Source organism: Nannospalax galili, unplaced genomic scaffold (assembly GCF_000622305.1).
Source record: "Nannospalax galili isolate Female #2095 unplaced genomic scaffold, S.galili_v1.0 scaffold27, whole genome shotgun sequence".
NCBI classification, from domain to species: Eukaryota; Metazoa; Chordata; class Mammalia; order Rodentia; family Spalacidae; genus Nannospalax; species Nannospalax galili.
Window position 1 is genome coordinate 1,096,794 of NW_008357993.1, and position 69,571 is coordinate 1,166,364.

Sequence of the window (69,571 nt, forward strand, 5' to 3'; positions counted from 1 at the left end):
CCCTCGGGCCTCAGGTGTGTTGTTCTTTTGATGTCCTGGGCAATGAATGACTGTCACCATTTTTGGCATCCATATGACTCTTAATAAATCAATGATCTCTTGTCTGTTTTTAATAGTTTTTCCTTCTGATGTCAGGAGGCCTCTTTCGCAATAGATGGCTCCATGTACATGAACAGTGGCAAAAGCATATCTACTGTCAGTGTAAATGTTGACAATCTTACCCTCTCCCAGTCTTAGGGCCTGAATCAAGGCTATTCATTCAGCCTTTTGAGTAGAGGTTCCTTTGGGTGGTGATTCTGCCCATAAAACATTCTCCTGGGTGACTACTGCTGCCCCTGCATACCTGACTCCATCTCTGATGTAACTGCTCCTGTCTGTGTACATCACCAAGTCAGGGTTCTTCCATGGTATGTCAGTGAGATCAGGTTGGCTTCCCTGGACATGCTGCAGCAATTCAGAACAATCGTGGTGCACAGTCATCTCAGACTCAGTCTCATGGAGCAGGAATTCAGGGTTTAAGGCACTGGTCATTGCATATGTCAGGGGGGACACGTCTAGTAGGAGAGACTGGTAATGAATTAGTCTTGCATTTGTGAGCCAGCGATCAGGCGGAGCCTTCAATACTCCTTCAATAGAGTCACAATCAGTTGTTGCCCCAAGGTGCTTATCAGCATCTTTAACCAGGACTGTGGTGGGCACTATAATCTCCAGACAGGCTGGCCATCTGGCCACCATTGAGTCTAATTTCTTTGAGAAGTAGGCCACCGGTCTCTTCCAGGGGCCAAAAGTCTGAGCAAGTACTCCCTTGCTACACCTAGCCATTCATCTACATAAAGGTAGAAGGGCCTTGAGAGGTCTGGCAGGGCTAGGGATGGTGCAGAAGTGAGGGCCAGTTTTGGGTTATCAAAAGCCTCCTGTTGTTCTTCTCCCCAGGAAAATGCTGAGGGACCCCCCTGTTGGTACTTCGTATAGAGGCCTGGCCAGTTCTGAAAAACCAGGTATCCATAGGCAACAATATCCAGCTGACCCCAGGAATTATCTGACTTGCCTCTGACTTCGGGAAATGGGGATGTCCAGGATGGCCTTTTTCCTTGCAGAGGAGAGCCTGTGCATACCTTCTTCCAATTGTTCTCAGGTGGAGTGGACCAGCAGCAGTGACAAACCCACAGGCGGCCTCCTTCTTGCTGCAGTGGGTGGGTGGGAGATGCTGTTGGAGTAAGGGCAGTGGTAGCAACTAATACCCTAGGCATTGAAGTTCATTTTAACAAGTCTTTTGTCCTGAAAAACCTGGCTGACTTTTGACAAATTTGTAGGCCTTTTTTGTAGTTGCCTGGGGACCCCCGATAAGAATCTGGTGATAGAGTCTGAGTGACTCCCTACCTGCAGGGGTGTTGGGATCCCAATCTGGGTGGCGGTGAGGGAAAATTCCTCGATCACCTCAGGATCCTCAGTAAATGGGCCACTTTTGGCTGGTACCCATTTCTGGGCCTCAGAGAGGATCCGGGTGCATTCCTCAGTGGTGAAGAGGGTGATAAAGAGTTGTTGGACATCATCCCATATGGGTTGATGGGTAAGGAAAATCATCTCCAACAATCCAATCAAGGCTTGTGTTTTTCAGAGAAGGGTTTTTTTTTTTTTTTTTTTTTTTTTTTGCAATTTCCAATTAAGGAGTGCTTTAGTTGAGAAGGGAGTATAATAAGGAGGAGGACCCAAGAGAGGGTCTTCAGTTGAAGGGGGGAGGACAGGAGGTGGGTGAGACCAGGAGGAAGTCCGTCAAGGGCCCAGAGAGAAGAGGGAGGGTTTTGAGGTAGATAAAGATAAATAGGGTCTCAACCATTTGAGACCATTTTTATCCAAAAGGTAAAAGTAAGCCATAACATAAGGGAACTGATCAGGATGTCCTGGGCTTCCAAAAATCACGGCCTGAAGAGAAGAAAACTTGTTAATCTCAAAGGAACAGTAGAGGGCCATCCTACATCAAAGGACAGCCATTCAAGAGAACAGAGGGTCTGGAATTTCCCCAAATAAACAGTGTCTCCAGAGATTGCAGCTGCTTTTTGAAAAATCTTTAAAATGAGAAAGAATTAGTCAAGTGGAGTATCTTCAGATGAAGGAGTCTGACCCATAATGGAAAAGAGGAGGATTAATCCAAAACAAAGGCCAATGAGAACAAACAGGAAACAAAGACTTGACATCAGGATGACACAGATCAAAACTGCTGTGCGTTGGGGAATCGCTGCATGTTCGATGGTCGGTGCGGGAGTGACTAGGGTCGATGCCAAGTGCCCGGAGGGCACAGACAGTCAACCAACCAGATGGAGGGTTGGGGTGTCCCCTGTCCTTCAGCTTGGAGAGCAATACTGTGTCCAGTTTCTCTCCTTTGAGCCCCCAGAAGCCCGGACACTCAGAACAGAAACCAAAACAGACTCACTGTGGGAGGAATCAGAACTGAAGTTTCCAGGTGCCAGATGGAGGTCAGAAAAAGACAGGAAAACAGACAGAGGGGTTTCAGGGAATCCCGGACGAGCCCCCCAAAATGTTCCATGTCTGTAAAATTCCCTAAATTGACCACTCGGACACTGAGTCTCAGTAAAAAGGAGTGCTTTATTGGAGCCAACCGGTTGGGGACACAGACAGTGTCAGGAGCTGTACTGCGACCCTGAACAGTGAAAACTCAGGGCTTTTAAGAAGAAAAAACACAAAAAACACAGAGTAGGGGATGTCCATAGAAACTATACACAGAATAACCAAGAAAGGATTGGAACAATCTAGGGCTGATTTCCAGAGACTTTACCTATACAGCCATTGGCTGCCTTACCTGGAGCAGAACGTTCTTTTTCTTCTGCCCCAGATTATTCCCATAGAAACCATACACAGATATAGCAGGTATACTGCCATTGGCTAGCTTACCTGGGGCAGAAGGTTCTCTCTCTTCTGCCCAGACCATTTCCATAGAAATCATAAACAGATACCAGGAAAGGGTTTGAACAATGGAGGGGATTTCCAGAGTCAGGTGGAGGGCAGCTTTTTCTCAGAGGATGGGGGGGGGGGTCTGAGGGGCACTCTCCTTCACTAACCTCCATATTCAGACCTTTAGGATAGGGCTTTAGGAAATAGATAGGTTTAAATTAAGTCATGGGTGGGACCCAAGATCTGATAGGCTCTTGTAAGAGGAGATCTCAGAAACCAAATTTTCTAACACCTGTGTTCTCAGGCTTCTCAGTCTCTGGAGCTGTAAGAAATTTTGTTTTTGAAGTCACACAACATATAGCAGTTAGTTGTAGCAGCCTAGGCAGAGCAACTTAACCCCTATGTGGGTAGACCAGTAGAATAGGCTCATTGAGCCATAATGCATACACTAGAAACAGAATGTCTGACATAGTCACAAAGTGAATTCACTAACTATGAGTTTGTAGAGAAGGGTGATGAGCTGGATAGGTTTAGTTGTCAACTTGACACACCTGAGTACAGAGGAACCTCATTTGGTGAATTGCCTCCATTGAACTGGCCTGCGGTCATGTCTGGGGGGCATCTTCTTGATTATTGAGTCATGTGGGAGGGCCCAGCCCACTATGGATGGTGCCACCCCTAGGCAGGAAGACCTATGTTATATAAGAAAGCAGGTAGAGCAAGGGCAAAGGGAGCAAGCCGGTAAGCAACATTCCTCCATGGCCTGTGCTGCATCTCCTGCCTTCAGGTTCCTTGCATACATGCAAGCAAATCCCTCAAACACATAAAATAAAAATAAAAAAAAATGTTTGTTTGAATGTGTGTATTCCTTGTTGTGGAGTTTTGCAGCCATCCTTGAGAGAGATGAGCTCATACTCAAGGTGGTTGTTCTGACACCTAAGGAATCAGGTCTCCACCTGTGGCCAGCAATCTAAGTTTTCTGACATACTTCTAGCTCTGAAGAGAAAGCCTGCTCTCCAAGCCCAAACTGAAGTCTTTTAAACCAGAGCTGAAGCAACCACCTCCACAGAGGCTGGTGTCAGGCTACCAGCCCTGTTTTCAGGCTCTCTGCTAATCAAAGGAACCAGGGGAGAACGGTACTCTTCTTTCAAGTTCACGATTTCATACTGCTGTGACAACTGAGCTAAAAGGTAGGAGGATGCATGGGAAATGAGTGTATTATTCTCACAAATACCATTTTGCTAGACTTCTCCCATTAAATCATTTTAATTTTATTATTTTTAATTTATTTTTACTTTTTTATGTGTATGAGTGTTTTGTCTGCATGTATGTAAGTGAAGAATGTATGTGCAATGCCTGTGTAGGCTAAAAGAAAGCTGGAATTATGAAGGCTTGCTAGCCACCATGTGGGTGCAGGGAACTGAACCCAGGTCCTCTGGAAGAGCATCCAGTGCTCTTAACTGCCTAGCCATCTGTCCAGCCCTGCCCCCATTAAAACATTTTTAAGTATTAAAAAACACATGTAGCAGGAACAAAATCAACAGCAAATCAGAAGGATGGGAAATGAGAGGAAAAGGGTGAGGAAGAGAAGCAAGAGGTGGAAGAGGAAGAGGGACTGAAGAAGGAAACAAATAGAACAGAGAAGGAAAAATGAAAGGAGAGAGGTGGAAAGGATGGTGTGAAAGGGGATAAAACACAATGGTAAGCAATGGAGAACCTTGCAGGTCCAAACCTATGAAGGGAAGAGTAACATCATCAATAGATGATTCACTGTAAGAATTAAGCAACTAGATTTAAAAAGAAAGATTGATGGAGGGATGAGGAAACCACCAAGGGATTCCAAAGATAAAACTAATTGCCTGAGCTATCTGATTACAGTTCCAAACACTTGGTATATGCGTTCTTTGGTGTCTGGTTTTACATAGGAAATACCCTGATGTGTAGTCACTTACAAATGCACTGTTAGGTATGCTATTTCAGGGGCAAACCCCTTGGCTACAGTACAACTCTGTAATTAGACTGAATCAAGTGCTCCTTTTAATCTGGTAGCAAATGAGTGTGATCAGAATGGGTGTCAGAATGCGCATCTGATTAAAGACCTCAAAAATAATGAATATCTTCAACTAAATAATAAATATTTAGTATCTATTTGGTCCTTTGAGCACTTTCCGTGTTCACATACACATACACACACACACACACACACACACACACACACACACATTTTTTTTGGTCTTTCTGAGACAGGGTCTCCCTGTAGCCCCAGCTGTCCTAGAACTCACTATGTAGACCAGGCTGGCCTTGAACTCACAGAGATCTGCCTGCCTCTGCCTCCCAAGTGCTGGGACTACAGGCGTGCACCACCATGCCTGGCTGTATATTCTATATTTTATCTGGCATGTCTTAAGAGTTTCAAACTGTTATGATTTCAATATTTGTCTTTTCTTAAACTAATGTAAAAAATTGTCATTGCAGTGGTATTAAGAGGTGCGATTTTACTGTGGCTGGTTGGTTTTTTTTTGGGGGGGGGTTGCTATATAGCCCTAATATCCTGGATTGAGCTACAGGCTACCTTGGAATTTGCAGTGATCTTCCTGTCTGCCTCCTGAATGCTAGGATTACAGGGATGAATTACCATGCCTTGCTCATGAGAGGGATCTTTCAAGGGTAATTGGGCCATGAAGGTGCTGCATTCAGAAAGGTTAATGCCATTATCACAAGACCTGGTGGTGTGATTTGTGAAAGGATGAGTCTGGTCTTCTCTCCCTCTTGCTCCTTCTTTGCCCTCCAACCATGGAGTGATACAGCAAGAAGGCCAAGGTCCTCAGATGCCAGCCACTTGGACTACCCAGCCTCCAGACTATGAGCCACTGTCTTCTTACTGTAAATCATTCCTTCTGTGGTCTTCTGTTAGACCTGCACAATGTACTAAGTTCTGCTTCACAGAGATGAATGTTCCCATTCATAGGTTTTGATTTTTGTCTTCTGTCATCACTCACTTTAACAATGTTCATTTTTAAACAATGCTATATTTTTCTACAAAAGGAGAAAATGTTAAGCTTGGAATTTAACCTAATATATCTCACTAAAATGAGTATATAAAGCAATTTAAACAAAAACCTGTTGCAGAGGGTATATATTGGAGTTGCTGCTATCTATAGTTTAACTGGGCTTCTCAGGCATGTTTTATGCAATAATTCTCTTATTTTCAAAAGGGCAATACTGAATTTTTTTTAAATTTCTTTTTATGTGTATGAGTTTTTGCCTATATATATGTATAAATGTAACAGTGTGTGCAGTGCCCACGGAGGCCAGAAGAGGATGTTGGATCCCCTGGAAATGGAGTTACATAAAGATGGTTGTTAGCCACCATGAGTGCTGGGAACTAAACCTGGGTCCTCCGTAAGAGCAATCGGTGTTATCTACTGAGCCAACTCTCCTGCTCCTGAGTTTCTTTTTATATTTCCTTACGAATCTATACAATTTCATGTTCAATTGGCTATAATCTAACATTTTGGCTAAGTATTCTGTGAAATAGATAATATTATGTTAAAGGTATGAGTTCAAGAAGCATCAGGATTCATATGAGAAATGACACCAGAGGTGGACTGCTACACACACACTCTATGAACGAGGTAATAAATATATCATTAAATAGGTCAGTTAACTTATCTAAGGACAAATTTTACAACTTACACATTCAAAAGCAATCAATATCAGATGTGGCTGAGTATGGACGAGTTTTAAGAATGTAGTTTGTGTCCAGTTACATTACTTTCAGTTGCTCATATTCTAGATCATGGTTTTTTTGCTTCATTTTTTTTTTTAATGGAATACTGCTATCATTTAGAACATCGGTATTCTAATAAAGAGCATCACTGGAACACATCATTAGTGAGTTCAATGTGCCTTTCACAGACCTCTATCATATGTTTAAGTGAAGAGTTAAGTTTTCAACTTTTGAAACCTTCATTTTCCTATCTTGGCTCAAATTAAAAGTAGACAAAACTTGGAGATGATACACAGGAAAACTTATGCATAGTACACAGAAACAGAAGTGAAGCCAAGTGGTTTCTCTGATATCTCCTGAAACACTTGCTAACCTAGCTTCTGGCATAATTAGACAGCTTTGCCTGGCTGCTGTTACCCCTCCATGGCCATGCCCCCTTTCGCTGTGGCAGCTGTAGACAATGTTCTCTAGAGCATCCTGGGATAGGCAGGCCCCAAAGGAGGAGTTAGAACCCACTGAACTGACCCTTCACAAGTCTTTCTCCCAATGAGATCTGATCATCCTACCCCCATGTGAGACAGAATGAACCTTCAGTCTGTAGAAAGCACAAAGGTTTTTTGCCATAATAAATCTTACCATATCCACCTGTATACTGAGCATCTTAAGTGTACACCAAGTGATAACACAAGATCCTTTCATATGGAGGCCTATAAGCGATCTCCATATACTTACACGCTTTCCAAAAGAAGCATAGGACAAGTTTTCAGCCTGTTAGAAATTGAGGTTCTTCCTATCAGACTATGGTCAGACTGCACAGCATGTCTTCGCCATGACAGAGAACGATATGGCTTCTTGGGAAAAAAAAAAAAAAAAGGCTACCCACTCTTTAACCAATGAAAATGAATATCAGAAAGTCTTTCAATAAAGAAAACACTGCACATTCCTCAGAAGAGAACCCTACACCCTTCATACCTTATTGAGAATCTTAGAAAATTAATTTGAAATTTTTTCCCCTCCAATACAGACTCAATCTTGTTTTTCTTCAGAAAAACTTCACTATTTAGACATGAAGTCTACTCCAGTTATATAATCTGAATCTTTTAAAAAGGCAATTTAAATCTTAACTAGAAGCAGTCAACATAGCTATTATCTGTAAGAATATGTAAATATATAAATTGCCATAAATTTATACAAAGGCTTATAACAATAAAAGAAAAAAATAATGCCCAGGACAAATATGGATGAGTATAAAAATATTATGAAAAGCTTTGAACAAACAAAACTACACACAAACTATGCGTTATCTGATTCTATGTATATGGTCAACACTGATCTAGGGCAGCAACAGTTTCTACAGTGAGTGGAGGGGAGCAGACCTGAAGGGGGTGAGGGATGTCTGTGGTCAAATGAGTGCTTTGATACTTTTCTGAATGTTTACAGTTGCCAACATTTGTTAGCCTGAACACTTCATAGCTGTGTGGGGAAATAAGCAAATTAAGCCCAAACAAGAAAACTTGGAAAAGTAAATATAGAGTTGTTGCAGTTAGTATCCACAGTCTTGCCAGTACATTCCTTAGGATGAGGATCCTGAATCTTGGCTTTTCTCCCATCAGAAATAGTGAGGTCTACCAGAAGATGGGTGAGTCAGGAGTCAGTTGCCAAAAAATTCCATACTCTCAAACATACTTTGCAGTGGTGGGTGGTGAAGGGGAAGGAAGCCAGCAGTAGATGAATTCTGCTCTCCATTAGCAAGGTTGCTTTCTTCATGAAGTTCCTAAATAAACAGGGCTAGAGGGCAATTAGATAGGAACTTTTCACAGCCAAACCCTTGCAGGCACCAGATCAGAGAAAGGGTTCTCCAGTGGATCAGCATATTCATAGGTCATCTTGTTTATCCACACAAGCACAGCGCTTCCCCCAGGGTAGAGAACAGGCGCTTGCTGTGCTAATTAATCCCATCCAGGACACCTCACTATTCACTGGCTGTTCATAGAATCTCCCTTTTATATTAACAGTACTGCACTGGTGTTGGAAACAAAGGCATATAATTTCTAACTACAGCATGAACTTCCTTAAACCACGTCAAATCATTTCCTCCTAGGAAGCAATGGGAGCGTTATATGAGATTTATGTAGTTGCCAGGTGAGGTCAGTAGATATAAATCTTGAAGTGACCATCTTCCACCACTTCCTCTTGGAGGGCTACATACTCATTCTGTATGTAGAAGGACAACTTTAGTTTTCTTTTGAGGACAGTACATTCGAACCTTGGTTGAGTCTTCAGGAAGTCATCTACCATTCTATTAGGCTACTCATTTCCATGGTATCATAATTATTAAAATGTCAAAATCTTTGTGTGTGGAATATGAAAGATTTCCAGTAAGGGGAAAATAAAATCTTTGGTGCAAGTAGAGAAAATGCAATTTGGAGTTGCGAACACCTGTTTGGATATCTCAAAGCATTTTCAGCTGACATACGCTGCACTTCACACTTGCTCTCTCTCTCTCTCTCTCTCTCTCTCTAAATTATTAAAATGTCAAAATCTTTGTGTGTGGAATATGAAAGATTTCCAGTAAGGGGAAAATAAAATCTTTGGTGCAAGTAGAGAAAATGCAATTTGGAGTTGCGAACACCTGTTTGGATATCTCAAAGCATTTTCAGCTGACATACGCTGCACTTCACACTTGCTCTCTCTCTCTCTCTCTCTCTCTCTCTCATATATTCTGTGCCACAAAAAGGAAACAAGTTGACTTTACTGACTTTTCCAGTTATAACCAGGCCTACTGTTTCTAAGTGTCCTAAGACTCTTTACATTGTGATATACCATATTTTCATTACCATTTACCTTAAAATATTTCATCTTCTACATTGTGTCTGCTGTTTAGCCCATCCAATGAATTCTTTTTTAAGTTTTTTTGAGATAGGGGCTCATTTATCCAGGCTGGCCTCAAACTCTCTGTATAGCTGAGGATGGCATTGACCTCCCAGTCATCTCTCCTCTGCGTCCTGAGAGCTAGGTGACAGATGTGTACTACCATACCAGTGTAGGGGATCCAACCCAGGGCTAGGCAAGCACTCTACCGAGGCCCCTGCCCCTACCTCAACAATGAATTCATGGCCTACGGCTTTTGTTGTTTTTTCAGTTCTAAAGTATCTTTTTGGTCAATTTCCAGGATGTCAGCTTTTCTGTAAATATTTTCCACCTTCTCATCCAGTTAGATCACACATCGTTCAGCAGATTCTAGCCAGCTTTGGGCAGTCTCCAGTTTTAGATATCTTTGGGGCTAGATCAGAGCTTTGTGCAGTTCAGCTCCTTCCTTCTGGCAAGACCTGGGATCTCCACACAGCAGCTCCTGCTCAGTTTTGGCAACTGTGCCACTTGCTCAGTGCACATCTCCGGAGGGAGACTTGCATGCACAGAGAATGAACTTGACATTGAAATTCCTCCATAGTCCAATTGATCTTGCCAGCCCACAGACAGTAATTGAAAACTACTGATTTCATCTTACCCAAGATAAATCTCTGCCTGAATCAAATCCAGTCTTCGCTGGCCTACACCTTACTAGGCAGCCACCATAGAGAAGGTGATGACTGCGGATCTTCATTCACCTAGGAGGCATGGGTCTTCCATGAGAATACAGTTCCTTTGCATTTCTATCTACCAACATCACATTTGATGTTTAAAAAATATGTATGTTATTGCATCATTCTTTTCAAGTTCTAGTTATTTACAATAAAACGTTAGTGTTCTTGTTATACCTTTTGTAGTCTAAATTTTTTGTTTGTTTGGTTTTCAAGACAAGGTCTCCAGGTAACCCCAGCTGGTCTGGAACTTGCTATGGAGAACAGTTTGGCCCCGATCTCAGAGATCTGCCTATCTCTGCCTCCCAAGTACTGAGATTAAAGGCTTGCACCACCATGCCTGGTTCTTTCTTTCTTTTTTTAATGTGCATGAGTGTTCTGCCTGCATATATTTAAGTCCACCCATGTTGTGTGCAATACCCATGGAGGTCAGAAGAGGATGTCAGATCCCCTGTAACTGGAGTTACAGACTGTTCTTAGCTGCCAAGTGGGTGCTGGGAATATAACCTGGGTCCTCTGCAAGAGCAGCCAGTGGTCTTAACGGCTGAGCCATCTCTCTAGTCCCTGTAGTCTAATGTTTAAATATACTTTGTTTCTAAGTTTCTTGGCTTGGGTTGTCACCAGTCCTGACCCCTATGATGTCCCTTCAATCTCAGTTGCCTGTTCCCCCTCATTCTGCTTTCTACTAATATCTTTCAGATTTTATAGTCATTGGACTCCTCAAAATGATCAAAAGATAACACGCTTTTGCTCAATGCTTGTTTCTCCTTAATCTAAGGATAAAGATCAAAGTCTTTAACAAGTGATCTTGCAGTGATAATGACATCAGATTTATACATTCTGGCAGAGGAAATTGACTACATGGGAGGTTTATGTATTTAAGGGCAAGAGAATATTTAGGAAATCTCAAGAAGTTTGAATTGTGCTGTAAACTTAAAGCTGTTCTAAAAAAGTTTATGTGTGCACACACACACCTCTCCCTGTTCCCTCTCTCCCTCTTCCCACCCCATGTGTCTGCACGTGTGGTATGTGTGTATGTACTTTATATCCATATGTTCTGCATCCATGGACTCAACTATCGTGGAAAAATATTTGAGAAAAGTTGTGCACTAGGGATTGGGGATGTACCAGTTGGTAGTGCCTGCATAGCATGCACAAGACCTTGGGCCTGATCTACAGAACTGCATAAACAGGTGGTGCCAGAGGATCAGAAGCTCAAAGTGATCTTTGACTATATAGCAAGTTTGAGACCAACATGGTCTACTTGAAACCCTGTTCATTTATTGTGCCTGTAATGAATATGTATGTTCAGAATCTTTCTTGGCATTATTCCCTGAACAAAACAATACAGTATGACAACTATTTACACTGTATTTGCATTGTATTAGTTATTGTCAGTCACCAGAAGTGTGAAATCCCAGAGTAGATGGAATGGGTCACAAGAAAGTGCCCAATGATAAAGGTTTTTAAAGAGGCAGTTTAGGGGTTACACTATTGAGGAAGAGAGAGGAGGAAAAGATATATTTCAAGTTGCTGTAATAAGTTTAATGAGAAACACATGGAACACTCTACAGTCTATTAATCTACACTTTTTCCAGAAATCATTCTCTCTCTCTCTGTCTCTGTCTCTCTCCCTCCCTCCCTCCCTCTCTCTCCAATTTTATTAAGAAAAGAAATCCTCAGGGCAGGCAAGCTGGTAATCTTACAGCTGGCAGCTGCCTTGAGGAGGTGAATGGTAGCAAGCAAGCAAGCCATGAGCCATGCAGGTTTAGAGCCTGCATGGAGGTCAGACACATGGCTGACTGGCAGCCACATGGCTAGGAGAAGGAAGCTTTAGAGAAAAAGTGAAGAATACAAGATATTAGGGGTAGCCCAAAGCCTTAAAGAAAGCATGTTTAGTAAGAAAGGCATGAAGAAGAAAAAGGGAAATTACACTTCCCTGAACGTGATGCTTTTTTTTTTCTTCCCCTTTAAAATGTCATGATTTTTTTTTTTTGCTTCTTAATAGAAAGCAACATTTATCAATGTTTTTACTTTAGAAGTAAGGCCCCTGGGGGTAGAGAGATGACTCACAGGTTAAGAGCACTGGCTACTCTACTCTTCCAGAGGACCCAGGTTTGTTTCCCAGAACCCACATGGTGGCTAACAACCATCTTGACTCCAGCTCCAGGGAGTTAAGTTAATCTGACTCCTCCTTCTGGCTTCTGTGGGCATTACATGCACAAGTGCACTTACATACATACATGCAGCTAAAACACTCATACACATAAAATAAAAATAAGTGTTCTTTTAATTAAAATCTCTCAATGTAGCATATTTTAATGAAGGTAATATTGGGGTACTGGGGTGACCAGTACTGAAAAAAATTTTCTAAAACTTTTCCAAACATCTTCCTAATGTTGAGTTATTTAACATATTTAGATGTGTAAAAGAAAATGATGGAACAGCTCTGATCAACATTATACAGTTGAAACCTATTTTCATCTTTAATCTCTACAGCTGTTGTCACTGCCAGATGAGGGGGTGGTAAGACACTCTCCAGCACATTCCCCAGACATCCCGGTTTGAATGAGGGAGGGATCCACAGAGGGCATTCTGACTCCTCACAGCCCCACAGCAGGAACACAGGTCAGCATCTCGCTGCTCTTTTCCTTCCTTTAATTACTATTTCAGTACTTGTTCTGCTCAACCAGTAGAGGCTGGGGCCTGGGGCAGTGAGGGGTTTGGAGTGACATCAGATGAGAACAGGGACACCACTTGCTGTCAGCCCTTAAGCAGGAAGAAGCCTGGAATTTGGCAGCTGTTTAAAAGCATTTTTATACAGAGCAAGGTGAGTTCAGGCCTTGTCACAAACATTGTCTTCTAGATCCTGCCACATTCTTGACAACTCTAGAAGTACTATTCTACCACTCAGCTACTCAGGGTGCACTAGGTCAGTAAATCAGCAAAGGTTGGACTATTTCTTCATCTTTTCATGCCATAATAGCCACACAATTTCATTTCCTATTAAAATGGTTTATCATTGATAACATATACAAGAAATTTCATTAGGTTACATCAGAATTTATCCATAACTTACATTTAAAAACCTGTAGAGGTATTTTTGAGCCAAAGGCAGTGACCACTGCCAGTCAACAGCAAGATTTGCAATTCCTTTCTTTGAATCCTGATCCCCTGTGGTCAGACTGTCTGGACTCCCCTTGGGTTTCTGGCTTGGGAAGCCTTGGCCCTTTTATGAGGTCTGAGGAATGGAGTTGTGGCAGCCATCTTGAGACCATAAAATGTCTAACACGAGTGACAAAAGGCCTGTCAACACCGTGTCATTGGTAGAATGGCTGATACCTGATCCAGTGGTGAAAAACTGGCTACCCCATACTTCTTGATGTTTAAATAAGGTCCTACTTGTACTGAGTCTTGGAACATACTCCTTTATTTGCATTAAGGGTAGGATTTTACTACTGTTGCTGCTGAAACAATATTTCTGTAAGAAATAAGTTGGGAACTGGGCCCTAAGCAGAGAGCTGCTCTGCTTTCAACAGCAGTCAGACACCTTGCGAATACCTTTTCTGTGCTTCTGGAGTTTGCACTGAACCCTGAAATTCAGTCTCTCAGCCTTAGACACAGGCATAGGCCCCGCCCTACTCCAGCTGGGTGCACCAACCGCACAATACAATTTATGAATGCTGGGAAACAGGTATGCTGTAGATTCCCAGGGAGGGTGGTGGCCAGCATTCAGAGGCATCAGGGACGAGGTCCCAGCACTCAGGCCAGTATCAGTCAAGGTAGAGTACCTTGGGATGATCTGAACACTGTTCCCAGCCACATAGGGTAAAAGATTTTCACAGACACCTAATTTCTTTAGTAAATCTTATGCTGAAAATGGCTGACACTGAGCTTGACTTCCCAAACTGACATATTTCACTGCATTAACAATTTAAACATTATTGATGAACCTTGGGTATGCAGTGCAGGCCACCTCCTAACACCTGGCCAAGGCTCTTTAATCAGTCATAAGGAGTAGTGAGCCCCAACATTTTTATTTTTATTTTTTGGTCTTGGGACTCTCACCATCTTGAAAATTGAGGATCCTACCAAGCTTTGGTTTAGTCTATTAATCTGTTGGTATTTGCTGTACTTTAAATACAAAGTAAAAGTAAAAAGAATAAGGTAATTAGTGATTTTGAAAACAGTTTTTCATAACATTTTGCTGACCATCTGAAAGGGTTTCAGAAAGCCCTAGGGAACACGGGGTTGTTCTTTGAAAAGCACTAAATTGGATTTGTTAAATACTTGTTGTACATAAAACACTGAAATGAATTCTATAGAAAAATTGGAAATTAACCTAAGGCAGAACCAGAAGCAAAGGCTGAACAGTGAGAATGGGATTACTATGTGGACACAAGAGGACACATGGCAGGTGGACACAAGATGATATCACCAACTAGGTTAGGACACACTGAGATACAGGGAAATGAGGGAGGACATGCCTCTGGGCTGAGAAACTTTGCCACATAGCATACTATAATAAAAAATGTCTTTTTCTGGGAGATCTCAGGCAGGTGCACTGCTCAGGTGAGGCTCCTCTGCCAAGAGCTGCGCTTCCCAGCACTTCCTGGGGGACTGCCTGGTTCACAGATCACCTTCTGACTCATGGAAGGCCATATTCTGTGCCTCTTCCCACGTACATGGCAACCAGCACAGGGAATGGACAGGGCTTGGAGACCTAGAGACCACCCACTGCTCTCAAAAAGCCAGTGCCAGGGGCTCACATCCAAATGAGTGTAGTCAGGTAAAGAAGGAGTTTGGAGTTTTGGGGAAGCTCCAGTGACTCAGGCAGCAAACATAGCTGCTGCTTCTAGGAATTTTCTTCTGCTTAGGAAATGAAATCTGGACAGCCACCCAGGATCTACCTATGTAACAGGATGGCTGGTGAACAGTATTATATAATACATACATATTTTACAAAACATATATTAAAAATTCTATTTGAAAAACTAAAAAGATTACTAATAGCTGTACATAGGAAAACTAGAATCAACAGTTCATATTGTATCCGATTTTTGTTTCAATTTAAAATAAAATAAAATACTGCAGATAAAGTTCAAGTCTGCTTTGTACCGTTGAGGACAACTCACCTCTACAAACCCTGGAGGCGACACTGAGCTTGCACTGTTCTCCGTCTTCTCACCACCCCATCCTTGCCACTCTCCGCTCAGGACCCAGGGCGTCTACATAGCACAACCTTCCCTGGCCCCATGGAGATGGATACCTGCGGCCTCTCCTACTCAGCTCATCCACTGGAAATGGGGGAATCAAAATCTTGTCTCTTATGCCTCCACAAACCTGAACATGCACATATGCATACACACACACAAACACAAAACGAAGCAGATGAAAATTAAATGTTGAACCTGTCTAGAGACATTTAATAGATTCAAGTAGAATTAAAGTTAGGGTGATTGGAATAAGAGATTCAGTATGGGCAATGAAAAAAAAAAAAACCCTACAGAATTTTTCATATAATTAAACTTCATAATCTGGTAAACCTAAATATCAATGGATTTTTGAGGGAACAGCAAAATCACCCATCAAAGCTATCTGTCTCTTTCACATTAATATAGGCTTAGCTAGTGATTTTATGTTCAAATTCCCTTCTGTGGCTACATCTTTCCTCACACTTTATGTGTGTGTGTCTTTCTTTATGTGTGTGTATAGGGAAAGCGTTGATACCAGATCCCTCTCATCCATCCCTCCTACAGCCAAGCCCACTGGCCCACTTAACCTGGGTGCCCTGATTGCCTGTTTGGGGCTAGGATGGTGCCATCACACCTGCTCGTTGGGGGGGGGGGCACTGCTCACTCCATCATATGGCTCTACAGCAGGCCTGTTGGCAGTTCTCTTCCTATCTTTCAGGAAGCAAATGGAAATTTCCAGAGCCCTTCCAGTGTCTCCATCATGGGGAAACTATATGTGAGCAGCCACAGGCCTCTCTGCCTAAACATGTTGCTGTGTAATTATTTTTTAAGTGTGAATGTCTTTTGTTAGAGTACAAGCCCCCTGAGTCTCCTCCATCGAGGTAGGACCAAGCTCTACAACCCTAGGTTCCAATGTACAAGGGGATTTCTCTGAAGCTTCTTTCACCCCACTTATTTATAGGAAACCCAGGGGGTACAAGTCTTATTTCTAGCCTTTTTCCTTGCTTTCCCTCCTTTGGCTCTCTTCCCAGGACAGGAGGCATTATAGAACTTTATGCCTTATAGCCTTTTTCTTTCTTTTCTATTTCCCCTCAACGTTCACATTGGCCAGGCCCCATTCCTCAGGGCGTTTTCCATAGGTCTGTGGTTGGGTTCAAGAGTGCATTTTTAAAATTATTTTTATGTGTATGTGTATTGCCTGCATGTATGTGAGTGCACCTGTGTCCTGCAATGCCACGGAGGTCAGTGGAGGGCTTCAGATTCCCCTGGAACTGGAGTTAACGACGGTTTGTAGACACCATGTGGGTGCTGGGAATTGAACCCAGGTCCTCTGCAAGAGCAGTCAGTGCTCTTAACCGCTGAGCCATCTCTCCAGCCCAAGAGTGCATTTTTTTTTTGGTCTTTTTGAGACATGGTCTCCCTGTAGCCCCAGCTGGCCTAGAACTATGTAGACCAGGCTGGTCTTGAACTCTAGAGATCCACCACGCCTGGCCAAGAGTGCATTTTTAACAAGCTCCCAGATGATGCTGATGCTGACTGGAGGACTGCACTTTGAAAACCAGTGACCTTCTCTATGATCATCACACTTTAGCATAACTAGAATGAGATTCAGTATAGGCATGGCATTCTTAAGCGTCATAGCCCCCATTGGATTTCTAGGGAAAAGCACATGCATTAAGCTTCATAAGTTAGACTCAATAAGGGCTCTGGCTTATGTGGTTGTTATTTTTTTTGAAGCAAATAACTGTGACTTTGGACTTTCAGGATCTCAAATCATTAACAGTAGAAAACGAGATAGTCCACAAAGGAAAACAAAAAACCTTATAGGAAAGAAAAATACCTTATAAACTGAGGCACTTGCTTCTCTTTTCCTCTCCAGTCTCTTCTCAGGCTGCTTGTGGCAATTGGACACTAGCATGTTTTGAAAGGTAAGGTAAAATAACACAAAGCTAATGCTCAGACATTCAAAAATAGGATTCTTTGTGAAGTGATAGCTTTCTGTTTAGAGAAGGGGAGTGAAGGAGACGGGGGTGGGGTGTGGGATTTCCCTTACTCTGAGCTACACGGGGAGTGAGATCACTGTCCTGGGAGGGAGGCTGGTTTCCAGCCTCTATAGACAGTAGAAAGAGGCTGCACATCTGCACATTGGTGGGGTAACTGCCTTGAAATGACAGGAATGAAATAATATGCAAAGAAAAGGGTTGGGGACATAGTGCAGTGGCAAACAGTTTGCCAAGCATGACCCAACCCTTGAGATAAGGGTACCCTTAGATCTCTAAATAAATCATCCTTCCTACTTAAACAACAAAGTTTTCTGTAACCTGTGACCGACAGCCTTAAATAATATGAGATAAAAATAATTTAAAGGACTGGAGAGATGGCTCAGTGGCTTTGACAATTTGCTATGTAAGCATGAGGCCCTGAGTTCAGATTCCAGCATTCACATAAAAAGCCAGGTGTGGTGGCACGTATGCCTGAAACCCTAGTGCTGTAGGGTATGGAGAAGAGTATCGTATGGCTTGCAGGCTGCCAGGTTCTTGAGACACTGGCCCAAGATTAAGATGGGTCACCCAACACCCAATGTCCTCCGCTGGCCTTGGCAAGCATGCACAGGCTCTGGCACCCCCTGCCACACACACACACTTAACAGTCACCACAGGAAGTCACATTATTAAAATCTTGTCTCAATGCCTGGGCTTTCCCTGTAGAATTGCAATGCTAATTTAGCTCCTTAATAACAAAAAAGTATGTATTTCAGCACTGTACATCTTTTCCTACCTGCAATGCTTTTATTTAAAAAGCACATACTTAAAATAATCTTCAATTGCATGAATTTTTAAAAAGGCACTTCCTCAGATCCTTTTATAAAATCAGTTCTCCAGGAAGAAATACGCTTTTAGGCATATGATTTTATTTATTCTTGTCTATCTTTCCCTTCCTTCTAATCGTGAAGTACATTTACTTGGGTAGCTACACTCATATCTTAATTCACAACGTATTGTAAGGTCTCCAATCCCTTTGTGTAGTTTACTGCATGCCCCAGGCCTACCTAATCAAAGCTGAATTCCTCTGGCCACAGCGGTTAGTTCAAAGGTTAAGTAGATTCACTGAGCTTATATTTTAGGTCTTATTTTCTAACTAGTATAAGAATAATATGCAAATGCAGAACTGTTGGCACTGTATTGCTTAAAGTTTTGGATCATTACTATATTCTCAGTAGCGAGAGATTCTGGCACATAGTCAATTCTGTAGCCTCAGTTGGCCTAGAACTTGCTATTGTAGTCCAGGCTGGCCTCAGATTCAGAGATCAGCCTGCCTCTGCCTCTGCCACCGCCTCCTAAATGCTGGGATTAAAGGCGTGTCATACTTGGCTGAATAAGTATCTTTGATCAGTGCACGAGAGTCTTGACTGAGCAGTCTTACGAGCACCAGGGAAGATGGAAAAGCTGACTGACCACTGTTATGGTTCAGATCCACAGCAGCCCCTCCCCCTTACCAACAGGGCCTCACCTGGTTCTACAAGCCTCTGAGATAAGCCCCCTGGTCTTTAAAGTCAAAAGCAGACTTTTCTCCACAGTTTGGTCAGCACAGCAGGCTTTCCCTTTGATCTCAAAAGGGGGCAGGTTTTAACAGCCCCACTCCCCCCACATCTTTGAAATACATACCTTCCCTGAAGCCTCCCCCTATAGAAGACCCCAGCTCACGACCTGTGTGCGGACATTTTTTCCCTCCCCCAAAGAGAACTCATCCATGTGAAATAAAACTCTATCCTGCTGACAGTTTTTATCTGTGTCCTGGTGCTTTCTCCGGATCAACCCAATTCATCCATTGGCTACTTCATCTATCAACCACCACCTAACCTACCAACAGCAGGTCAGGTAAAGCCAAGATTACTCCTGGATTTGAGTTGGACTTCTGTCTTGTGCAATAGTTGATAAAAATGCCTAAGCCTACATATAAATTATACTAATATATATGAAAATCTGGATAAAAGATGCTTTGCCAAGAAAATATAATTTGCCAGTCTTGACCTGAGAAGACACAGGAAACTCAACAGTTAAGCAACCAAAGAAGAAATGAAATCGAAAAATTAAGAGGAAACAAAGACCCTTTAATTAGGTCAGTTTTTGTTTTTTAAGTGGAGATTAGAAAATTCTATCAAACAGACAAGTTAAACAGTTTCATCATATCTATAAACAGTGTGCTATCCCAGGAATGAAATATTATTTAATACAGGAAATAAGAATCTATGGCCTAGGTGGCACCTTAACTGCAGTTTTGCTGAGTCAATCACTTCCCTAGGAAGGCAGGTCCATCCTAAGTCTTACTAAAGAGATGGGCAGAATAGTATGTTAATGAGATGGTGAATCCCCACCCTTAGTGCAGTGCTTATGGGCAAACATAGACCTTTGATAGAATGCCCTGGTTGCAGAAAGCCTGTATTATCAATCAGCCACTTGCCTCCCTGGGAGGACTTTGCTGAGACAGCCTATCTCCCAAGAAAGTTTGCCTCCTAGAGCAAATGGTCCCAGAAGAGATCATAAATCCTGTCTCCCAAGAAACCACAGCAAATAGACACAGGAAGAAGGGGGCCATAAACATCTCAAGAAAGGCAGTCAGCCAGCCACACCTATATCCTATATATGCAAGCCCCAAAGGCACCCCAGAAGCAGCAGTCACTTTCAGCACGCAGGAAGGCTGCTATACCTCCTGAGGTGCTCCAATTAACTCAGTCTTGTCTGAGGTCAGATATGGTCTCCTTTTTCCTCTCCTATCATTCCTGTATTCTGCGCCTCAAATATCTAACAGCCCACTTTTCTGAAGAATTCAGAAAAACATAACCTGTCCTTTTCTTCTTTGTATTTCTTTTCTAACCATGCTCTCCATAACACTGTGGGCTTTTTTACTTTCTTTTAAAACCCCTGGTCATGTGCTCCAGCCTCGTTTTGTGGCTTTTTCCTTCTCTTCATGCTTTTCCTCAGGGCAGCTGCTGAGAGTTACAGATTGCCTACCCTGAGGGCTTTTCTTTATTCTAATAAAATTATCTTACAGTGCCAATGGATTCCATTCTTAAATTCTTTTATGAACCCTGAAAGGGGGCATGTTTCTCCTCTGTATGAGTAGTAAGACAAAAACTCATGTAGGCACTGCCAGTGCCCAGCACTTTATGCAGCTGAAGCAATCCCAACTAAAAACAAAGTATAAATACTGAAGAAGAAATAAAGCCTCAGCAATTGCACAAGATGAGCTTCTCTTGGATTCTCTAGAAAGAATATTTTGACTAACTTTTAAAACAACTCTTCACTGTCAAGATAAATCAGCATATAAAAATAAAATCTTTTGTCATAGCAATAATAATCATTTATAAAGTATATTCAAGAGATTTGACTATGGGAACACAAAATCCCTAGAAATGATTAAAAATGTATTACTGTGTGTGTGTGTGTGTGTATTTATCACATCAAGAGAAGCCTACCCACAACTAATGTAATTTAACAGCCATTTTCTTCTCAATCCAACAACCTAATGCAATACAAATAAAACTTTCAAGATATGCTCAACAGCCAAGAAATATTTTAAAAATATTAAGATGGCTCTATCCCACCAAATCTGAAAACGCAAATTATAATCAAAACATTTGCCTTATTTATTAAAGTATCAAATAGCTCAATAGAAGAACTTAGCATATAATGAAACAGTATTCCAATTCAAAGACAAAAATAAATGGACTTTCAAATAATGATTTTTGCACAGATGCAAAAGGCATTCTATGCCTTGCCCATTTCAGGCAAATAAATGACAGAGATCAAACCATCAACCACTTGTATAGATACTCATCCATACATATCTTAGAGGAAAATGCACATGATAAATATGTCACGGGCATATACACACACACAATACATGGCTTAGAAGTGGAAGATAGCCTTTATATCCACCAAATTGACATGAAACATCAACTTGACTATACATAAAAATGTAAAACATGCCGGGCATGGTGGCACATGCCTTTAATCCCAGCACTCGGGAGGCAGAGGCAGGCGGATCTCTGTGAGTTCAAGGCCAGCCTGGTCTACATAGTGAGTTCCAGGACAGCTGGAGCTACAGGGAGACCCTGTCTCAAAAAAAAAAAAAAAGTAAAACATTTATAAATAAAACCCTAAGTCCTAAGTCAGCCAAAAGCACACAACTGGAGGAAACATGTAACAGATAAACATTTAAGTTAACAACTCAACAAATCGACAATAAAAAGATTTTCAGTAGAAAAACAAGTAAAAAGACAATACACGAATATGAACTCTAACACAAATAAATAAGATGTACATCTTTACCTGTGAGGAATTTCTGAATTAAAACAAGATTTTTAAACAATGAAAATTGTAAAGATGTGGTACTGGATGTTCCTCATGTTCTGAGAAAGCTGGTACTCACTGCTTGCTCAGGAGAACTAAAAAATAATACAGCCACTTTGCAAATCAATGGGAAATATCACTTCAAATTTAAATGCCTATCCTCTGCCACCAATTCTAATCTTAAGCAAACGCAGCATAGAAATCCTTAACACACACACTCAACGTGATAGTCACTTCAGCAGTGTTTTTTAATTACTGTGGTGGGATACCCTAATTCTAGGTTTGTAATAGGCAAAACAGATTGTGGGACATGATGTAAAATTAAAGACATCTCAAGTTATTTATATATAAAGAAAAAACACTATGCATCTTATTTTCTGTGGCTATGTACTGGGATTGAAAACTTTATCAAAAAAAGATTTCTCTGCTATTTTTATAAGTAAAAAGTAGCCATATATGTAATTTAAAATCCAAAGATAAAAACGTATGCAGACTGATATATTTTATTAAAAAATATAGACAAAATGCCTTGTATTTCTGTCCCCCTCCCTTTGGGGATGGCAAATGTGTAAGGTTTGGGAGTGGCGTCACAGAATAGTGTGGTAACTCTGTTTCAGAGATCCCCACAGAGCACTGTACTTTCATTTGGAAAAGGTAAGAAAATTTAGTTCATAATTTGTAGGAGAAATAAAATTTCAGTTTAAAGCTCTTATTTGTGTTTTACTTACAACATTTATAAGCATGATTATATACTGAAGTTTCACTATAGCTTTAAAATACTGTCTTTGGAACAGAGGGATATATGCTGTGAAAATCAGAACATAGATCATTCAGTCACTGGCTTCCATAAATCAATACACACTTTGGGATTATCTCCTCAGTAATTGACAAATTCTACTCCATAGTATTAAATTAAAAAATACCTTAATAAATTTCTCACTGGCTAACTCTCTATTAGGAGTTTGTCTCTATACTTATATGAGTGTGGGTGCATGTGGAGGGGAGAGGTTCTCTCCTTCTACCAGGGATCAAACTCAGGCAGTCTGGTTTGGTGGCAGGCACCTTTAACCCTTGTCATCATTTCGCCAGCACCTTTGTAAGGACTGTTCTTTGTTTTGGAGGTAAGTATGTAGAGTTCTCTTCTGATAATATTGAGCAAGAATGCCCAGCTGCATTTTAGGAATGGCACTACTTTTAAGTTTTAAAGTAAAAGTAGTTTCAAGAACACTTGGCTTTTAAAAGAATCACTTACTGAACCAGACATGGTGATGCATGCCTTGGATCCCAGCACTTGGGAGGCAGAAGCAGGCAGATCTTTGTGAGGTTGAGGGTAGCCTGTCTACATAGTGAGTTCCACAGCTAGATGGGGCTATAGGGAGACCCTATCTCAAAAAGTATATGTAACAATAATAATCAAAGAGAACAAAAATTGAGAAAAGTTTGAGGGGCATGGGAGGAGTTGGAGGCGTATTTGGATAGAAATACTTGGATTCATATATGAAATTCTCAAAAATAAAATAAAGTTACACCCCACACCCCCTTTAGACAGTATCTCATGCATCCCAGGCTAGTCTCCAGTTCGTTATGTAGGGAGAATGATCCTGCATTTCTGATTCCCTCACCTCCACTGCTGGAGTGTTGGAATTACAGGACCACCAAATCCGGTTTATGTGGGCTTTGCGCTATACCTTCAGCCCCAAGAATTGCTTATTTTAATATCTGTATTGCTAAATCACTGAGACATAAAGAAAATGATGGCAAGTGTAGTCAGTCTCTTCTCAAATAAATAAGTCATCAAGGAAGAAGGAAAACATTTGAAGGACAGGCTGCGATGAAATTTGGAAATTCCTGTGCTAGGTACTCACTTTGCTTCTTCCTACCACAATCTGCTTTGGGAAGTACCTCTCACATTTCTGATACGAGAACAACTTAGTTTAAGAAGGCAATAGAGAAAGCACTAGGCCCTGTGTTAAGACAGCTAGATGTGCTAGATCCCATTTAACCTTACCAATGCTTCTGCAACACAGGAGGGCTACCAAAAGGCGCCAGATGCACCATGCAGCTTGCAGATCAATGATTCCTTCTTTCATCAAAAAGCACAGAGAAAGAAGGAAATAAGAAACCCCAACCTACTGAAATTTTGGCAGCTATTTCAAGGATGGGATTCTTGGTAGGTTAACTAGGCTCTGGTGGACGTACTTACACTGAAATACACTTGGGGAGACAAATTAGACTCTATAGGTACATTAAATTGGGCAGGGAGCAAGAAGAGGAAATGTGGATAGGGAAGGGGATATAAATAGGATCAAATTATATGAAAATCTCAAAAATTAAAAAGAAAAACCACGCAGAAAAAGAACATACCTTTCTTAAAATCATAAAAGTATTTTACAAATTACATTATAGATGTTTTATGTGACATCTTCAATTTAATTCAATAAATCTAAACAGGCAGCATCTCTTATACGCAGCATACTTGAAAACGTGATGATAATAATTCAGTCTCATATATGTAATTTGAAGAAACTCAAGTCATTTTAGCTTCATTATAAGTGTCCAAAGCAAAAGGCAGGTGCCATCTGACTTTAAGCAAGCACTTTGATTTTAAAACACAGAGTACTAATTGGTCAAGTACTGCTAGCACTCCCTTCCACAGTGAACTCAGAAAACAAAAGATGAGTTAAGTTGAACCCATTTAGCACACATCTGACTTCTTTAATCACTTAAGTTTACTTTTTACAACAAAGCACTTTTGATATAATTTAAAACACACATGCTCTGATGGAAGAGTGACTGTAAATGGATCCAGTTTTCTTCTATGTGTGATGACAACTCTGTCATTTCTTCTAGAAGTACTGGCTCTGAAGGAAGCATCTTGAGGTGTAACTGAAAGACAAGTATAACAGCTGAGTTGGACCTTTTCTTTAAGAAAACTAAAATCTAGGGCTGGAGAGACAGCTCAGAGGTTAAGAGCACAGGCTGCTCTTGCAGAGGACTCAGGTTTGATTCTCAGCACCCATATGGCAGCTAACAACTGTCTGTAACTCCAGTTCCATGGGAATTCATCACCCTATTCTGACCTCTGCGGGCACTGCACAACACAGGTGTACTTACATACATGCAGGCAATACACTCATACATATATTAGTTATAACACTAACTGCATTTCTGTGCGTCCATGTTTCTCCCCTCTCTATATCCCACTGATAAGGAACAGTAGTCATTTACTTTATTTCCTGAGGATTTCTATCAATTCATACTCAGGGACTAACATTCAGCAAACACAAGACAATCTGTGCCACTTCTATTTTTAAATCCTATATGGTCATGTCCAAATACCTTAGCTTTTAAATAGTTTTAAGTCAAGTGAAGACTTGGTTCAGATATTATTGGGCTAGATCAAGAGCCATGTCCTACTGAGAACTAGCATTCTCTCCTTCAAAACCTTATGCCATCTGTAGCAGATCTTCAAAGAGCATCTCTACTGTGTTAATCCAAAGAGCAATTTGTGCCACAGTACTTGAAACTGTGATTGAGGTCAGCATTTCCATTTTAGCAGCAGACAGAAATGAGGAAAAAAAGGACCTGGCTTTCCCTTTAGATAACAGAAAACTTCTTAAAATGTAACTGCTTTAAAAATACTTAGCAGTTAAGAGCACTGGCTGCTCTTGCAGAGGATGAGTTCAGTTCCCAGCATGCACATGGCAGCTAACCATCTGTAACTCTAGTTCCAGAGGATCTGGTGTCCTCTTCTGGCCTCCATGGGCATGGCACAACATAGGTACACCCACATACATGCAGGCAATACACTCATACAGATAAAATAAAAATATAATGAATAAAATATTTTTAAAGTAGTTAAGGTTCAGCATAGTGAAACAAACGGATGACGACAAAATCAAGAGGTCAAATTTGTCAAAATTGTGCTGCTTGATTAAAAAAAACAAACAAACTTGAGAGCTTTGGTTCAAATATTACAATATGGTAGACATAAGCCACAGGCAGCTACTTCTCAAGTTACATTAGCCACAGTTCAAGTACTCACAAGCCATGCATAACAAGTGGCTGTCATACAGGACAAAGTGGATACAGGGCTCACCCATCCTTGCAGAAAGTTCTATTTGATATAGAGGAAGGAAGACAGCATCCTCCATCGGACTTACCTTCAGAAACAATGCAAGGTATGCTTGGGCTAACTCAAAATCACGCTTCCTTTCCAACATCATCCCAATCATTTTCAAAAAGCCCTGCATGACTTTTACAGACCCTCCATCTTCAGGAGACAGGTTCCGAAGCTCTGTTTCAATTCCTGATGGGCCTAATTCTTTCAGAAGGTTAAGAGCAGCTTCATCTGCATTATTTTAAAAAGGGTCCAGTTATTTCTTACAATTACTTAGTTTAAAAAAGTACAATTTTCCTTCAGACTCTAAACAAAATATATTTAAATGGCACCAGAAACCCTGCACAGTTTTTCATGTTGGCAGCCCAATGAACCCCACAGCAACGCGAAGCAGCAAAAATGACAACAGAGAAGAGGGCTAATAGCCCTAAAGTTTTGCACTGTCTGTAAGTTAAACATTTTCCTGCTGAAAATGTTTAGGCTCCAAGAAATTTGCAAATTAAAAAAGAGGTTTGTGATTACCTGTTAAACAAAGCTTTTAAACAAGAATGCACACCAAAGGCCACATTATAAATGTTAATTTATCCTCTCCAAACAAAACTCAGATTTTCCACCCAAAAAGTGTAAAAGATTTTCAATAAATTTGAATGTTAGCATGATCTAGTATTCATTTAACATAAAGGCTAAAATTAGTGTGAATTAGAATTTCAAACCTTTTAGTTTTTAATATTTTTAAAAAATCTACTATGAAACTTGTTATTCCCTTCAATTTTTTCTCAGATAAACTAAACCAAACTGAAGATTTTGCTGAATAATTGATGATTTAACTTACACTTATTATTTAGCAGTCCTTCTTCAAGTTTCAGGTGGAAATTTGATTTTTGAGCCAAAATCCCAAGATTTACTACTTTAGACTTAAATAAAAACAAATACATGTTATTCAAAGAACATTAAGTATTATTACAAATACAGTTATTATTACAAATACAATTTAGAATGGCCACTGATTTGCTTTCTTTGTAGAACTGGGAGCCATACAAAATGCAGACAAACATACCCCATAAACTCAGAATGTTTCAGGCCTGTTTTTACCTGCTGGGGATCATTATTTTGTTCAGGAACAGCAAACCTGGGTACAAGTCCAGGAACCGTTGGGATGAAAAATGGTGCTGACTGAGGTACTTTGGGTGGTTCTTTTGGTTTATTCTTTTTCTAATTAAGAGAAAATGAGAAAAAAGACCAATAAGCAATTATCCTGCTAACAGTTCCTAATACCTAATTCTAAGTAACTAGGATGTTGAAATAAAACCCATCTTACCAACAATACCCAGGTTTCTCAATGTAGCCCCGAGGCTTACTTGCTGATAAGACACAAGGATTAAATTACAGGGCACAGGAGCAGAGCTGAGGCAGGGCTCATCTCCTGAATAAAACCCTGTTTATAATGAAAACCTCTAAACTGCATTTAGAGGGCCTAGAGAGACGGCTCAGTGGTTAAGAGCATATACTGCACTTGTAGAGGACCCAAGTTTGATTCCTAGCACCCATATCGGGTGACTTATACCACCAGCTTGTAACCATAGCTCCAGTGGATCTGACTCCTGGCCTCTCTGGGCACCCCACCCACATATACACATAGACACATAATTTAAAAAAACCCAGGTACGGTGATGCACATGTTAATCACAGCACTTGGGAGATAGAGGTGGATAGATCTCTGTGAGATTGAAGCTGGCCTGGTCTACATAGCAAGCTTCAGGCCAGCTGGGACTATATGGAAACCCTGTCTCAAAAACATAAAAAAAATATAAAAAAATCCTTAAAAAACTTTGTATTTAGAATTAAGACCTTTTTGTTATAAAAATCTCCATGATTTCTAAGACAAAATTATGACAGAATTTATTTCTCAGAATCTTTTGTTAAAGAGATTTCCATGGTAATTTACTCAACAAAGGTGTCGCACAATTTTAATCTACACTACTCTTTGGTCTCTGTAACCCTAGGGAAACATCCTGTTTGGAAACACCGATGAGGTATCTGTGCCCTTGCAGAACGGTAGTCTAAAAAGAGATTATCACATGACTGCAGGCCGAAGCACTGCCAAACGCAGCGCAAGCACAGCCCTTCTCAGGGCAGTGGAGACTGTATTTCCTGGTTACTTTTCTACCTTGCCATTCTGGGAGATGGTTGCTGATTTGTAAGAAACAAAATATTTGCAGGTGCTCCCTAGAGCTCTGAAATTAATCTCACATCAAAAAATAAAAGCAGACAAGTATCCTCTTCGAGCTGAGTGACTGGAAAACAGGACGAAGACGTTTTAGTCACAACCGTATGCAGAGTTTAACCTCTCAAAATGTGGCAGATAAAAGAGGAGGCCCTTTTAGCTTAATTTCTGTGAGGAAATATAAAATGTGAACATTCCTTTTCTTATGTAAGACACACACATCTTCACTATGGCTAAGTTTAAGAGGACAATCACAGCATGTAATTAAAACTAACACATGAAGGTGCCCCATAAACCCAATGTTGTCTACACTAGTTACATACAAGTTTTAGTCAGGGTATTTATGTATATATCTTATCAACACAAGGTTCACAAAATAATACTTCTATTATCACAAGATAGCTTGAAAATTTCCACTCTAGTCTATCAATTTCCTTCAACTGCTTTTGGCACTCACTGTGGGAGTCATGAAAATACTTGAACTTTTATCATAGAAGATTATTTTTCATGGAAAATTTTTAAATTCTTCAAGGATAAAGGGGCTCACTTTGTGTTCACCACCACTGTATCATACATAATACGTTATCTAAAACTTATCTCATTAACCTAGGGTGCCTGACCCAGATACAGAAAACTCTCAAAATCTACTAGGTAGTCCATAAAGTATGGGACAATAAAAAGTTAATTTTGGCTTAATTAATAACAATAATAAAAACCTTGTGAAATTTCTACACTTAGCAGTAATACACATACATTTTGGCAGGAATCCCCCTCCCTTTTGTTTTAAAAGCTAAGAGTGTTATTTATTAGACTAGGTTTTGAAGTATCCCAGTTCTAAAACCTCTAGTTACAGACAGTACTCTTGCCACATCCCAAACATCCACAGTGTCTCAGTTGATGAGTTACAGGTACCTCCACAGTGATAGACAAAACACTAATCAATTAAATAGCACTGCCTGCTATCTTGAATATTAACTGTTCTTCCCAATTAGCTGGACAGTTCTCTACTAGAAGCAAAATACTATGGAGTACAGGTCAGGTCAGGGCTCAATGTCAAGAGCACTGTGGTATTACCTTGATAACATCAAGATTCAGGAGGTTTTTCCAACGTGATTCAGGGAGAAGTGATAGCGTCACCAGTTGCTCGTTCAGCTGCTCTGGAGACTCATACTCTATCATTTCATCACTTGGCTCGATTTGCTCTTCTGATACTTCTATATCTTAAAATAGGATAAATGTTTGCATAAGACAAATAAATGCAGAACAAGACTTTTATATTAGAAAAGCAAACTATTTCATCCTAAATCCATCTGCATTTTGCAACATTCAATTAACATAGCTTTGTAAGCGCTTCTCATTTAATTCCTTTGCTTATTTCCCTTTCTTTCTTTCTTTCTTTCTTTCTTTCTTTCTTTCTTTCTTTCTTTCTTTCCTTCTGTGTGTATTTAAAATTCCTATCCTTTGCCTTTCTGTAGTCTTCACTGGTTATTCATTTTCTCTCTCTCTCATTAGTTATAATCCTACCAGTAGACTCCATATACATAGTAATATTTGTCATATTATTTGGTTTTTTAAAGACACCATATCATGTCTTTCTATAAAGGACAGGCACATATTTTGAAACAGTTAGACTCCAAATACATCAAATTTTGCCTTCTGTAGCAATAACCACTCTACTAGAATTTTAATATTACATCTCAAAATTTGTTTTGCAATTTCTGATTACCTTGGGTCTGACAAGTGCCAGGAAGCATCACTACTGAAGGAAGATAGTCGGGAGGAAGTGGTCGTAAGGAGACAACTGAATAAAGGGAAATATTGGACCTGAGGGGTGGGGGAGAGAAAAAAACTATCTTAAATGTTATAAAAAGTATCTTCAGAGAAACTTCAAGATCTAGCAATAATCTCTACAATCCTGAATTTGGACCCAGACCACAACCACTAACTAGTTAAAACCTCAAGGAGAGATTAATAATTTGAAAACATCTTTATTTATGGACTAGATGTCATCCCAAGAAAGCCGTATAAAAGCATTAATGGAATCCCTGTTTTAATGTAGTACATAAGCATGTTTAAAAGAGGCCAGTAGTAGACAGTATTTTATAAGATAAAGTAACCTCATATACAATTTTGACAAATACTAATCTTCTATGAAGGAAAGCATAACAAAAAGAAAGATTGAGGCAGTGAGTCAAAATGAATATTCTGATAAATTCTTGGGGGTGTTGGTAGTCATCAGTTGGTGTTTTTAAGAATGGCTCACTTTAGTGGCCAACTTTCTGTTACTTGATTGCACACTAGCCATGGATGAGTAATCAAGATATAAATACTTGATCCAAGTAGGAACAGATTTTCCCCACATTAAAGAATTTTATTATTTTTATTTTATGAATATGAGTACATTGCCTTCATGTATATAAATGCACTTCAGTCCTGTAATGCCCATGGAGGTCAGAAGAGGGCATCAGATTCACCTGAACTTGAGTTATGGACAGTTTTTTTTTTTGGTCTTTTTGAGACAGGGTCTCCTGTAGCCCCAGCTGTCCTGGACCTCACTTATGTAGACCAGGCTGGCCTTGAACTCACCGAGATCTGCCTGCCTCTGCCTCCTGAGTCTGGGATTAAAGGTGTGCACCACCACGCCCGCCATGTCCACGGAAGATATAAGTTGGCATCTCAGGCCCCAGGTCATATTAACAGCCACACTACATAGAGACACACCATGCTCCTTCCACAGAAGCTCCACGGCAGCTACTCACCACATTGCTTTTTAAAATGGCTGAAATCTACTTCCATCATACACCAAATTTACATTTTGATCTTAAAATCGAAACATTTTATAGGCAAAATTTAAAAAGACTGGTACGATGGGATACACATGTAGCCCTAACACTCATGAAGTTGAGGCAAGAGGATTACAAGCTTAAGACCAGCCTGTAATAGATACACCAATTCCAAGCCAGCTAAAAGAACTAGACATATGAGTTCAGGAAACAGGTGAAGTTTTTCTAGATCCAGGTGATTTACCATCAGTTTTCAGTGATTACAGTGCCTTACACGTTCAACACAGCAGAGCTTGAAGAGAACCGTAAATATCTTTACATGGTCATGAGCAGACATGCAACTGGAATGAATAAGTGCACCAAAGCATCTGCTCACATGGCGCCTTGTTGCATAAAGTATGCTAAAGTTCAGAAGGGATCAGCCAAGGTCACCTAGTGACTTGGCTCTAGTGGGTAGCAGCAAGTACGTTGGGCCCAGAGATAGCTCTTCATTCTCTAGCCTCTGAAATTCACCTACCCTTTCAGCAAATAAAAGCCAAATATGATGACAGGTAAAAATCATGTTAGACTATGCACCTGAACAAACCTATCAAAATTATCAAGTGGATATTGATATATCTGGTGAATTAGTTAGGCTTTATGATAGTTCCATTGTGTAAAAAGTAAATACTAAATGATAAATTTAACCATGGTTCCCGACCACTGTCATCTTCCTCCTTCTAAAAGAAAAGGAAGGTACGAAAGAACTCACCACAGATAAATTCCAAGGTGATCCACATGGGAAGTTGCTAGAAAATCTCCAGTTGGGGACATGGTGACATTGAGAGGAGCCGAGTCCAACAAAAAGCAGTCAATTAGGCTACAAAAAGATTACATCATTTGAGCTCTACTAGTGAAGTATTTTTACTAGGAGAACAAGCATACGAGCTGAAAAAAAAAGGATTTTATTTTTTTTTTGTAAGTTACAACCAGAAAGTCATCTCTAACAAATAGCCTTGTCAACTAAATTCCTATGTGGAAATAATTACTCTTAATGAGAAAGATTTAAAACAATAAACAGACTAGCTGGAGAAAAAGTTTCAACAAAGAGAACACAAGAAGATATGCTGATTTTCTTAGCCCAATTCTGGTGTAATTATTAGAATCAATTTCAAAGGTACTGTGCATTTCAAATAAATCTAAACATCAGTTATCCCATGTAGGCTTAACCAGAAATCAGGCTGCTCCTTGCTCCATTTTCCCCACCGTAACTAAGAATTATGCGGCAGGTATTGTCCTGAACACGCACATTGGCATTTGTTACTTAGTGGAAACAATAAAAAGTTGAGGTAACAGAAGACTGTAACAAAACAAGAAAGATTTAAAAGAGAATGGTAATAGCTCAAAAAAACTTTTGAGCAATTCTATTTTCCTAACAGGTAACCATGCTTTACATGAAAAAATATGTATTTAATCTTTAGAGACTACTCACAAAACAAGTTATGGAAAGTAGACCCACAGCTCTGAAATGCTTAAGGGGTTTAAATGGTAGAGATGTGGATGACCACACACCATGGCAGGAAGTTCAGGGGACACTTCACAGAAAACAGGGTTTCTGAGATGAGTCATAAAGTGGACATAATTTCAAAGGATACTGACGGTAGAGGAAGCATTTCTTGGCTGAGGGAAATGTAGAGAGTAAGGCAAAAAAAAATACAGTTGGGTACAGTGAGGGTACAACTGGCAATAGGGTGGGACCACAGCACAAAAGCAAAAGCCTGCACACAGGCTTGATGGTAAGCCACTCAACATTTTTGAGCAGATAATGGTATACTCAATTTTTATAAGAAACTGCCATCAGAATGCAGAATATAAGTGAACAGGAAGAACAACAGGATTATGGTAGGAATCACTGATTAATAAAGATCTCAATAGCAGGGCTGGAGAGATGGCTCAGCAGTTAAGAACACTTGCTGTTCTTCCAAAGGACCGGCCTTCTGAACCCCTAACAACTATCTGTAACTCCAGTTCCAAAGAATCCAACACCCTTTTCTGGCCTCTGCAGGACATCGCATGCATGTTGTACACTTAACATACATGCAGGCAAAACACTCATATACATAAAATAAAAATAAATAAAAGTAATTTTAAAAGACCTCAATAGGATGGTGGCTATAAGAAGTAAAAGGAAGGTGGCTTGAGGAAAAGGAAAAGGCCCAGAGCGCAGACTTCTCCGACTAGCTAAGAGGAGGGACACCTTACTTTTACAGCATGCTAGTTTTAACACAGATGTTTCCATGGTAGCATACAACCAAATATCTGATTGCTAATACAAGTGATTTAACAAAGAGATAGCAGCAGTGAACTTCTTCCCCCATTATTATGTACTGAGTTGAGCACTTAAGTGAACTAATTGTCTTCACTACCCGAGGAGATAGATTTATCTTTATAATACAGACCAGAAAACTGAGGTTCAGCAAAATCTAAAACTGTGTTCAAGGTAGAAAGCAGCTGACCCAGGATTTGTATCCAAGCAATCTGCACTTTTGTGAACTCTCTAACAGCACTACTGAAATTAAAGACAGAGCAAACAGTGCAGTGGCGATACAAAGCTAGGGTATGCTTCCCCTGTTTACCATGAGCGTCAACTACATGTGGAAGCTCTTTAGTGAAGACATTAAGTGATTTGCACATGCAACATATATTTCTGCTTGGTGAAAGAGGCATTAACAAATAAGCCTGAATGATGACTCCAAGATGAGAAGAAAAGACAGGAGTTCTGGAAACAAACTAATGCCAAGGTCTGGCCAGGACAGTAACTGCTGGGTAGTTCTCTCAGAGGCAATGAACAGTCTGATTTCTGGTCAAGCCTACGTGGGAAACGCAGAAGAAACATTTTTCTTAGGGATCTAGGGAACTGAAGAAAAGAAAGCATTTTCTCAGCACTTTAAGCCAGAGATGGTAACTATTTTATTGTTTTAATTATACATTAAATTATTTATATTGGGGTTGAAGAGATGGCTCAGCGATTAGAGCACTGACTGCTCTTGCAGAGGACCCGGGTTTAATTCCCAGCACCCATATGGCGGCTACGAACCGTCCTTAACTCCAGTTCCAGGGGAATCCGAAGCCCTCTTCTGACCTCTGCGTTACTGCATGACCCAGGTGCACTCACATACATACAGGCAACATTCATACACATAAAATAAAAAATAAAAAATAGGGGTTGGGGATTTAGCTCAGTGGTAGAGTGCTTGCCTAGTAAGCACAAGGCCCTGGGTTCAGTCCTCAGCCCTGAAAAAAAAAATTTATTTAATCAAAGCAGCCCAGGGCAGATAACAGCATCCCAGTATATATAAATGAAGTTAAACCTAAAACACAAAAACACAATTTCTTATCATATAGTTTCTCCTTTGTCTTAATCAATATTGCACAGCCAAGGTTTAAGTACATAGAGGTCAAACTTCCTACTGGTTCTACTTAGTGTAATTTTTTTTTGGTGGATTTCATTGTGCAACTTCATCCCTACAGCTGTGGTGTGTGGGCAGACTGGCCTTCCACTATGTGAAAGCACTAAATTGAGGAAGGCGCTTTCCACATATACAGCATATTTTAGTCATATTAGTTCATAAAGCATAAATGTGCAAGCTTAATCCCAGACCTAAAGCTATTTTACAGTTTCCTGATAATCCTTTAAAATAAGGAGTCCCAGGTATCTCATAATTTTTTGCTGAAAGGCCACTAGGAACATCCCCATTTTAAGGGATCTAAATTTTAAGATCAGAGCCTTGCATATGTAAGAAGCATCAAGTTATTTCTACTATTCTAAAAAATTTGAGATAGTGTTCATGTATTCTGTCTCTAACGTGATATCACTTTCCATAGTGAAAATGAGAACAAATTTGAGAAATGAAAAACAATGCTTTATTCCAATCTTCTTATGTTAATGTTCCATACAATGAAAAGTTAGAGAAGTAGAGACATATCAAAATTCAAAATTCTATCACAAATCCATTTAATTTTATATACCTATCACCTCCAAAAAGTTCAATCTGAATTTCCAACAGATCAGAAACAAAGAGAATAAAAAGTAGAGGGGTGGCTGTAGTGGCAGATGAATGACACAATGTCCAGGATTAAAAACTCAAAGAATTCTACTTAATCAAAGCTTTCTGGGATCTATAATTCTTACACTCAGGTGTGCCCACTCCCTTTCCTTTCTTTGTACATGATTTTGGGTCAGAATGCCTGCCCAGGTTTCTTGGAATGGGATCTTCACTCTTAATTTCTGTTTATCTTACACACTGCTTAGGCATGTCAAAGCAGAGGTTTCTCTCTTTTTCAGTGGTTGGAAATGTTCAGCTTTCTCCACCCAAGCTAGCTGTTCTCAGGCCTTGTTTGCAGAGAGATGATTTCCCCGGCACCCAGCTCAGATGTGTTATGTAAATGGATGAGGTTTTTCATTTCCAAGTCCAGGGTGAGGTAGGGGGGTTGGGGGGTGATAGGGTGAGGGTGGAGATGGGCATGAAGGAAGTTTGAACATAATCAATATTCACTATATAAGAATCTTGAATCAATACAATTTATCTTAAAAGTAATATATATATATATATATGGAAAAATGTACTTGCAATGATGCAATCTGCTTTAGATCAGAGCAATTCCAGATGGACATTGCTGCATGCTAATATACTTAAAGGTTACTCTTACATCCCCCACTTTTCAGCTTATATGAGTGCATGTGTGCGTTGAATGTGTGCATGTGTGTGTCTATATACATGGGAGCCCATGCGGGCCAGAGGGCACTGGACCTCTTAGAGTTGGAGTTATAGGTGGTTGTGAGTGCTGAGAACTAAACTCATGTCATCTGGAAGAGCAGGAAGAGCTCTTAACTGCTGAGCCATCTCTCCAGGCCCTCAGTTTGTTTTTTTATTTTAAATGTATGAGTGCTTACCTGCATGTATATATGTACCTGCTGCTCACAAAGGCCAGAAGAGGACATTAGATCCATTGGCGTTGGACTTACAGGCAGTTGTGAACTGACATGTGGGTGCTGGGAACCAATCTAGGTCCTCTGCAAGAGCAGCAACTGTTCTTAAACAGTGAGCCATCTCTCTCCAATCCAGGTATATTCATTCTTTAAATACTTAACATACTATATAAATGATGAGAATGCTTACTGAAGGAAGAACTAAGAACCTCCTGAGGCTGTTGTCCTGGGGTATCTCAATAACAGATATCTAATGCTGTGTGATAAAATACAATTCTTGCTTCTTTATTATTTATCTTCTACAGCAAGACAATCCATCCTTGGAACATTTGACATAACCTAAGCAAAGTTCATATACAAAGTTTTATCCTCTGCTTATTTTTTGCTCAGCTATTTACAAAATAATCTATCCTGGGAAAATTTCTGAAATTTTCTCCATTTCCTCATTTGTGAAAACAAGTAGTAACAGTAATAGCACTGATATGAAAGAAGTGAAAGCATGAAGTCCTGGCAACATAGGTGAACGTGAGCCTAGCTGAAGTCAAACAGTGTGAGCTGATAGATACTGCTTCTGAAGCTACCTGAGCCACTTCAAATTTAGTCAAAGAACCATATCGGCTTTAATTTGATTCATTGAATAAACATATACTTTTGTCAAATTCACCTCACTATTTTCTTTTAACAACCCGCCAAGTCCCACTTCTTGCTTCTGCATTAACCTTAAAAAAAAAAAAAAAAAAAAAGGAAGAAGCGAGTTGAAAACCTGTCAAATTTAAATCTGTTCAACTTTTTACTGAAGAAATTCAGCAAAACGGTTAGTGCTGAGTCAAAGTTTCATGGCTTTGAATGCCACTTTCAGATCCTAGTTTTTCCATTCCAAAGATAAACTTGCTACTTAAAAATAAACAACATACTATGTTAACCTTCTTACTTTAATTCCGATTATATAATACTTGGTTTTATAAAACAGCAAAAGGCCAAGAAGCAAAGATTACCAATACTTCTTATAGCTTCAAATTTGAAGACGAAGCATCGGCTAACTAGATTTTTCTCTACTGTATTTTAAGTAAAAAAGTGACACACCTGTGGACAAAAGTCCCTAGTTATCAGAGCTGGACTCACTTATGACTTGCTTCAGCTGTGCTTATTCTAAATCAGATGCATATGCTGGAAGGTGGGTGTGCTTTCTGCCTATAGCAAAATTAGAGAGAAATGAGCACACTAGGGTTTTTCCCTTCTAAAGGTCAAACTGCTTTCACATTTGAAGTTATCCAGTTCCTAAGAAAATGCTGGATTACTAGTTTCATTCCATGGACTAGATTTCTGATACTGACATATTACCGAGAGAAGGAAACAAAACAAAACAAAACCGAAACAGTATTAAGGAAAGCAGGGTTTTTGATCTTTTAATTAAGTCCAATGTAAACACAAGAACAAAAATCCTCAAAATGCAATTAGTCTGCACTCTATTTCAGAGACGAATTTTCCACATATCACTCCTGTATCTCTATTTTGCAGGAATGATTTAAGAGAGATTTGCATCCTTCCTTCCTTCCTTCCTTCCTTCCTTCCTTCCTTCCTTCCTTCCTTCCTTCCTTCCTTCCTTCCTCCCTCCCTCCCCCCCTCCCTCCCTTCCTTCTTTTTCTCTCATGTTACTCCAAACAGTCCAAGCATAAAATAGAGCCAACTATACAACCCGTAACTACAGGCAAAAGTCATAGGCTGGACAATGACCAAGAATTATCTGAGGGTTTAAATATGCACTCACCACCCAGACGGAAGGTCCCACGTCCTAACAGAGCAATCCATTGCAGCACTGATCAACCAACGGCCATCAGGACTAAAAGCCTTCAGAACAAAACAAAACAGAAATATACAAAACAGATACCAAATGCGGATATATACGTATGCATGTATGCATGCATCGGTACATGTATATACACAAACACCTTAATGAATACAAAATGTGAAAAGATTTTAGGCTTCATGAAAAATGTGACTATCTAAAATTCACACTGCTTTATTTTGTATAACTGAAACGATTTTTCCCATATAGAACTTACACATTTAGGATTTTAAGTAAATGACCAAAAGTTCATGAAGTAAATTTTATAGTACTATTTGCCTACAGAATAAACTATATATCATTAATATTAAAAATACCATTCAGAGAATATTTGATTAGAAATATTCTGGTAATCTAATTTCAGTCATAAAATATTTGGGAATGCAGCCAAAGCTCTATTTTCTTGAAAATACTGTACACCTTATACTTGCTTTCTAGGAATTCATCTAAATCACTGATTTTGAAGATGGAGAATGAAATTTTTTAAAACATTAACACTAATAAAATCCTTCGAATGTTACTTATAGCTTCATTTAAAAATCATCTTTTCCTTAATGAAACTTTACTTCCAAAATAATTTAAAACATTAATCAGAAATACTTTGAAGATACCTTTAGATAACAAACGACTGATGTCACTTTAAAGAAGTATCTGTTCTAGCTATAAGAAAGGATGAATAACACTCTCCTTTCATGCAGCATGTAAGTGCTCAGAGACTTAGCTCAGGTGGCAAAGATCCAAAAGGAAAAAGATGTAGGAGTCTATACACACCACAAGCAAATGATACTGCATTTGTTCATCAGGCTGAAGCAAGAATACAGAAACTCAAATGCCAGGGGACAGATAGTTCAATTTACAGAGCAGTGGTGCAGATAGTACAGGACAGGACAAAACAGCTCTCAAGAACAGGCGTCCATTATAAATACTAACAGGCACAAGTAAACAGGAGTAAACAGCTAAGCCGGGCCGACTGCAGACACACAAGTGGAGAAGTTTACAGAGCAGGGGACAGAAGAACAGGTTGCCAATGACAGCTATTTCTAAAAGTGCCATTTCATCATAATCTCCACTCCCTCCCTCGTTCCTACAGAGGCTGTCAAAACAAAGTCTGTTGATGGGTAACTCTGCCAAAGTCCCAGCTGCAAAATGAAACCTCCTGACCAATTTCTTTCTTCTATTTAAAGGAGTAAGGCATTGTAAATTCTGACTTTGTGTTAAATCTGATAAGTAACATGACTGTAGCTACTGAGCCTGTCATTCATTAGTCAGAATTTTTCTGTTTTTAAATAAATTAATGGCACTACATTTAAAACTAAATGATGCCATATACTCAAGGGAGTCTTCAATTGATAATTTGAAGGCTTTTACATTTATTTAAATGAAGTATACTTTAAAACTAGCTTATGGGGCTGGAGAGATATCCAGCTCAGAGGTTGAAAACACTGGCTGCTCTTACAGGGGACCTGGGTTCAGTTCCCAGCACCCACGTGGTGGCTAACAATAGCCAAAACTAGATTCCAAAGAATCCAACACCCTTTTCTGAACTCCACAGATATTGCACATATGTGGTGCACTTAGACACACACAGGAACCCACGTACACATAAAATAAATTAAAAAAATTTAACGATCTCAGCCCACTTTTCAGCCATATCACATAGCCCACTGAAGAACATAATGTAAACAACCACATTTTTATTGACACCTTTTGGAGCTAGGTTATATAAAATTCTAGAATAACACTCTACCAGAACAAATCAGATAGACTATCACAAATTCATTACAAAGAGAAAAATAGAAATATAAGTTCTCTTCAGCATACTTCACAATAAAGTGAAAAATGACACACTACTGTTCCAATGGATCATCTGCTCTCCAAATATCTTTTGGCTTTCCTTAAAGACAAAAATAAACTCTGGGACTTAAACTTCAATTTGATATCAATTCCTGAGAAACAATAAACCTTTTCCCAAATTTTCCTTAGAAATCCTTTGAAAATCAGCCTGAAAACTACCATTTATTCCAAAATCTTAGAACAAGAATAACAGTATTAAAAAGTAATGGTATTGTAAGCCATGGAAAATAATCTACATATCCACACAGTGAAGAATGAACAAATCATTTACTCTAAAGAAAAAATTAAATTCTCTGAATATTTTCCTAAGGAGAAGAAATGAGTGAGGTTGTTCAAGTGGCCTCGTGTTGCTTTACCATGTCATTTATTTGACCTCGGTGTCCAGAAAACTCTCTGACAATCTTCTTAGTTTCTATGTCCAGAACACTAATGGAGAAGTCATCCAGGGCAAGTCCCAGAATGCCACTAGCAAGACAAATGCACATGTTTTAGTAAACAAAGAAAAAAAAAATAAAACAAAGAACCCTGAATTGTGGTAGTCAAATATATCTTTGAGAAAATTAAACCAAATGCAGTTCTTTAATAAAATTGTCTGGTTTTCTCCTGCTTGGCAGTATGTACCTAAAAGTTTTCACCAAAACATGAAAATCTATCAACACAGAAAGTTTACCTGTCCCTATGCAGCAGCATCATATTTGGAGAGGAATCAAGGCTCACAGAATGGATTAAAATTTTGCTTTTAAAGTTCCAGAATTTGAGTAATCGTTCACTACCAGTTGTGACTGTCAGCTGGTTTAATCCATCCACTGCAACACCTCTAACAGATCCTGTATGAGCTTTGAAAGACATGTAAAAGTCAGAACTGACAGCATCTTCTAACAATATACCAAGAGTGATTGCTTTATCCAAATACCTAAATTCCCATTATTGATAAATATCTAAAATCTTGAAATCAACCTGCAATATAGGAGTAAGGAGAACTTTAATTCCTAGATGATACAGATCAGAATAGAAATCAGAAGGCTGGAGAGATGGCCCAGAGGTTAAGAGCACTGGCTGCTTTTGCAGATCCGGTTCAGTTCCCAGCACCCAATGGTGGCTAAAAACTCTAACTCCAGTTCCAGGAGATATGATGGCCTCTTCTGGCTGCCACAGGCATTGCATGTATGTAGTGCACTTACATACACGCAAGCAAAACATACAAATTTATAAAATAAAATAAATTAATAGATTGGCACCATGAAAGAGATTTCAAAAACACTTAAGATTTTGTCTGTCAGGTGTAGTAGCACACACCAGTAGTCCCAGCACTTGGGAGGCAGAGGCAGGTGGATCTCTGTGAGTTCAAGCCCAACCTGGTCTACATAGTGAGTTCCAGGTCACCTGGGACTACAGGGAGACCCGTCTCAAAAAGACCAAAAAAAAAAAAAAAAAGATTTTGTCTAATAGAAGGAAATAAAAATGATTGCATAACATTCTGAACACTTGCCATTAAAAATAGGTGTGATAACAATATTTTCCATATGGAGCTGTGTTAACCCATTCAAAACTTATTTCTAAGAAAGGAAAAACATTCACTACCTTTATCACTGCCAAAACGTCCTCTGTGTATTCCAGACTGCATGTTGTACACATCTACAGTTCCTGAGGAAAGGCCAATTACCGCAAAATTCCCACAAGATGTTATATCTACTGCCTTTAGGCAAGAAAAAGGAAACAATGAAATTTACAACACAGGCAAACTATTTTCATTATACTTCATGGTTTCTAAAATATTTTTCAATTTTGCATTTACTTCATTTAAAAAAGCATGATAGACGATTAATCTTCTATTCTAGTTTGTTTCTCTACTCCTGTGACAAAACACTGACCAATACCAACTTAGGGAGGAAAGGGTTTATTGAGTTTACATTTCCCAGGTCACAGTTCATCACTGAGGGGAGCCTAAGGTAGGAACTCACAGGAACCTGGAGGAAGGAGCTGTAGCACAGGCCATGGAGGAATGCTGATTACTGGCTTGCTCTCCTGGCCTCTACTCAACCTGCTTTCTTATGCAACACAGGCCACCTGCCCAGGGGTGGTACTACCTGTAGTGGGCTAGGCCCTCCCACATCATGAAACAATCAAGAAAATACCCCATAGACATGGTCACAGGCCAGCTCAATGGAGGCAATTCTCTAACTAAGACTCCCTCAACTCAGATGTGTCAAGCTGACACTAAAGCTATCCAGCATATCTTCTTAAACACAATGTATTATATTATAGTATATAATTCTACTGCCGTTTTAAAAATAAGTATGAAGAAATTAAGGTGGCAAAATATAACTAGTTAACTGAAATTTACAAAGTCAGGAGAATTTTCTAGTAGTTTTCATATCTGACATAAAACTGTATATCAACAACTAAATACTCAATAAAGAAATCCAAAATATTTGAAGCATGATATATTAGCAGGAACTATATAGTAACGACTACAAAATAAATGCACCATAATACTTAAAATATCAACATGTCACCAAGCTGTTTTCTATGCCAAGAATAAAAGACCCACTATATGTTGGGGTCATGGCCAGAGAAATAACTGAATGCCAATGTGCCAGCTATGATACCCAAGAGATAATACAAAAGACTTGAATTATACCAAATAAACAAATGGCTTCTAAGACTTTATTAAAAAACACTTAATTCAAAGTTAACGTGCCAGCAATATAAAATTGATATATTATTAGGCAAGACATACTTTCACAGCAATAGATAAAAATTCTGTGTATTTGCCGGGCATGGTGGTGCACGCCTTTAATCCCAGCACTCGGGAGGCAGAGGCAGGTGGATCTCTGTGAGTTCAAGGCCAGCCTGGTCTACATAGTGAGTTCCAGGACAGCTGGGGCTACAGGGAGACCCTGTCTCAGAAAGACCAAAAAATAAAAAAATAAATAATAAAAAAATTCTGTGTATTTATATTTTTCTAAATAATTAAAGCTTACTCCTTTTTTAATGAAAAAAGTATTTTGAATAAGGAATAAAAAACTATGTTTAAAACACTGGATCTTCTGAAATGGAACACAAACACAGTCTTACCTATTTGGAGTAGGAAATATTAATGCAATGTTGTAGAATTATATCCTTAAGAACTAATGGAGATATTAGGAATAAACTACCAGTAACAAGGGCCCCCATGGGTCCTATTATATTTTTCAGAACTTCTATTTATTTTAATAGGATTTATTAATGTTAGCAAGTCTAATTTCTTTCTCTAGTTTACTATTTAAATAGTAAATTATCTATTTAAATAGTAATTACTATTTAAATAGCAAATTATCTATTTAAATAGTAATTACTATTTAAATAGTAAATTATCTAAGACAGAATAACAAAGCAAAAATAAACTGTGAGTGTTACCTTTGAGTAACAATCTATAACAACTACTTCTCTTTATTTTGTAGTGTTTACTGGCTTTGTTCTAGGTAGCTGAGGCTGTTAGCATATGTTACGGATCTGTTGTACACTCCCTGCCCCATCCACACACCCATACTGAATATTCTAAGTGATCACTATATCCTATAATTTATGACTGTACATTTCAGAATGAGCTATCTTAGGTTTGAACTCCAGCTATATCACCTGCTAGTTTTACTGAATGAAGTCAGACATGTTATTTATTACACTGAGCCTCAATCTTACTGTCTACAATAAAGGCTAACAATACACTGTATCATAGGAGCATTGTGAGACTGTGAAATAATGCATGCTACCCAGGGAGCCTGGAATGAAGTGCCCAGAAAATATTAATCTCAATGATCTTTACTACTAGTGTGGGAACTGTCATTCACAATTATGCCAGTAAACTTCCTAAAGAAGCCTAACAATCCCTGTGGTTTAGAAAATTATATAAAAGCGTGACATGTTTTTCATACAAGAGGAGAGTATGCATACTTCTAATTTGTATGAAATAGGGCAAAATGTTGAATTATACTTTTAAAATGTTTACAAAAGCAGGTATTTCCTAAAAATTATTAGAACAAACAAGTTCATCAAGGTTGCAAGACACAAGACTGATATGCAAAAGTAAATTATCTTATTACACTAGTAATCAACAATCTAAAAAATTAAAAGCAATTCTACTTACACATTTTTAAAAACAAAATTAAAAAAATAAAAAACAATCTTAAAAATAAAACCCTAATAGTTTTTTTTTTTTTTTTTTGCAGAAATTAACAAGCTAATTGTAAAACTTATAGGACCAGAGGACCTAAAATAATCTGAAAAGAACAAACTTGGAAGAATCATACTTCCTGGCTCCAAAGCTTATTATAAAGCTGACACAGGACAGAGTAGCTATAAAGGACAGATAAATATGAACAGCCCATGAGCACACAAAAGGATGCTTAACACCTTAAGTCCTGCAGGAAATACAAATAAAAATCATACTGAGATACTATTTTACATCCAATCCTTAACTGAATAAATCTCTGCAAATTAGAAAACTGGATACTGTTAAGGCACATCTTCAATATGTTAAACCGTGTTCTTTGCATTAGTATAATCAGTAAACTTAAAAGAGAATGACCTAAGGATGGTGCTAAAGGAGAAAATGTAATAAACAAGCTAACTTACTGTTGCAGTGATGTCATCTGTCTTTAATTCTTTTGGCTTGAGAAAATAAGACCCTATTGTGGATCGTTGGTAATTCCAGGTTGAGCAAGACAGTTTACCTTGATGGCAAGCAATAATACCATCCCAGTCACTTTGACGAGCTTCCTCTAAACAGAATCAAAATCATAAATCAAAATTCTTGTAACTCTCTCATTCATTTACCTATCTGCTAAGCATCTAACATTCCACATTAGCAACTGGTACCAAGGGTACAAGAGTAAAACAAGCCAATTATCTCTAATAATAATCAACTTTCTAATACCCTGGCTGGGTGATAAAATCATATACATTTATAGTGTTGCTCATATGCATTGTGGAATGGCTAAATTACGCTAACAATCTAGCCATAGCTTTTGATCAGAAAGACTACAATCAAGTGTGATGGAATGAAGGAATTTTCTAAGAGCACTTAAGGTTACTGAGATTTAAGGAGAAAAATAATAGCTCACTGGGAGCTAAGGGTAGTAAGAGGTAGGAATCAGCAAGTGACAGGGATAGGAGCCCTACAGACAGGCCCACAATGACCCAGCAAAGCTGACGACAGCAAGTAAGAGAAGCGTCTTCTTGGAAGAGGTTGATGAAGAAAAAACTAGGTAATTACAAGTGGTCTCAAAAGTCACATTAAGACATGATTCCACCCTAAAGCCACTTAAGGGTTGTATGATTCAGATATATGTCTAGAAAGGTCATTTAGGCCCTCAGAAAACAGACAAGAAAGTGTTCAAAACAAAAACAAAGTAAAACAAAACTCTCAGTGATCAAGTTATTAAAGCAATCTTGAAATGACAACCTTAAGATAGCCATGGTGTCTACTTTTATCTTGATGGTTTTCAGTGGCCTCTTATCTGTGTACATTGTGTGTAAACTCCCTTCTTTGAAAACAGCTCTGCTCAAACATCATAGTATACTAAAATATCAGTGCATTTAGGTCTGATTAGAAATTACCCTCACAACTTGTTGCCTCAGTTCTCATCTTTCTTATATTAGCGACTTTCATATACCAGGCATGACAGAGTAAAAAGGATTATAAAATCAAATTCTATTAATGGCTATTATAAGAAAATGAAAAAGCCTGAGATTTACAGAAATGAGTTCACGCAAGAAAAAGCTTTTTCAGTGTTCACACAAGATCAGCATGCACTTGAGGTTACCTTCTGAATGTTCACAAAAAAATTTATTAAAATACAGGAAATACTGCATGACACGGGTACACTCACATACTTGCAGGCAATACACTCGTACACATAAAATAAAAATAAAATATTTTTAAAATGCAGGAAATAAAGATGTATAAAATAAAGGAGAACTGGGGCTGGAGAGATGGCTCAGCAGTTAAGAGCACTGGCTGTTCTTACAGAGGACCCAGGTTCAAATCCCAGTACCCACATGGCAGCTAACAACTGTCTATAACTCCAGTTCTAGGGGGCCCTCTTCTAGCCTCTGTGGGCATTGCATGACATGGGTGCACTTACATATATGCAGGTATAACACTCATACATACAAAATAAAAATAAACTTAAAAAATGCATTAACAAAACAAAACAAAATAATAATAAAATAAAGGAGAACTTACCAGCAGCAAACTTTGTGATGGGCGGAAGCCTTAATGACATTGTTTTCTGAAGTCCTTTACGTTTAACTCTCTTTTTATTAATTAATCCTGGGGTTGGGAGAAAGGACAACAGTCATGAATCCTTCACTGAAGACTGTACAACTTGAAGGAGGCTATGACACATTTGAGATGAGAAGAGCTGTGAAGGGGTCAAGTCTCTCCAATTTAATTCTGAGAAGAGATTATTTTAAATACACGAACAGAAAGGGTATTTGTTTGAAATGATGTCTCCTTCATATACCTTTAATTTAAAACTTCATCCTAAAGAGGAGATGGAGTAATGGTACTTCTTTCAGGTCTCTCACAGAATCTTTTTAAAAAATATTTTATTATTTTTATTTTATGTGTATGAGTGCCTGCATGCATGTAAGTGCACCCATGTCCTGCAAAGGTCAGAAGAGGGTGTTGGATCCTCCAGAACTGGAGTTATTAACCATCATGTGGGAATCAAACCCGGGTCCTGTGCAAGAGCAGCCAGTTAGGGGCTGAACTATCTCTCCAGCCCCTCTAACAGATTTTTGAACTTTTGTTTTGTGACCAGCAGCTTATTCTCTATCTTGAAAGTGACCTACCATGTCCCAAGCTCTTGTTGAATTTTTCATGTACTGTAGAAAATGACTGTAGAGTTCCATCTTGACCTATTGATAGGTACAGAAAATTCTTAAATCAAATTTCATCAAAACAATAGAACATGCGAATCACAGTTAGAAAGTTAGGTTCTATGTAAAGCTTAATGCTATACATTAGAACATTTCAAAGAGATTATCAGTCTAAAACTGTTTGTAAATGCCAAACAAAATGAATACCTAGCTTCTAGTTCTTAATATTTATTAGAAATAATGCCAAAAAGCAGAGACTCACTTGCACTTAAAATCTGCTGTCCATTTTGTCCATAATACCTGATCTTGGTAAGGGAAGCGCTATGTCCCATTCTGAATCTCAATAGTCGTCCTTCACCTGCAGGACCATCAAATATCCATATCTGCCAAGAAACACAAGGGTCAGTTTCTTCTACCATGTGCCATCTGATCTGTAAGTAGTTAAGTCATCTTCTAGGCACACTAACTGGCACTCTCAGAGCTTGCCATGTCACTGGCCCACGAGTGGGGATTGAGGAAAAAAAGACAATTCTTTCTCACTTCATAGCAGTCACATCCCTGGATGCTTTGGTTTCATCTATACCAATCTCATCCCATATTGCCTTCATCTTGAAAGTTAAAGGCTGATATATTAAAAGAGACCAATAATAATCCCAGATAATCCTAATACCCTGAGAGCATTGTCAGCGCCATTTGTAACAAGCAGCGGCTCTCTATGGAGAAACGTTAGCCCGGCTATTGCTGTGGAGTGTGCACTTCTCATTTGATTGATTAACTTTTTGTCTTCCAGGTCCCAGAGTCCAATATGACCACAAGGGCTTCCAGCTGCCATGATTGGATGACCATCTGTTAATCAAATAAAAACATTAACAAAACATGTATCTCCCAGAGAAAATTCTCTCAGGAATTATAAAAATAATTCACCTGCCAAATTTCAATGCCTTCTTCCTTAGTATGTTATTAAGTTCTATTAGGCCAAGCCAGGAGAAATCAACTCCTAAGAAAAATCTCCATTGCCCTTAAAATGAAGCATTCTAAGTATTCTTAATTCTTATGATTAACAGTTACCTGTGCGAAATGAAATGGAAGTAATAGGTCCCCAGTCCTGACGAAACTTCATTAATGTTTCATTAAACTTAATGTTGTGAATGATAACTTGACCAGACATAAGGCCAACGGCAACAACGTCCACAGCCGGTGCCTGAAAATTAAATTACCCAGCCTTTTATTTTCTCAAACAGCACTAATGTCAACACTCTTAATGGTATACACTATTATATGCAACTAAAAGAAATGAAATACCTTCTTAAAGGGAGCCAAATGAAAAACAAAAACAAAAACCAACCCACTAGTATTATCATTCTGGCATTAATAGTTAACATAAAAGTTTATTTAACCAGTTTTTTCCAAATTACTTCCTAGTTTCAATTCTGCTAGTCACTATCTCCTGTTTCAGTCCAACCCCTAAAACAAAGCTGACTCAGTAGGAAAAGAGTCACATAGAAAAGGAAGGCTATATGTGAATTTGCTAAAATTGATAAATAAAAGAAATGGAAAAAAAAAGGACCACCCCTAAAAACACATGCAGGCTTGCCATTAATATGGACATATAAATGACTGATTTATAAAGGAAGTAAACATTTATCAAAGGAAAATAGAAAAAGCATATAAAACACACCAAATTTTATAATTTTATATATATTACATATAATATATACACTATAACTAGTCTGTTCTTGCAATAATATTCTAAAATGATAATGGCCTTTATAAACACAACGGTCTAATATACAGGCTCTGTTATGAGTTTATGTTTTCTCACAAATGAACATCCAATATCATAGAATGAAATCAGCCTAAATATCTCATTAATATGTCCTTTAGTGTCTACTACACATCAGACTCTGTGTAGAGGCTGAAGCTAGCTGAAGGATCCCTTGTCCTCAAGATACTCAATCATCTGGTAACTTTGGAGTCCTGGGGTTTGGCATCAAAAAACAGAGTAGTGTCGATGGCAGTATAAGGGCATGAAGAAATGCATATAAATTGGGTAGATGGAGGCAGTACATATTTGGAGGGACAAGGGTACACTAGCAGACATGCCAAATAGTCTGCAGATGTACACTCATGCATACGTGTTTGGCTGATTCATAAAAACAAAAGCTACTTATTTATGAAAGAGTCTACTATTGAATAAAGATTAGAATTTGGGCCTCAATGATTTTAAATAGCAAACTTGGCAAAAACGTCTCTATATGACCTATAGCCGCCCTTCTATCACAGTAAACTCATTTTTTGTTCACCTAAGACACTGACCAACATGCTTGTAAAATAATCAGCAAATTCCAAGCACAAAAGATTCCACAAAACTTTTATAGGCAAAGCCATTATTATTCTCAATTACATTTCCAAAAATATTATTTTCTTAAGGTAAATGAATTCTCTCTCTCTCTCTCTCTCTCTCTCTCTGACAGTCTTCCTGTAGCCCCAGTTGCCCTGGAATTCACTGTGTAGACTAGGCTGCCCTCGAACTCACAGATCTGCCTGCTTCTACCTCCTGAGTGCTGGAATTAAATATGTGTACCATATCACCCAGTTTAATTTTTATTTAAATCTAAAAATATGGTTAATCTTGGAAACTAAAAGATTCTACAATTAGCCTTGTTTCTTTCACCCTTTCTACCTACCTTCTCTTTCATTTTGGTCTTTTTTTGAGACCGGGTCTCCCTGTAGTCCCAGCTAGCCTGGAACTTGCTATGTAGACCAAGTTGGCCTTCCGAGATTTGCCTGCCTCTGCCTCCCAAGTGCTGGGATTAAAGGTATGTGCCATCATGCTTGGAATCTTGTTTCCTCTTTAATAAAAAAATACTTACCTGCTGAAGGGCTGTCACTCCAACTTTCCACCCTGGAAATGTATATAGAAGTTTACTACAATAAAAAGAGTTAAAGATCATTATTTTTAGAGGCAAATAAACAAAACTTATGTGTTTTATGTATGCATATATATGTAACAATAATAATCAAAGAAGAGGACAAGACAATTTTCAGGGAGTCAGGGAGATAATGGCAGGAATTGGAAGGGGACTGGGACTAGAAAGGGTGGAAATAATGCAAGCAAAATACTCATGCATAAGCCAGGCGTGGTGGCACATGCCTTTAATCCCAGCACTCTGGAGGCAGAGGCAGGCAGATCTCTGTGAGTTCAAGGCCAGCCTGGTCTACATAATGAGTTCCAGGACAGCTGGGGCTACAGGGAGATCCTGTCTCAGAAAGACCAAAAAAAAAAAAAACTCATGCATAAAATTCTCAAAAATTAAAAAAAAAAAAACTGTTCCCTTATTTCAGTTAGCTTCAATCATAACATGCAATTAATTCTCAAATTTTAGTATTAATATGCTAAACTTGAACACTTAAAATATGAAAAAAATTCTTGAGATTCAATACTCTAAGAACATATATTAATTTACTTAGTATTTAAAATACAGAAATCACATTAAGTAAATAGTATCAGTATCACTATTTTCCAGAAATTGGTATGACCTAATTAAGCTAAGGTACACAGTAAGTAATGGACTGCAGATGGATTTTAGAGCCCAAGATTCCAGAATGCATCTGGACTCCATCGCTCACTATGTACCTTAGCTTAATTAAATGTAGCTCTCAACTCCCATCAAAGAAGCTTCTTTTTGCAACAGATGAAGATCACTACAATGATCTGGTCAAAATATAGAGAATAAGTGTCTGTGAGGTACCCAGTACTGGGTGGAAACATCTACAACACAATCTCTACACCTAAGGCTCAGGGAGCATCGCAGAAGAGGGGGCAGGGTAAGAGCCAGAGAGATAAGACACCTGCTGCTAATGCATTCTAGACAAGATAGAGAAGCTGTACCAATGAAATCTCCATAGGATGGCAGTTGAATAAGATTTGCATAATAACAAAACCAGTTGACATGCCAAGATGAATGGAGGAAATGTCATGGGGTCCTATACCCAAAAGAGTTACAGGCAGTCAAAAGATGCTTAAGGAGGGAGAATTAGCTCTCTCCAGGAATTAGCTCCATGGGAGGTTATCTAATCCCAATGGGCACCACTAAATGTACCATATGTATGCATATTTATGAACGTATGCACGTATATATAACAATAATAATCAAAGATTAGGACAAGAAACTGAGAGAGAGTAGAGGGACATGGGAGGAGTTGGAGGGAAGACTGGAAGGGTAGAAATAAAGCAAATATAATACTCATGTATGAAATTCTCAAGAAAATACAGACAAAATGAAATGTTCAAGTATTAAAAAAACTATGAGTAAATGCAACTTTAGAGCACCAAAAAAAAAAAAAGAACATAGGCAGATCTCGTTTTTTACCACTAATTTATTTCTAGAAACAGCTCCACTGATGAAAAGACATCAATCTTTAATTTGTAAAATATATGAACTGTATAAGGAAAACAGTGATGGCACTCTAGGTTTCAGAATCAAGCCATCAATGAGGCCATGAAACAGATCTGACACATTAACACTCATCTAATTATTAAATCATTTATTCAATTATGCAAATGGACATAGATTACTCAACTACACAGTAGATACATAAAGTATAGCAAACAATGTGCATAAATAATCTAAGAAAATGACTTTAAGGATACAAACATCTCTGTCAAGATCTCTGAGTCTAGAAGTAGGCAATCAATGGTGTTTGCTATGTTCAGCTGAAATACTGAATCAAAACTAAGGATGAGGATAAATATCAAGCCTTCCCTTTCCAAATTTATAAAGGCTTTAAAAAGAGCAATTAGGGAGGGAGTCAAACATTTTTGTTCTTTACCTCGTGAGAGCCTTCTCTACAGCTATATATGGACTCTCTCTCGTCACTGAACCATTACTATACACTTTTCAGTGGGTATTCACAAAGTTGCTTATCATGTACGAGGAGAACATGCCAGCTTTCACATGTGTTGTCATGAGCAACATTTCAAAGGCAGTCCCATAGGGGAGAAAGAATTAAGAGACCTCATAATCCTTTAGGAAGAAGTATAAGGAAAAGGTGAAACCTGTGTTATTTTAAAACAAAGTGCTTACTTGGATTTTACATTCCATAACTGCAGACTTCCTTGTTCACTGCCCAGTAGTACTTTATTCAAGTAGGTACTTGGATGTAAAATTGTAGAAATTTTAAAAACTGACTTATCAAAAGTCAACTGCAGGTATTCTTCTGCAAAAGTTAAAGATACAAGAAACATAATTTTTGTTTATGAAATAGTTTACTACATTTTTCATGAACCTGTATCTATTTTTAAAGCAAATCTATCACATCAGAGACTTGTCTGTTAATATAAACCAAAGACTTACATATTAAGCTATAAACATTTTAAAAGGCAATTTTTTTATTTTCTGAAAGACATACAAGTGCCACAACATGCATGTGAAGGTCAGAGGATAGCCCATGGGCGTCAGTTCTTTCCTACCATGTAGGTCCCAGGGATCAAACTCAGGCCACTGGGCTTGATAGCTAATGCCTATACTTGCTGAGCCATCTCACCAGCCTTTTAACCTATAAACATTTCTTGGGAAATAAGATAAGTATGATGGAGTAGTAAATTTGACAGTCATTCAGACTATCAAAAATGATCAACAAGTTCTAGTATAAATACTACTCAAAGTTATATTGACAAATTTGCAGAAACGACTAAAAAATGATCCTGTGGATCAGCATTAAGATTTTTATAACTCAATAAAGAGGCAGTAAAGAATGCTCTAAATGAAAAGCAAAGTATGTATAAAGCTCTATGGTCCACTCATATGTAATGAAAAGAGGCAAATCTCAGTGAAACCAACAACAGTGCTTATCACACATTTCCTCAGAACTTCTAATACACAGGAAAATAATTCGTAACCCCGTGGAGTTGGGGAGTGGCATAGTACACAGTCACATCCTATGCGATCAGAAATTCTTATAAATCTTAGGTTTATTATATTTAAAATTCTTGTGCTTTTGTTTTAAATTTTAGTTTGTGATTAAAATAATATTTCAAGTAATTTGAAATAATATTTCAAGTATTTGAGTAATGTAGACTCAAAGAAGGCACAACAGAAAGCATATATACGGGCGAAAGGGTACACACTATGTGGAATGCTGCTTTAAATGCTTTTGGGATTCTGTTCCCTTTCATGCACAAAGAGAAAACAATGGGCTACTAATTTCAATGAGGACATAGAATAACTTCCACTAGTGCAATCTCTAAGATACTACTAAAACATATTCATTGTTCAATAGACTGCTAAGAGGTAATATAAACTAAAAATGCAAACAAATAATGGAAAGCTGGGGATTTCTGGCATTAAATTCCTAACCTTTGAAGAAACATAATCTCTTAAAGAAAGTGTTACTGCACTTAAAAGGCACTGACTCATACCCTTTAAAAAGGATGTATCCTTAAGGTTGCACCATCTTCAAGTTCAACTACCAGAATCTCTTTGAAGATAGTAACCATGAATGACTCAAATATGAAGGTGTACCAAAATTCACTCCACACAGAGAACACTGCAACACATCACTAACCTTGGAGATCTCCAGTGGAAAAAAAGAGTAGCTGAGATGAGCACACGACAGGTTGCAAGTAGTTCACAGAGTATAATTGCTCACTTAGAACCCTTCTTCTCATACATGCTAAACATTCTGGTTTTTATTCTGTACATGTGAAGCCTTTAGTATAGAGATGATGTTTTTCCAGATTTTTAATTTTAACTATAGATAAACATATAATGTCTCAAGATAAATAAATTCTTACCTTCTGAATATATGTGCCAAATAATAAGAACGCAGTCAGTATCAACAGAGATAATGTGATCCCCAAAGGGTTGCAAAAGATGGATTTCTGCCTTATGACCCTTAAAGGTATGTACTACCTATAATGTCAGTTTAAAAGAAATTCATATTATTCATTCATCATGTAATATTGTCATATTATCCAAAAAGCATGTTAATAATAAAAATGTTCATGTTAAGCAATATAGTCCAATTTTTGATTATGTGAGTTAGATGATCAAATAATAAGGAACCAAGCCGGTTCATCTGCTGCCTCAGCCAGTTCAATAATAAGGAAGTACAGAATGGGACACAACAGAAATGAGAGCTCGAGGGCTCACCTTCTCTTACTGCAGTTAGGGAAGTGGCACATAGGCCCATCACCAATTCAAACAGCGCAATACCCTGCAACTCAGAGAAATGGCATGCTACAGAACCCTGGTCTCCATAGTTCTACTAGTAGCTGCCTTCCAGATGAGATGGTAGAGGTAGGTATAAAATACTCAGATCTTTCTGCTTTGCCACAGACATTTTACAGGGGCTGGTCCTTTCATAGCTTAAGCTTTCCCCTTTAGGGCTTTAGTTCCCACCAGGCTCCAATAATACTACTCTACTCCTTGGGTCTTTGGTCGAAGAAGTAGTCAGTTTCCCTACAGAGAGCCTCTGATAGGCTCCCAGGCTTTACTCTGTTCCCCTAACCCTGAACACATCATGAATACAGATCTTTCATTAAAGTTTCTGTATCTGCATGCATACATGCTTACATATGCAAACATATATATGGGTGCATACGTATATGTGTACACACACACACACACACACACACACACACACAAAACCTTTCTTTCTCCAGAAAACTAACTTAAATCAAAAAGAACAACAAAACAAGTTAAAACATTCAGCAATACAAACCTCTTTGTTACGGGCAAATGCAGAGAAAACAGTCCCATAAGCAGCAAAGACTAGCCTCCCATCAGCTGCCAGACAGCAGATATCCTGTGGTACAGAGTTGCCTAGAAGAAAATAGAAAAGAATTACTGATTTTTTAAGATCATGGAACAACTGGAAATCTTAAGTATACATGTAACATTTTCATGGCTACAGATAGATAAGAAGTACAGATTCAAATTAAAATGGAACCCAAAAATCAGAGTATAACATTTTGACTTTGGTGTTATAAATACATGACTGACTGATAAAACAAACATAATGCTAAAGAAACAAAAAGAAGTTTTTTGAAGTACTTGGGAAAAGCATCAGCACTTCATATATGAAACTCTGGCAGACAGACATCTAGCTACCACGGCGAGTTCACTAATAACTCCAGGAAAACTTTAAAAGTAAATCACAACCTAGATGTTTGGATCAATCCCAAGAAACTCCATATGGTAGTCTACACACTGACCCTTAAAATAATTAAGCACAATATGGATTTCTACTCAAGTCTTTTCCAAGGGTCACACGTCTATCCCCTCTAGCCATTTCTCACATGATAGGATTTCTTAACTCCCCTCTCACTACTATGGTTATGTGTTCCTTTCCTTTCTTGTGGCTCCCTTGGGCTGAGGGGTTAGTAGACAGAGGACACCTTCAGTACTTTTTATGCTGCACATTTCACTTGGGGAGTTAGGCTCCATAACAGTATTTTCACAGAACTATCACTTCACTTACTCAATTTCGTTTACTCTCTTCTGCTTACTTACGTATCAAACAAAAATACAAGTTTATCTGACATACACAATGGATTCCTTATTAAGTCTTCCATCTCACAAGGATTATATTTGAAGAGCCAGTTCCTCATCTCTATCAAGCCCTTTCTTCTATTAAAGAATTTTTTGTTTGTTTGTTTTTTACTTCTCACTGGGGGTTAAAAATTGAGACCCTCCTTTACAGCAGAAGGAAGGAATGAAAAGAAACAGAAAAATGACTATTCAGCAACGATCATACTAGTAACAGATCCAGGGAAATCCCATCAGTAAGTACTAAAGCAGTGAGAGAAACTCTGAAGAGTCAAGATAGTCTCTCAATGTACCTTACCACAAAATATTTAGTCCAACTTAGGGGAAAACAGTAAATTTAAAGAGGAGTCTCCTGACAGATTTCACCTTTACTCAAATCACCAGTCCTCCTTGACAGGAAAGGAACTAATCAACAGCATGTTATCTCCTGACAGGCAATGAGAATTCAGCACCACAGCTTTGTTATTCCTGCCAAAGTGCATAACCTAAATCCAGAGAACTCCAAAGGAACAACATTAGGAAAGCCTGCACACTTTAGAAACACCATAGCTGTACGATTCTGAATACAGCAAAAACAAAACTAAGCAACATGACAACTGATAATAAAACATGCAAACATGGTGGCTGGAGGGCTGGCTCAGGGGTTAAAAGTGCTGCTCCTGCAGAGGAACTGGGTTCAGTTCCTGGCACCCTCTGGAGGCTCACAACATCCTTACTTAACTTCAGGTCCAGGGAATCCTATTACCTCTTCTGGCCTCTGCAGGCTGTTATATACAAGGAGACAAAGCACTCCATACATATAAAATAAAAATAAATATTTTTAAAAAACATGCAAACTTGCAAATTCAGAAGAAAGTCCACTTACTTACTGCAATCAGACTAAGTTTCTGAACCTGTTAAAAAAAAAAGAGGAGGGGGATTAAACAAATTTTCATTAACAAGATCCTAAGATTAAGCTATTATCTTGCACATAAATTTGCTATCCTGTCCTTCCTGAGATACTGATCCTGAGCTTTCATTATTAGGAAAGAGTCCATTTTCAGCAACTTTGTCAGGAGTGGTGATAGAAGGACAGGCAGTTTAGATTCCGTAACACCATTTTCACGAAACTATCACTTCACTTCACCTTTTTCAAAAAAATATATATTTATTATTTTTATTTTTTGTGTATGAGTGTATTGCCTGCATGTATATACGTGCACCTGTGTCATGCAATGCCCATGGAAGTCAGAAGAGGATGCCGAATCCCCTGGAACTGGAGTTAGGACAGTTGTTAGCTACCATGTGGGTGCTGGGAATCAAAGCCCAGTCCTCGGCAAGAGCAGCCAGTGCTCTTAACCGCTAAGCCATCTCTCCAGCCCCACTTCACTTTCTTATTGAACTTCGTTTACTCTCGTCTGCTTATTCACCTCTTAAAAAAAAAAAAAAAAGGTTATCTGTAAAGGCTTTGTGGGTCATACAGACTGTGCTGCATGGAAGCAAACACAAATACTAAACAAGTGTGCATGGTTAGACTCCAATGAACGTCTATGTATGAATAAAGTCTGACTTTATTAGTTTATGTCATGAAATAGTTTGATCCTCTTCCAGTTTTTTTATAAAAGCATGAAAACCATTCATAACTCTTGGATGGCACAAAAATAGTGGGCAGACTAATTTGCAGACTCTAAGTTCCTGATATGAGTGTGTGGCTACTAATCCAGCTGTGTGACTTCAGGACTTTCACGTAACTGTGCACTGCACATTCCTCTTCTGAAAAAAAAAGGGGGGGGGGATTAAAATGCATATATACATAATGGGATTATGAGAATTCAGTAAATTTCTGTGAAATAGAATGGAATCCATTATATAGCAAATGTTCAATAAAAACTAGGGACTATCACATCACCACATCCTATCAAAACTCATCTACTTTTCCGAAATGTACAATAATCTATAGGAAGTCTAACTGCAGACTTTACTAAGCCATGGCCAGAGGACAAATGGTAGAACAAGTTAGTTATACAAGTGACCTGGGTGTATTAGTACCTTGAACCCAGAAGTGTCATATTTTTATTCTCGAGTTATTTCCAGTTTCAGAGTCCAACGCACTGGTTGGTATGAGCAGCCTACAGTCTTTATATAATGATGTCATCGTGTGAGAAAATCTAAAAATCTCCCAAGTGTTAGGATTAAAGGTGTGTAACACCATGCCCCACCAGTGTGCCATCGTTATAAACAACTTTTAGTGTTTGTATCACCAGTACAAATACAATGAGATATTAACCAATTTGACTGAGTAAACTTCAATATATCAGATAAGTAAAAGTAGAATTTTTATAAAAGTTCTAGCCATAAATTTTTCTAACCATGGGGTTTGTTTGGAGGCAGAGTATAGGGCAAAATGTATGTCTGTAACAGAGTATCAAATAAGTACTAGACCAAAGACCATTTCTAGAACTCCTCTAAGAGAAAGAAAAGTAACACTTCAGGTAGGAAACTTCTAGTTTATACAACGTTGCTACATGATAAGGACGTCTACCTTGAAAAGTGGTTACTACAGGTCTTAAAACGGAACTGCCAGACACTTGAAGGTAGGTTGAAAATGCAGAAAAGTTTAACGAAACAGCATGTCTACCAAATGTGGTGTCCCCTAAATCTTGATCTCACCCTTATCCCATTTCTCCTAACCCAGATTTTGTTGCCAATTATGTCTGGTTGTTACCCAAAATGTCTTACAACTCTTCCTCTTATAGTTAAAAAAAAAAAACTATGAATAACAGGTCTCGTCCTGACAAGAATGTAAACACATAGATCGCCACCGAAATGAAAGAAGCTCTGGTTTTTCCCTTGACCAGAAGATGCCTCGGAAACTGGTGCCCAGGTGGACTGTACGGGCTACTGACAACAGCACGTGGATGTACTGAGAAGTGCAGAACGTGAGGGATTATGCAACAGTCAAAAGGGAAACCCTCGGAGGTGGGAGGAGAAAGTGGGGCAGCAGCGGGACCCAGGGGATTCCCGGGAAGCTGGCGGAGGAAACCACTCACGTCATACGTGTGGAAGCTCTTGCCCACGCAGGTCGTCACGTAGAAGCGGCGCTTGAGAGCGCTGTACCGCACCACGTGTGGAATGTCGTTGCTGAACAGCCCCAAGGCCCGGAACCCCGCGAACAGCGCGCTGGCGGTGCGGCCTTCCCCGCCGCTCTCCATCTCTGCTGTGGCCGGGCTTCGGTTCCGCTCGCGTACGGTCTAAAGCCGGCACCCGGCTCTTCAGCGCGCCTCGGGGAGCATTACTTTTAGGAGACTGGCGAGTGCTTCCGGGATCCGGTGCCAATTATGTTTGCACAAACTGCATCGGTGTAACACAAAGTGCGTTCCCTTCGGAACCCGCATGAGATGTGCAACTTTGGTTCCGCAGGTCTCATTTTTCTGGCATGTCGCTTATTAGCCTTCTTCTCTTGGTCCCAGAGGAAAGGAATCACTTTCAGGTGGGACACTACTGGCGAGGAGAGACAAGGGAAGCGGTCAAACAGGGTGGCAAAGTCAGCAAAGACCGAAATGGAATAGGTTAAAAATGTGATTGTAAAAAAATGTAAAAACTTGAGACTGGAGAATATTTGAACACTGGATTTTGTTGAGAAATTGAAGTGAATCTTCAATTGTATTTGTTGAGAAATTGAAGTGACCCCCGCCCCCAGTATCTCCTTGTAGCCCCAACTGGCCTGGAACTCACTATGTAGACCAGGCTGACCTCGATCTCACAGAGATCCGCCTGCTTCTGTCTCCCGAGTGCTGGAATTAAAGGCTTGTGCCACTATTCCCAGCAAGAAATTGAAGTTAATTTTAAGTGATGGTAGTATCGTGACTGTTTTTAAAGTTCTTTATGGTTAGAAAATACATATTGATATGTGCACACATGTATAGTGTTCGAGCCCGTTGTGACATAGGCCTGTAATCCTAGTTGCAGGAGGCCGATGGCCAGTTGAAGGCCACCCTGGCCTACATAGTTCTATTCAAAAAAGAAAAAAAAAAGTGTAAGAATTGAGAATGGGAATGGGACTAGGTTTAGATGAAGTTTGACTGATAATTGTTGAACTTACAAAATAGCATATGTGACTTTATATATATATATATGTATATATATATATATACATATATATATATATATATATATATGGTATAAACCCTCAGAGTGGTTATCTCTTCCCCCAGAAGCTATCAGCTGCCAATAGCTCTTCATTAAGGGGTGGGGCCTGGAAAGCACCTGCCCCATCTGTCCCAGAATTTTGGCTAGCTTGGTCTTGTGCACATTACCACAACGCTCTTAGTTAATGAGTGTGATGGTGGTCAGGTTATGTCCAAATGACAGCATTTCACAGCACTCATCCCCTTCCTCCAGCCCTTACATTCTTTCTACTCCTGTGATACTCCCTGAGCCTTGGCAGGAGTTGGGGGGGTGGTTGATAAAGGTGGTTGATGACTGAAATTATCCATAATATTTTCTGGGGTGGCTGGATGGTTCAGCTGGTTCACCACATCTGTACATATAAGAAGATCTTAAAAAATCAAAAATAAAAATATTTTCTGGGGCTGGAGAGATAACACAGTTGGTAAAGTACCTGCCACACAAACAAGGACCCAAATTCAGTTGCCCAGCACTCACAAAAATCCCAGTTTGGATCTCTATGAGATCGAGGCTAGCCTGGTCTACATAGTGAGTTCCAGACCAGCTGGGGCTACAAGGAGACCCTATCTGAAGAAGCAAGCAAACAAACAAAAATCCAAGGATGGTAGCACTCCCCTGTAACCTTGGTAGGAGGGTGGGATAGGGTGAAAGTATGGAGGTCAAAACAGGTGGAAACATGAAGCTCGTTGACCAACTAGCCAAGCAAATTCATGAACTTCAGGTTCAGTAAGAGACCTTGGCTCAATGGAGGAAGAATAACTGACTTTGACCTTGAGTCCTCACACCCCACACCAGCAAGTAAGTACACATCACACACACCACCACCATATTCATACCAAACTTTCCCCCCATATTTTTACTGAGTTCACTGACACCATAAAGATTGGAGTACAGATAACTTGTTTAATTTTTTACTTCTGAGTTGTTAGTGGGGAAAGTGGGATTCCTTGTCTTGTCAATCAGTAATTTAAGAAGCAACTCAGAAGAAGGAAGCTAGAGGACAGTTTTATTAGTGTTTGAAAGAAAAACCTCAGGGCAGGCAAGCTGTAAATCTCAGTAGCTACCTAGAGGAGAAAGGCAGAGAAGAGGAAGAGAAAACCATGCAGCGGTAAGGGGGACAAGCAGTGAAATGACAGGCGGACAGCTTCAGAGAAATCGAGGAGGCACAGACTGTCCAGAAAAGCGTGCCCAGATCTTGGCAAATATGTGGAAGGTGGAGGAAGGAAGGGGAGAAGGAAGAGGAGTTGTAGGAGTTGTTGCATGTGGCTTACTTCTTGAGTATTTCAGTAAAAGGCTGACCTTAGCAGAGCTGCTCAGGCTCTAGAAGTGACTGCCCAGAGGGCAGGGATTTGGGGAAGCAAAAGTTCATCATCTGATTAAGGGAGTTATTGCTTCCATCTCTTTAGCATGACTTTAGTTGAATCACCCTTTCTGATGGGTGGTCTCTTTGTCAGGTTATTGGTAGGCCCAGCTAGATTAACTCTTCTCTTGTGAGTAGCTTGGAATGTTAGGTCTCCACTCAAGGCCAGGGGTATATTTCATTCTTTGGACCAAGAAAAAATAGCTTTCCCTTAATGGGCCAAAACAGAGCCCTGATCAAGGCTACTATAACATTTCCCGTCAGAATAGCTAACCCTGTCATCATTTATTAGGCTGGACTGAAATTGGGAAAGTGTTATAACCCATTCCCACCATGAAAATCCAGAGATCTAGTTCTAAAGCTGTTCACAGAATAGATTAGTGCCTGGACTGGTTTCAGCAACATCTTCAAATGTATCCATCAGGAAAGGGTGCTCATTTAGGAAGAGATAAGAACCAGAACTCCATTCTGGCTGGAGAACCAAGGACATTGCTGGAATGTCTGCTTTCAGGGTCTCTGCCCTAAGCTCCTGTCAAGTTTCTGGATCTTCTCATCAGTTATGGAAAATCATTTCACTTATTACATGCATTTTTATACTTTCAGAATGTCATGCATGTATAAAATGAAATAGCATATCTACCCCCATTTCCCCTTTCCAACTCTCCTCCAACACATCCCTCTCCAAACTTCATATTTTCTTTTATTTTTAAAAAAATACCCAAGTCCAATTAGTGCATGGATGTGCAATATCATCCCTTACCAGTGGACACACCCTCAGAGTGATTATCTCTTCCCCCAGAAGCTATCCCCCAATAGCTCCTCATTAAGGGTAGGGCCTGGAAAGCATCTCCCCCATCTGTGCCAGAATTTTGGCTAGCTTGATCTTGTGCACAATACCACAACTGCTCTTAGTTAATGAGTGTGATGGTCAGGTCATGTCCAAATGACAGCATTTCACAGCACTCATTCCCTTCCCCAAGCTCTTACATTCTTTTTGCTTCCTGTGATACTCCCTGAGCCTTGGCAGGAGTCGGGGCAGGGTGGTTGATAAAGGCATTCCCTTTACAGCTGAGCACTCACAGTCTCTATTTTGACCCATTGTGAATCTCTGCATTGACTGCTGCCTGCAAAAAAGAAGCTTCTCTGACTGAAGTTGAAAACAGCCCAAGGATAAACATAAATATATGCACTTTTTTAACCTTCCTAAACCTTGTGTAAGGAAGATACTGTTTTGTAAGCAAAAGCAAAATCTTTTCAATATATTTTAAGTGTTGAGGGAGTTAGTTTTCCTAGCAGGACTTTACAGTGCAAAAAGTCATTTGACAGTCATTTTCTTAATGTCCTCAAATTAAGATTGGGATGTGTTTAGATTAAAAACTATGTTTCTGTTTTGTAAAGGAGGAAACTTGTTTCTTGGGAGTTACATGATTTGTTCAAAGTTCCAAAATTATTTATTGCCAAAATCCAAACTAGCATAAAGTTTAAAAAAAGGGAAGAAGGAGAGAAGTCACGGAAGGGCAGTTGGAGGCTGGGAAGCATATGTATTCAGCAATCATATTTTCAAAACCACATACTGGATCATATGATGGGTGTGGGTTCATTAGCTAGGGATCTTGAGATTATCTAACTTGATCAGAACTGCTTAAGAAATGCTAGGGTAGGGGCTGGAGAGATGACTCGGGTTCAGAGCACTGGCTGCTCTTCTGGAGGACCCAATTTGATTTCTAGCCCCCACGTGGTGGCCAACAACCATCTGTAACTCTAGTTAGGGGATCCTGCACCCTCTTCTGACCTTCGCGAGCATTGCACAACACAGGTGCACTTACATCATACATGCAAGTAATACACTCATAGGCATAAAATAAAACTAATAAAATATTTTTAAAAAAAGAAATGTTAGTGTAGCAGTTTGGATTTAGATAGATCTGACAACCATATCCATGTTTTATCTTTAACATTGTTGTGGTATTTTCCCTGGAGAAATGTGAAGAAAGGCCTATTCTTCCTATACAGGGCACCAAGACATAACAAAGAAACTATGCCACCTAAGTCTAACTTGGTGAGCCAATGAGTACTGGCGGATTGTTTACAGAGGTATGGGTGACTCAAAGGCAACTGCATCACCAAAAATCCCATGCCAGTGTGGATGTCATCTCACCAAAGCTGCATCCCTGGATCTCCTGCTCAACTTTCAGTAGGCTCCACCAGAGTCTCCTCTCCCCAGGAAGTGTTATTGCTTATACAGCCCTGGGAGGGGGGGACTGTGAATCTTGTATTTTTCTAATCTTCACAAGCCTGGTAAATTTCCTGACAGCTAGACACTGGAACATTTTTAAAATCAAAACTCCTGTTGGAAGTCAAATAGCATGTTGCAGTATATATGTGTAATGACTGCTGCACTATGGACATTTGAAAAGAGTGTAGTGGACTGCGAGTTTTATGTTTTTGGTAACTTGCCATAGTTCATTTTCCCCGAGTTATTGGTTACTAGGAAGCTACAAGATGCATGAATATGTGATGGGGTGGGGGAGGATTAGAAATTACCCTTGTCATTTAGAGATGCCACAAAGACACTAGTATCAACTTGAAATTAAAACAGAAAAGTGGAGTCCATAATACTATGCCATATGTATTACACTGTTGAAAGATGACAAATTTAAATTCAATTTAACAAATCAGGGTTTCACAATGTTCAGGAAAATGTATAGCTAAGTCATGGTGTCATTTTCAACTTCAATTTTTCTTTTAGTTCAATACAGAGTCTTAATCTATATCCTGCATAGTCTCTCAGTTCTCATGCCTGTAGGAAAGGTTAAATGGGGCTGGGGTATTGGAGGGATTGACAGAAGAGGGAGTATGTAAGAGGAAGGGATAAGTAACACTAAAGGCCATATGGAAACCTGCCACTATTGAAGCTTATTAAACTATATACATATATATTATCAAAAAAGACTAAAAGGAGCTACCTGATCATAGGGTCATGTTGCCTCTGCTCGACATCATAGGCTAACAAAATAAACCCCAAATACCAGGAATGGACTTCCTTCTTGAAGCTGTTGACCAGAATTCCCATAAACCCACAAACAGTACTGGCCATTGCCCCTGTTCTTGGTTACCCAACAGAACTTGACAGTAAGACCCTGTTGCTGAAGACACTACTTGCATACATGAGCTGTAAAACAAATAAGGAGAAATTAAGCTGCTGCTGACTCCAAAGCCTCATCTCTACTGTCTAGCTTTCATAGTACTGAAATGTCCTATGCATGCTACCAGAAGGGAAAAAATAATCATCCACCACACCCAGCTGTGAATCCTGTGAACTATAATGACAGCTGGGCTGACAAGATATGCCTACCAGTACAACAATGGCACATGTATTATGAAAGCATCCACCCACTCTCTAATTGGACTTAGGTCCACTTCATAGGATGGAGTCCATACCTGACACGGATATCAGGTCCAGGAACCTGAGACTTGACAGATTACAAGGTGTGATGGAGTGCCTAATGCCAGCTTTCTGATATTCCTTATGCAGTAGGTGGTGATTAACACAGGGATCCACAACTGGCCAACATACAGAGAACAGGAGGCTGCAGAGTGCTTATCTCTGAATAGGATAACCTGTATCAAACTTCTGCTTCCCAAGGTTGAGAGCTCATTGCAGAAGAGAGGATGAAAAGATTGTAAGAGCCAAAGGTGGTAGATGACCATAAGAAATAGAGTTTTCCAGACATCTGGTCAGTTACTCATATGAGTTCACAGCAGTTGTGACAGCGTGTGCAGTCCCATGAAAGCTCAAGTCAGAAACAAATGCCAGCCCAGATATGGAGAAATGGTTAAGAAATCCCAACCCAACCTAAGGAACTTTTGGCAACTGATGGGAGGAAGCGAGACAATACCTTTCAAGAATGGAACTCTTGGTAGGTTAACCACGCTCCAGTGGATAGACCCACATTGAAGGACATTTGGACACACAATTTGGACTCCATGGGCCTTATTATATATAATAGAATACATTAAATTGGGCTGGGGGCAGTAAGGGGAGGTGTGGACAGGGGAGGGGATCTAAATACTATCACATTGTATAGAAGTCTCAAAAATTCAATATTTCTTAAAAAAAGCACATTCTACCACTTCAGCATGAACATTTTAGTGGTTAAAAGGTTAATGCAACTATTTCTTAGTGTTTTGTGTTAAAGAGGCAAGTTGTACTGTGTTTCTGACTTTGTGTATCATGATTTTGGGTTCCAAAATATTCCTTGGTGATATTTTTGCTTCCTGGTATTCATCCCTGTGTAGTCCTATTGTGACACTTTGCCTGTGTAGATGTGAAAAAATGTTTTCTGACCCCAGATAAGGAAGCAATAACAGATCAAAGAAATGATTCTGCCATAGTACAACTTGGACACAATGAGTTTAATGGGATAATTTATAGAAATATGGCTGAGGGGTTACTTAAAGTAGCATGGATGACTCACAGGTGGCTGCATTACCCCAAGTCCACCCCAGCTTGCACCAAAAGTCATGTGAAAGTTGCTTCCTGGAACTACTTGCATGACTTGCATGTTGGAGACACTGTTTTCCTCAGGAACCTTATGCCTCTGTCCTTGGGGAGGGGTCTTGTGAATCTTAGGGGCTTCTTGAGCCTTGTGAGTTGTTTATTTCTTGAGTCTTATGGAACCTCCTTCCAGGACAAAATGTTTCAATCTAGAGGAAATTGCTGCACAAGTCCTTTTTTTACACAAAAAGGGTTGACCCTTATGTGTTATGGTTTGATCATATGAAACATTGAACCTTTAGACTTTCCCCTTCTTAGGTCACTAGCTTTGAAGGAGGTCAACTTTATTGTTAGGATCCTCAAGCAGCCTTATATAGAAGTCATGTAGCAAGGAACTGGAGGTCTTTTGTCTACTACCAGGCCTACCTTGTTGGGCATGTGAATTAACTACCTTGGAAGAAGATTCTTCAACTCCACTTAAGATTTTTAATGATTGTAACTTTCATTACTGTAACTGATGTCTTGGCTTAAACTCATGGAGGAATTGAGCTCAAGGCATTTGATTAAGCCACTCCTAAATTTGAATACATAACTGTACAATATATTTAATCTTTGTTGCTGTTTCAGGCCATTAGGTTTTAGGATAATTTGCTTTATATTATGCTTATTTTTATACTCCAATTTGGAATGTGTGGTTCTTTTACATTGTATTAATTGAACATGGTAGAAATTTGGGGATGTTTCAAGATTTTTCTTGTTGACTTTGTCATCTCATTGGTGAGTGAACTACTATGGACTGTAAATGTGTCATTAGGCGGTGGAAGAGCAAGTGTTGCGTTTCAGTTCTCTTTATTCTCAGTCCAAGACTGTTTTGGGGGAATTGTTCTTTCTGGTTGTCCCATTTTCCTTCTAGTGGTGGGGGATGTATGAGATCATCTGTCTGTCATTAGTTGAGCAGCACCACTAGAGTAAACATTGTACCAGGATTTGAATACACAGTAGAAATAAAAGATTTGCTGAGTAAGTCAGATTTGTTAACCATAGTAGAAATAAAAGATTTGCTGAGTAAGTCAGATTTCTGTTTACCACCCACAAGTGATGAAGGAGCTAGCTCTAGGTAGGGGAAAAGGGTCCATCATGAAAAGTGCAAATTGTGCACATATGTTGCAGTGAGAAATAAGATTAGGGTTAAAAGAAAGGTTAAGGGTTAAAATGGCAGGGTTTGGATCAGTGGGGAAGATGAGAAAGAGGTCTTGTAGCTGGGTATGAGCTAACAAACCTAGCAGGTGAGAGGAGGGATGGGGTTCTGGGCCAGTGACTGCAGGACAGTTTGCCTACCTCCCCAAAGCCCTTGAGGATCAGATTTAAGGCACTGTTGTCTTCCCACATATCCTTGCTTCTAATCAGATAATTGCATCAGAGTAAATTGTAAGCAAGGATGGCTTCTAACAAGAAATTTCCATCAAGGAGACCACTCCAAATCACTCTCCAGATAAGGAACTAACCTGATATATAGATATAAATATACATTATCTATCTATCCATCTATCTATCTTTCTATCTATCTATCTATCTATCTATCTATCTATCTATCTATCATCTATCATCTATCTATCAATTATCTATCATCTATCTAATCTAGCAATCATCTATCTATCATCTATCATCTATCTATCTATCTATCTAATCAGGAAGGACTGCAGCTAAGTCTTGGTGGCTGTGATAGGTCAATGTCATGGTGAAGTTGAAAGTTGGTCATGTAAATGTGAAACCAAAGGGAACATGCTCTAATTAACTGCCAACAAGATACCTGCAAGGTCAACAATGCAGTACCAACCGTGGCTAACAGCAAGCAGGCAGTCAAGGTCACTGCCTAACAGAGCACTAACCAGGTGGGGCAGAGCATAAACAGCATATGATCATCTCACTGGTTTGGTCAGAGGAACACGCATAAAGTGTGTATAGCCTCCATTGACTTGGCTTGTGGTAACTCAGAGAACTAACCAATCTCAAAGAAGTTACCTCAGTCTTTGTTCACACTCTGTCATAGTTCTATGAACATCCTAGATAATGAAATTCAGTGGCTTTTTTTCTCTTTTGGGATCTCCTCCCACTCTTTGGAATTTTATTCTCATTTCCTTAATTTTCATTTTTTCTTGGTTCCTAGTTTTGTAAAATCTCCCCAATAAAGTTTTCATATTTTGCATACTCACAGTACTGTCCACATCTTTAATCTTCACTGATGTGAAACAAGGAAATTGGAGCCACTATGCCAGACCAATTTCGGGTGACTGAGTGTGTGGCACCCTAGGCCATTAGGTCATATATGACTAGACCATGAATGCCCTGTCATTCCTTAAAACCCCATATCAGAAGAAAGCACATTCCAAAAAAGTATAATAATAATTTTTCTCTGAAGTCTGAGAACTGTAGCAAATGCATTTTTATAAAATGTCCTTGAGAAGCATCATTATTATTGAAACAGAGAAACCTTCGTAGTCATAAACCATTTATTTCAACTCTCAACTTTTTATGAGTTGGGTGTGTGAGTTCGTGTGTGTGTGTGTGTGTGTGTGTGTGTGTGTGTGTGTGTGTGTTAAAGATCAAAATCATTATAGGAAAAGGCTCTACCACTCAGCTATATCCCTTGATTTTGGTTAGTTTTTGCTTTTTGTTTGTTTTTTTAAGACAGGGTCTCACTATATAGCCCAGACTGTCCAGGATCTTGTAATCCTCTTGCCTTTGCCTCTCAGTGCTAGGATTATAAGTATTTCCCCCTCATACCTGGCTTGAAACATTTTTAAGGTGTCTTTTTTAAAAATTATTTTCCTTTTTATTCTAAAATGTATATATACATGACAAGGATATATGTTACAAGGTCAAGAATCAAGAATACATTGTTAAAATTTTTGTATTATATAACTTACAGTTTTCTTTTGGAACTCATCATATAGAAGGCTTTTATATGAACATTTCTGATTTTTTCCAGTTAATTATTTATTTAATAACCACATACTTAGAAGAAGCATTTCATTACAACAGCATTGACATATTCAATAACAATTTTCTGAGTTCTGAGCTATCTCTTACAAAATTGGCTGTATATTTTCAGGTTTACAGTTGAATTATTACAGTTATACAATATTGTACTCAGTATAAACCCTGAAACTTTATAAGACATAAAATTAAATGAGGTTTTAACGTTTACAAACATCTCTATTTCATTATCAAAATACACAGCTTCATACAGAAAAACTCATTTTCAGTGCAATTGACATTAAGATGTTTGCACATGCGTTTCTAATCTCTATATATCTGATTCTTACTAGTGACAGTCAGTTACTTTCTGAGCTCCTTGGCATCTGAGCATGGATATAAAGTCATCAGGTAGATTTCAATGGTAATGTTTTTCACATCTACTAATTATTATTATTTTTTAAAATCTTTTTTATTATTTAATAGCTACTTGATTAGAAGAAGCATTTGACTACAGATTTAATATATTCAGTAACATACTCCAGAGCAAGAGTACATCTCTTTCACAAGTGGGTACAAGTTTCTAGGTTCACAGTTGAGTTAATACAGTTTTACAATATTGAACACAGTATAAGCCATGTAAGACATAAAATTGAATGAGTTTTTAACCTTTAAATAAAGATCTCCAGCCAGGCATGGTGGCACACGCCTGTAGTCCCAGCACTTGGGAGACAGAGGCGGGCAGAGCTTTGTGAGTTCAAAGCCAGCTTGCAGAAAGACTCATTGTTTTTGCTACTGACACTGAGATGTTGGCACATGCATCTCTAATCTGTATGTGTATGATTATTACTAGTCATAATCAATTGCACTTGGACCCTTGGCACCTGTGTATATCTATGAAGTCATTGGGTGAATTTCAATGGTAATGTTTATCACCTCTACTAACTAGCATGACGTAAGTTTCCATGATTCCTCCTCAAATATAATACATTTAAAAAAAATTTGTTGATTTTTTTTGTGTGTGTATATATTGCACAGAACATCCCAAACCATCTTATTCAACTATACACCCACTTCCCAGTTGGCACCCTCCCATAGCCTCCCTCCTCTCCTAGAGCCCTTATATTCTGATATCATTGCTACTATCTGCTGTGTTGTCGGCACCCCAGCCAATCCCCACTACTTGCCCTTCTGTTGAATATAATCAGCCTATCTAGAGATCTTTGTTTTAGGAGGGTCAGCTGTTCCTCTGCTAGCAGTAATCATTTGTCAATACTCCTTTAGATAAAAATAGGGTCTGCTGTTCATTTTCCCAGTTCTATGCTGGATTACTATTTGGGAGTCCCTTTGTTCACTCTGATCAACAACTCAGAAGAAGGTATCTCCTATTTGGCATTGTTGCTTGTTATGTAGCTTTTAGCTATGCATATGGACTCTTAAGAAATTATATTGGCCCCTTTAATCTTTGGTTATACTTTCCTTTTGGATGTTTAAGGCCATACAGTTGTCCCTGATAAGCCAATTTATTTTTACTCTTAAGGTCATTTGAGGACCTGTTCCTCAGGGGTCACATGGGCTTTGGAGGAGCC

At 39.1% G+C, this 69,571-nt stretch overlaps 1 protein-coding gene across 1 annotated transcript; it reads right to left on the bottom strand.

Annotated features, from left to right (window-relative positions):
* Positions 1 to 24,463: 24,463 nt before the first annotated feature.
* On the bottom strand, positions 24,464 to 58,304 carry Wdr36 (WD repeat domain 36). Its single transcript, XM_008856008.2, has 23 exons — positions 58,011 to 58,304; positions 55,847 to 55,874; positions 54,155 to 54,255; positions 53,226 to 53,343; positions 51,517 to 51,649; positions 49,303 to 49,357; positions 47,498 to 47,630; positions 47,100 to 47,275; positions 46,692 to 46,812; positions 46,403 to 46,468; positions 45,792 to 45,878; positions 44,180 to 44,325; positions 41,147 to 41,261; positions 40,236 to 40,401; positions 39,922 to 40,030; positions 37,634 to 37,713; positions 31,648 to 31,755; positions 29,840 to 29,937; positions 29,188 to 29,333; positions 26,982 to 27,101; positions 26,722 to 26,803; positions 25,933 to 26,120; positions 24,464 to 24,655 (listed from the first exon to the last, which is right to left on the bottom strand). The coding sequence occupies exons 1-23, from the start codon at positions 58,170 to 58,172 to the stop codon at positions 24,506 to 24,508; spliced, it is 2,688 nt and encodes an 895-aa protein (XP_008854230.1). The 5' UTR covers positions 58,173 to 58,304; the 3' UTR covers positions 24,464 to 24,505.
* Between the last annotated feature and the right edge of the window lie 11,267 nt (positions 58,305 to 69,571).

What these genes read in the sequence shown, in the direction of transcription:
- Wdr36 (XM_008856008.2), bottom strand. Translation starts at nt 58,172, where the DNA reads ATGGAGAGCGGCGGGGAAGGCCGCACCGCCAGCGCGCTGTTCGCGGGG. An exon ending in ATGCTGCTGCATAGGGACAG is followed by an intron (nt 40,031 to 40,235) that starts GTAAACTTTCTG and finishes TTGTCTTGCTAG; the next exon opens with TGGCATTCTGGGACTTGCCC. An exon ending in AGGACTGCTAAATAATAAGT is followed by an intron (nt 26,121 to 26,721) that starts GTAAGTTAAATC and finishes AAAATAATGCAG; the next exon opens with ATGAAGCTGCTCTTAACCTT.